The sequence below is a fragment of the Dryas octopetala genome, chromosome 2 (assembly GCF_963921425.1).
Source record: "Dryas octopetala chromosome 2, drDryOcto1.1, whole genome shotgun sequence".
Classification (NCBI taxonomy): domain Eukaryota; kingdom Viridiplantae; phylum Streptophyta; class Magnoliopsida; order Rosales; family Rosaceae; genus Dryas; species Dryas octopetala.
This window is the reverse complement of record NC_141367.1, coordinates 14,568,279-14,629,226: the sequence shown is the minus strand read 5'-3', so window position 1 is coordinate 14,629,226 and position 60,948 is coordinate 14,568,279. Positions and strand designations below refer to the sequence as shown.

At 34.8% G+C, this 60,948-nt stretch overlaps 4 protein-coding genes and 1 long non-coding RNA gene across 8 annotated transcripts; 4 read left to right on the top strand and 1 right to left on the bottom strand.

Moving 5' to 3' along the window:
• Positions 1–587: 587 nt before the first annotated feature.
• LOC147293332 (NAD(P)-binding Rossmann-fold superfamily protein) lies at positions 588–7,854 on the top strand. Its single transcript, XM_086234317.1, has 4 exons — positions 588–643; positions 1,221–1,479; positions 6,613–6,795; positions 7,462–7,854. Exons 1-4 carry the CDS (start codon positions 588–590, stop codon positions 7,852–7,854), a joined length of 891 nt encoding a protein of 296 aa, XP_086090443.1.
• A 5,594-nt stretch (positions 7,855–13,448) lies between these two features.
• LOC147293331 (uncharacterized) lies at positions 13,449–14,547 on the top strand. The gene is made up of 2 exons (XR_015120896.1): positions 13,449–13,507; positions 14,147–14,547. It is a non-coding gene; the product is annotated as an uncharacterized LOC147293331 (long non-coding RNA).
• Positions 14,548–24,630: 10,083 nt separating this feature from the next.
• On the top strand, positions 24,631–26,403 carry LOC147293330 (cytochrome oxidase assembly protein). 4 transcript variants are annotated; one of them, XM_086232954.1, is made up of 3 exons: positions 24,639–24,753; positions 24,833–24,871; positions 25,926–26,403. In XM_086232954.1, the coding sequence occupies exon 3, from the start codon at positions 25,942–25,944 to the stop codon at positions 26,146–26,148; it is 207 nt and encodes a 68-aa protein (XP_086089080.1). In that variant the 5' UTR covers positions 24,639–24,753; positions 24,833–24,871; positions 25,926–25,941; the 3' UTR covers positions 26,149–26,403. The 4 variants fall into 4 exon arrangements, with proteins under 4 accessions (XP_086089083.1, XP_086089080.1, XP_086089082.1 ...); XM_086232956.1 differs by having other exon boundaries at positions 24,656–24,753; positions 25,914–26,403; XM_086232955.1 differs by having other exon boundaries at positions 24,689–24,753; positions 25,896–26,403.
• Positions 26,404–28,390: 1,987 nt separating this feature from the next.
• Positions 28,391–32,294, bottom strand: LOC147293329 (uncharacterized). The gene is made up of 3 exons (XM_086233730.1): positions 32,097–32,294; positions 31,335–31,472; positions 28,391–28,704 (listed from the first exon to the last, which is right to left on the bottom strand). Exons 1-3 carry the CDS (start codon positions 32,223–32,225, stop codon positions 28,534–28,536), a joined length of 438 nt encoding a protein of 145 aa, XP_086089856.1. The 5' UTR covers positions 32,226–32,294; the 3' UTR covers positions 28,391–28,533.
• Positions 32,295–34,416: 2,122 nt separating this feature from the next.
• Positions 34,417–35,947, top strand: LOC147293328 (Calcineurin-like metallo-phosphoesterase superfamily protein). Its single transcript, XM_086232752.1, has one exon. It carries the CDS (start codon positions 34,549–34,551, stop codon positions 35,782–35,784), a length of 1,236 nt encoding a protein of 411 aa, XP_086088878.1. The 5' UTR covers positions 34,417–34,548; the 3' UTR covers positions 35,785–35,947.
• Positions 35,948–60,948: the final 25,001 nt, after the last annotated feature.

The window sequence follows — 60,948 nt, the reverse complement described above, 5'->3', positions numbered from 1 at the left end:
AAAAAAAAAAAAAAAAAAATCAATAACAGGTGGAGAACTAGCTTTTTGCCTATAAAAATGAGAGGGAATTAACCAATAATGGAGAATATTTTCCTCGATCATATGGTCAAACCCAAATTGAATTAGAAGATCAGAAGGGTAAACCCGGTCAAGTTGCAATCTCTTATTATCAATTATGAGTGCCCCACACAAATTTGCAAATTTGTCATATTATTAATATATTTTATTATTATTGTTGTTATTGCTATTATTATCATTATCATTGTTATCCTTATTATTATATTAATATATAGTATTACATGCAACAACAATGATGATGCAAATCAAACGAAAGAATATATCGGCTGCCTCATGTCGCACCTTCACGTTCTAATTAAGAAAATTAGAACGTGGGTTAGGCCTACCTTGTTGATCATGTTCAAACAGTTCAACCTATTGACTTCATGTTTCCTTTAATTAATTAATTTATTGTATTGTACGTCCCCTTCACACACTTGCCTTTGGTAATTTACATCTATAAATACACATCCCTACCACTTCTCTCCCTAGCTTCCAATACACCCCAAGCCACACCTTCATTTCCAACTATGGGTTCCAAAGAAGCAGAGCTCTCTTTTCCTTCTCCTTCCCTCTCCCCAACCAGGTAAAGCCTAACCCACCCCCCTTCTCTCTCTCTCTCTCTCTCTCTCTCTCTCTCTCTCTCTCTCTCTCTCTCTCACACACACACACACACACACACACATCTTTATGATATAATTTTTCTTAATGTTATTTGCAACGTCTTGTTAACCTCTCTAATAGAGGTAAGAGCCACCTATACAAGAGTTATCAATCTAAACAAAACTCACTTCTATTATAGAGGTTATCAGCAAGATAATGTGATAAGTACTAAATGTGGGAAATTTAAAAAACTAGCAATATTTTTTTTTATTAAAGACTTTTTACCATTATTTTTGAGTTAAACAAATATAAACATCAAATATATATTACATGCTCGAATCCCTCTCAAACACTGCTTGACAGGATACCAGCCCTACTCGAAAAAAATTCGAGCACTATTCAATCAAATTTCTAAAATTTTAATAAAAGACTAATATCTTTAAAGGGTCCAAATTTTAATTAATTTTTCAAATTTCCCACTAAAATTTGTCCAAAATGCTACTCGATCTTTTTGTTTTGGTTTTTTGGTAATTAATATGAGGTTAATTTCATGCATGAAGATGGTGGTCTGAGGACACAGTGACCATAGTGACTGGAGCAAACAAGGGAATTGGGTTTGCGATTGTGAAGAAGATGGCTGAGTTGGGACTAACAGTGATATTAACTGCCAGAGACAGTGAAAGGGGTTCCAAGGCTGTTGAGGCACTAAGGGCTCAAGGTCTTTTTGTACACTTTTTTTGCCTTGATGTATCGGACCCTTCTTCCATCAAAACCTTCACATCCTGGTTCACAAAAAACTTTGCAGCCTTGGATATTCTTGTAAGCTTTTTTCTCCCCACCATCATTTTTGCATTTCCAATATATTCACTCACGGGTCCATATTGTAGGAAGTAAAACTTCTATGTAAACACCGATTGCATTTGTCTCTCTCATCACATATTAGGTCACATATAATATGAGAGATAAACACAATGAGTGTATATATCCGTGAAAGTAAAGTTTTTTTTCCACTTAATTATGTTTATACGTAATAGGAAACTTAAGGACTCTATATATAATAGGAAAAAAAATAGTAATATTAGGAGTCTATTTCAGAGTATTAATTTTGTTGCTAGTATTTTTGTTAAAAGGAAAATAAAATATTTCATTTTAAATCCAAGTGCATTCGAAAGCGTTTCTTAATAAAACACCTTAAGGTGTTTTTTCTAAACACTATAAAAAGCACTTTTTTTTTATTTCTCCTAATTAAATAGTATAAAAAGAATTTTTAGATATGTGGAAGCACGTTTTAGCACTTGCAAACAATCCCTATGTAAAATTTGTTCTATAAAATTATACCTTTTGTCTTGAATAATTTCCTTGGTCATTGAATTATGGATGCAGTGTGTTAGGTCTTGCATGTGTTTTACAGGTCGGCGGGGAGTACTTCTGAATCACTCTCACGTGCAATTTATGATATCCATGCATACATCGATTTTGTTTTCTTTTTCCTTCTCAACGTTTTGCTGTGAATCGGATCGATATTTTTGTTTTATGAAGAAAGAAAGACAAACAATATTTGCATATAATATTTAACATTGATGGGAAATGAGAAAAAATCGCGTGCATTGTCTACGAATATATTTATGGAATTATTATCTTCATTATTTTTTTAGTTTTAATGAATAACATATATAGTTAACTAATTAATAAGATATCTCCAAAACAAATATAATCTTTTCACGAGAAATTAATAGATAATTTTAGAGAGAGAGAGAGAGAGAGAGAGAGAGAGAGAGAGAGAGAGAGAGAGAGAGAGAGAGAGAGAGAGAGAGAGAGAGAGAGAGAGAGAGAGAGAGAGTATGAAAAATTATCATGCATGAGTTGAACGAATCTTCTAGGGGACATATCCTAGTCAATCAATTATGAGAGCTTGAAATTTTCAGCTGTAATTGTTTCCTTATGCAGATTCTTAAATAAGCTAGAAACTTTGACCATATATTTGATATCTGTGTTAACTAAATCCCCTAAAAGATTTTAGTTGATATATAATCAATCAACACATTTGAAAAATGTATACACTTTGATTAATTTATGCATATATGACTGAATTAATTTTCCAAAGTCAAGTGATCTTTAGATGAAGTTGGTAGGTCTTTAGTAATTAACACAGGAAACCACAGAAAAAAAAAAAGATTGAGTTCAAAAGAACTATACTAATTAATAATATTAACTAGTCTTATCACATTTATTCAGCACATTTGCTCATCAAATTATGTGTTTGTGAGAAAATTATTTTACACACATCATTATATATATAGATACAGAAATGATCACTCGCTTACCATATATAGAACGAGGAATTTCCCGCTCACCTAACCACCCGCTCACCATAGAATGGGGAATTCGATGATCGAGACCGTCCATTTTTTAAGTCCATCCTTATGGGTCATCCCTGTAAAAAATAGGCCAAATCAATAGTTGTTTGGTCCTCTAAACTTTGCAGATAAATACAATTCGACAGATAAGGTTGAAATGATGTTGACAGTAATACACTAGCTAAACAGTTTCCGATTTAGCTGATTTTTTGCAAGGGTAATCTTTGAATGATGCTCTAAAATATGGACGGTTCTGATCATTGAAATTCGTTGCTGGATGGTTAGGTGAACATGGAATTCCCCGCTCTATGGTGAGCGACTGATCATTACTGTATATATATATATATATATACAAAAATACTATAGAGTTAACCAGCTAGTAAGATAATACAGTGCTAACTACCCTTTTGAGCCCACTACACAATGTAATTTCATGATCCAAACCGTTTATATTTTATGTCTCCAATTAAAGATCAACATTGCAAAAAATCAACCAAATCAGAAATCATTTAGTCATTTGATTATCATTACAATCATTTCATATTTTATTGAAAAACTTATGTTCGTCCATTTACATAAGCACAATTAGCTTACTAATAGTTGATAAACGATTTTCGATTTTGTTGATTTTTGACAAAGATGATCTTTGAATGTGAACCTAAAAAATAAACGGTTCGGATCATGAGATTACATTGTTTAGTAGACTCAAAAAGATAGTTAACATCGTATTATCTTACTAACTGATTAGCTATAGATCGAGTACTCCTCTATATATTTGCCACATTTAATTATTTAATTAATTACCATATGTTTTAGTAACAGCCCATATTACCCATTCTAAATCCAATGGCCCTAATTCGACTTAGATTCTCTTCTCTTATTTAGCAAATCTTTTTTCTCCTGTTGTTTAATCCCAACCATTTATCTCATTAAAATAGATCTAACGGATATAATTAGATTTTTGAGTGAAAAAAAAACACCTGCTTGTTTTCTCTTTCAAATCCAAAGTGAAAACCCTAGTTGTCTTCCTAGGATTTAAAATTAATCCAACTCCTTCAAAAACCTCAAATCCATTCTAGAAATCAACTCAATCATATGTACTGATCATAGGGATTTCCTTCTCAACCATTTATTTGAGGACTATTACCAAGCATCTCCCTTTTTAATAATTTTATTAATGGTTTTTGTTTTTTAGTTGGATCCATTGCAATTAGAGTAATTTTTAAATGAAATTTCTACGCCTTCCAGAAAATGAGTTGATCTTAATTATGTTCATAGATCTTATACCCTTCTAAAATGTTTCTGTTTTTTTTTTTTCTATAGTTAATTAGATATAATGATTGAAATCTTTATACGAACCTGCGCGGATGAACATTCATGCAGTGAAATTATTAAACCTTTTTTTTCTGTGATGAAACCATAACTCGTCTCCTTTAAATCCAATTCCTTTTCTCCTCCATTCTTGTATTAGTATTCCAATTCCACACACCCCCAAGGATAGTAGTCAATCAAACTGAATCAAGTAACATTAAGCAAAGCACTCCAAACCTGACAACCTGAATTGTTGTTGTTTGTTGGTTGGCCAAAAAAAAAAAAAACCTAAAACCCAGATAAAACCCTGTTTGATATCACCGTAAACGCTCCGTTTCGGACCACTTCAGAAAACACAATTCCCAATTAATTAAAACCAATCAAGCACAAAATGAAACACTTGCAATCGTTTTTGCAAAATGAATTGGTTTTTGTTTAAGAGATCATTAGCCATATAAATTTGGAGATGGAATATTTTTTAAATCTCATTCTTTTGTAATTTTAATTTAATTTTGTTAGGATGTTATGTAGAAAATAATTATGAGTTGTAATATTTGACAAATTTAAATACTATAATGGACATGGAAAATTCATGTCAGTGAGGCACCATGGAGGCATGGATGCACGATTTATTGAGACACCTAAAATTCCCCTTATATAAATGCACATATATATTAGTCTTGTTAATAAAAAATAAATGATATTTAAAATAGATTCATATTTAATTAAGTGAAATATTATGACATTATTTGATAAACAAATTTAATAATCCTAATAATTCTCTAACATAAAAATCATTCTGCTGTTTTATTTTTTGATGTTTCTTTTCATTTTTAAATAAGTATATTGGCTCTTATCAAATTACCTGATAATACATTTTCACCACACCCCAACAAGAGTTAATTTGATTGGAATCCTTACACTAACACATGGGTAGAAGTTCAAGAGGAATTAACGCTAGCTGCTTTCTCCTTGTGCTTTCTCAATAAGGTGTACTATATGTCTCACTTTTTTAATAGTTACCCATTATGTGTTACTCAGACAATAAGAATATATATATATATATATATATAGGGAAGGAGGGATCATGGGACAAATTAAAATCTTTGTCAAACTATTGTCTCATATATATGCGCTATTCTCATATTAGTGAAGACTTTAAGCCAATTACCAACTAGCTAGATATTAGTTTAGTCGTATTTTCTAAATTAGAAGAAAAAAATAGCTAAGCCAATTATGTGTGTGTGAGAAATATGATCGATTGTGACAATCTGATCTAAACACTTTCCTTTTTTGGAAACCCGGCCACCGGTCCACGAGGGTCATATATTATTTGAGAGTTTAATATATAATTATTATTTTTTGGCCAGGGTTTAATTTATAATTATTAAAACTCATAGAATGATAACATGCATGTATTTATCGATCAGTACCCCGTCCATTTCAAGTCAACTTTGTTGAAAATTGCTATTAATTAATGTATTCATTGGAGTTTATTCTAAACGTGAACAACCACGTACAAGACTATGAACAATAAAGACAAATATTATAAATGGAAGCTCCTTAATTAATTATGAGAAAAAAATTTAAAATTCTACCTCTTTCTTATGATATATACAAGATATTATATCAAGCTGAATTTGACATATTGAAATATTGATTAACTTAATTCTTACCTAAATGTCTAGTTCAGATTCAGTCAAGTAAGATAACATTTCCCTATATGTATAGATCGACTAGGTTTAATATTTTTTCATGCATATATTCCTTTTTAATTGAAACCCACATGTGCAAGTTAATTAAACTAAATACATATAATATCAGAACTCATAGGATAACATATATATATATATTAATTAATCCCATCTTATTCTATATATATAGTCATGATTTTCAATGTTGTAATGGCCTTGAAGATCATCCTCAATTTTTTCTTATAAGGAGAATCAAACCCATACTCCACTCTACCCATGCCACTTGAGATATGGTTGATGGATCTAGATCAACCCCATTTGAACTGAAATTTGTATGAAAGTTGCCATTTGCAACCATTGGGACTTTGTTCTAAACATAAACGTGTATCTTACATAATATAATTCTCTTCTACATTTTTTTTTCTTGAGTGAGTAGTTTATGTCTCAAAGAAGACCAGTCCATTAATTCTTCTAAATTTTACAACGCATTTAGTTAGGATTATTATTCATATGGTTTTAAATAACTATGTACGTACATTTCTTATAATATTACTCTATCTTTATAAATTGATGAATTCCTATAACTCTAGGTGAACAACGCAGCTGTGTCATTCAATGACATCAATGAAAACTCAGTAGAACATGCCGAGACAGTGATCAAAACCAATTTCTATGGACCCAAATTACTGACTGAGGCCCTCTTGCCCATGTTCCGTAGCTCCTCTTCCATGAGTCGAATACTTAATATTAGCTCCAGGCTTGGCTCCCTAAATGTAAGTAGATCAGCAATTCTTTCATCTCAAAGGCCTTGCTTTCTAATCCACATTATTCAATACTAGTACTAATACGTACTACGTATACTCATAGATTTGTTTATTAATTAAATTAGTGTTTTATATATTTAGGCTCATTATGTGTATGCTTAATATATATGGTAACTTGATCTATTTCTTAACCATTTACATTTTAAATTTTAAATTCAATATTAGCGCTGTCTAACTTTATATTAAAAAGTTTTTCATTTAGAACCTTCAATACACAATACCCTTTTTTTTTTTTTATTTTTTTGGTTTATGATGCTTCACCTATATCTCTCTCTACCTCTCTCTCTTCCATATATATATATATACATACCTCCACTGCATGATGAGGTTGCACATGAGGGAGGGTATAAACTTGATATACATTATTAATTTTTCCATAACAACTTAGCCTTTTGAGGTTAAGTGATCGTGTCTAACATTCTGAAACTCATTCATTTCTAACAAGTAAATTATAAACATATGTACATCCTTTAATTGGTGAATAAATTTGGTGACTCTAGTATCATTGATTATTAATATTATTACGCGCTACTAGTAATCTATTCCTACAAACTTTTATCACCAAACTCATTAATTGTAGGTTTCCTCGATCACCAACTCTTTATGTTCTTGCAGAAGCTAAGAAACCCTAGCATAAAAGAAGTTCTAAGAAGTGAAAGACTATCGGAGGTGGATATCGAGGGAGTGGTGAGTTTGTTTCTTGAGAATTTGAAGAGCGGGACATGGAAGAGCCAAGGGTGGCCTGAATTATGGACTGACTATGCAGTGTCAAAGCTTGCACTCAATGCATACACTAGGGTTTTGGCAAAGCGCTATGAGGGAAGGGGTCTGAGTGTGAATAGCTTCTGTCCCGGCTTCACGCAGACATCTATGACTCGCTCTAAGGGCGACCACACTGCAGATGATGCCGCCGATGTTGGATCGAGGCTGGCCTTGCTTCCTCCTGAGGAGATACCAACTGGGAGTTTCTTTTTGTGGAGTGGTAATATCATATCCTCTAAGTTGTAGAATGAATATTACATTTGGAGTGCGATTAATGTTTTTTGGCCACTAAGGCTAAGAAAGTGGCCAATCTTTCATATGTGAGGCTAGTGCTTATTGAAAGAAAAATATATTATAACAAATGCAATTATGTGAGCTAGAAACCATTATTATTTTGATATATAATATATACTAAAATTCTCTTATCCGGATGTTAATATCCAGTACGTTCTTGCTATATATATATGAATGAAGTCGTCGATCGATCAACGGTGGTACAGATTGATTGACTGGTTTAAATTTGCCTCATATGAATAAATAGGTACTCATAAATTCATGGCCTAAATTTTAGATTTTAGATTTTAGATTTTATTTATAATTATTAATTTATCGTAGATGGAAGTGACTGATGAATCACAACGTACAGCACCTCTGAGACATTTTTACTTCATGTCTGAAGCAACAGCAAAAAACGAATTTGTGTGCAATGGAGTTTTTTCATTATTGCTTGTATAATTGTAGAAATTGCATCTAATATTTCAAGTTTTCAACCTGAAGCTTGTTTTTAAAAAACAAAAAAAAAATGTCTCTGCCACAACATGCCTCGCCGTAGGTGAGGTTTTCGACCTTCGGGGTGTGAGTGTGCGGGCATGCCACTATTTGGCTTTGAATAGCTGAATAGAAAAAGTATGTAATAAGGTTAATTAAAATAAATGTGAAACGCCAAATAAAAATCTAATTTTTAAAAGTAATTGAGCGATATAAAAGGAACAAGAAAAATTTATCTAGGTTCATTTCTTACCTGAGCATCTCAGGACTTTGGGTATGAACAAACAATGAAAACCAATAAATAAAAAGAGTCTAATATAAATAGAAGAAAACTAAAAGACAAGGCTTTAAAATAAAAGCCAGCTGATGTGAAATAACATTAATGTAAACTTGATGTTAACTGGAGGCTGGATCTCAGTGTAAGATTAAGTTGGACATTCCTTGTTCATTTAGGAATCAGCAAATCACCAACGCTTCTTAATGTACAAGCAAGTTGACTGTTATCAGAAAACCTTTTCAGTATAAGACTAGGATACTTATACACTTGAAGGACTTATACAATTATACAAGACAAAGGAATTAAGTAATTGATGCATATAGAGTTCCATGAGGATTGTAAATCCGAGAATCCTTTAATGGGAGGGACTTGGATTTCAGGGGACTCTATATAAGCATGGTCCCTGGTCACACAGCAGGTAAGTAGTCTATACATTCTGCCCCATTGCGTGAGAGACTCGAGCTGTGCTGATTGGAAGGCTGTTGCTGCTCACTTGTGTGCTTTAATCCAATTGCATAATGGCTTCACCAGGTCAGTAGAGTTGTTTTCTGGTATTGGCACTGGAATGACAATTGGTTAATATGATAAGCACTACTACAATTGTATAAATAGACAACAGTCAATAGACAACGGTTCTTATTTTGTCCGTTATCTTAGTTTAACACACAACGGGTTTTAAAAAACTGTTATATGATGGTATTATATCCAATGCTATTTGGTCGGATGAATTTTCCTAAATATTAAACACAATAGTTTTAAACAAAACCGTTGTGTTGGATAAGCTACACAAAAATAAAAAAAACATGCGGGTCTTTGTATTTGACAAAATACACGCTCGCGTTAATGAAAAAAATCATATCGCCTTTAACCCTTCAGACAGAACCAAGACCTCCTCCTCCTCACACCCTCAAACCCAGACTTGCTTCTTCCCAAAACCCAGACCTCCCGCACTCTCACTTTGCTCACTCTTTCTCTTTCTCTCTCTTCTGATTATGGCCATCACCCATCACCGTCCCTCACCATCATTGCGTCGCCCTTTCACCACCATGTACGCACTCGTCTTCTCATCACCGTCGCCATGGCTGCACACATCTTCTTATCATGTCGACTCTCAGTTTATGCCTTCTGAAATCACTGGATTTATGCTCTCCTCTAACCAAATCACACAGAGATTTGGGAAAGCTTGAAACCCTAACCCTAATCTGGACCATTGACTTCGCTGAGCTCACACTGGGCTTTCAGGTGCTTTTTCCCCACTTCACTCTTTTGTTTTTCCTCTGTGATAGGGCTCTCACATGAAGTTCTTGATTATTTCCTTTACGCGCGCTGCTGAATTTGTGTTTTGTTATTTATTTATTTTTTTCTGTAATTTTTTTGTGGGTTTACTTTGGAGGGATTTAAGGTTAGATTCGTTTGTTTTTTGAGGTTGATTCCTTTCATTTCATCTCTTTTTAAAATTTTCTTGCTTGGTTTAATCTCATGAACTAGGATTTTTAATAGGAATTTTTGTTCATTAATTGTTTTCTGAGTTTTATTTTCTTCTGGACTAGTTTATGTTTGGTTGTTGAGAAAACTGCGAAAAATAAGGGATGAATTTAACTTGATATTTGTGTTGTGAATGGATTTGGACCATTAAGATCAGTTAAGTAAATGGACTTTGCTTTGCTAGACTCACATAATGAAATTTCATATGTTTTCTTCACACTTTTATCATTAGCGAAATTGGGTTTTTTTGTGTACGTGTGCTATTCTGTTAACTGACTTATTTCAAGGACATAAAATTTTTTTAAGGTTAGAATGTTTATTGGGTTAACTATAAAGAGATACCGAGCTATTAAAGAAGTGGGAAGATTATAATGAGTGTCAGGATCATTGCCTACTACCAACTGATGCAAGTTTGTTAGGTACAACTAATATTTATATCTCCATTCTACTGTGCTAATGCTCATATGATTTGGGGGCAAGTTACTTTGAAAACTATGGAATTATGCTCTTTTTTTTTTCTTTAATTTAATTGCAAAGTGTGTATGTTTTTTTATTTATTATTTAATTCGATCTCTCTTTTGCTTATCTTATTGCATTTTTCTTGACAACGCGCTTTAGCATGTAGCACTTTGAAGATATCACTTTTTTTCATTGATGTCCTTCTATTTAATTTCTATTTCAGGCTGAATATTTTCACCAGTTTCTTAAACCTGTTACGTAGTCTAATATCACCAACTGTCTGGACTATGGGATTTGGGATAGACTGTCCTATGGCTGTATTCATACATAAAAAAGAAGGCAGTTGTTTTGATTTTGGTGGCTGGTTGTTAGGGACTAGGTGGCTCTCCTGTAGTAGAATGGCAATAACTCTCCTGTATTCTTTCATGAAGTCTCAAGGAACTGCTAAACTAAAGGGGTCTAATTTTCTTTGGTGATATCTCTCTCTCTCTCTCTCTCTCTCTCTCTCTCTCTCTCTCTCTTTATTTTCTTAAAATAAAAATAACAGAGCATGTTGCCACCTTGTTTTGTGTTTCCCTTAATTTGGTTCCTGCTTATTTTCTCTTAGTTTTGATAAATATAAAAATGCTAACCAATCTCAAAGTTTGTGAAAAGAATATATCACTCATCTGACCTCATATAAAAGAGTTTGAGCAAATACTTTTCCTAATTGTCCCCAGTGAAGGCATATATAATGTAATCGATATCATGCTTATTCTTTCAAATATTGTTGATACTAATTAAATTTCTTATATTGCATAAAACCATTCCCAGATTTAGGTATTCATTTATTTGATGCTTTGTGCATCTCTGTGGCCAAGACACATGCCTGAAGAGGAAGTTAGAGAGCACCTAGTTTAAGAAGTACTACTAGAAAATTAAAAAGAGGTAGGGGATGAATTGCATTCAGCAGTAGAAACAGAAAAAGAGCTTTTTGTGAAAGGTTCTACTTCAAACTGTGTGTGTGTTCATTTTGGCTTCTACTTCAAACTGTGAAAGTTTCCAAATTCCCTTTTATTTGCAACTCATAGATCATGAATAAATCTGCACTTTGCAATTTTAAGAAATAATGGTTTACAATTTTGTTTTGTTAACTTCTGTATGTTATTAAATGAGAAATTTGTCATTAGTGATAAAGCTTGTGTGATGACCCTTTTGAAATATAATCTGCAAGTTGCATTGAAGAAAGATAAACAACATTGGAAACTTTATTAGCCCATTTTTGTATACTATGTGAGTGCTTAGGTTGATTCTCTTTACAAAAAGCTGCCTTAAATAATATTTGGTAGGTGGCTTTCATGCAGGGCAGTCCTTGAGCTTTTCTCCAAACCAAGTTGCATTCTTGGTAAGGAAAGTCTAATTAAACTTGGTTGTGATCGAACTCTGTGTAGACCCTAGTAATGTTGCTTTTCTCCAAACCGAGTTGCATTCTTGGTAAGGAAAGTCTAAACTTGGTTGTGAACTCTGTGTAGACCCTAGTAATGTTGCTTTGAGTGTACTGATAATGCTTGGTTTGGCAAGAGAGTCTTGAGTCTTAAGTCTTGAGCTTTACACAAAATCCCACTTTTCTTGTTTTGGTAGTCACTGACCCCGTGACACTCTTTGTGAATTATGTACTGATTGGTAAGTGGTCTCGAGCTGATTTTTGGTGAGCATAAACTAGACATCCTAATGGTTATTTCAAGACCAAGATCACCTCAATCGGACCCCAGATGCATTAGTTATGCATTTTCTAAGTTGGCCCTGAAAGCTTTACACAAAATCCCACTTTTCTGGTTTTGGTAGTCACTGACCCCGTGACACTCTTTGTGAATTCTGTACTGATTGGTAAGTGGTCTCGAGCTGATTTTTGGTGAGCATAAACTAGACATCCTAATGGTTATTTCAAGACCAAGATCACCTCAATCGGACCCCAGATGCATTAGTTACGCATTTTCTAAGTTGGCCCTGAAATACTGAAATCTGGCAGCAATTATCTTCCTTTGCATGTCTATGTTTTCTTATGTTTCTCGTGATTTTAACCTAAACTAAAATTGATGTACTGATATTAATTAATTCAAGTGTTTTAGTGAAACACCAAATTTTTTGCACAATTTCACTAGTATTGATGTCCTGTTACTAGCAAGTGAGCTATATATAACCTGTACGTAAGTGTTAAATCCTCAGGTATATGAAGTTCTGGAGTTGCTAAATGAACTTCTCCTTGCTTCAGCCAAAGAACAAGATGCTCCACAATTGTCAGATAAGGAATCTTTTTTAGTTGATCAACCTGATTTTCTGAAAAAAATTTTGGGATGAATATACTTCCCTTGTCAATCCATGTTTGGTTTCTGATATATAAAACACTTTCTTTGCACCCCACCCAACCAACCAATATTTTATGCAATGTTTCCTTCATTTGTCAACAGGTTGTGAATTCCAAGCATGCGAATCATTACATAATCAGTGGGCACTCTTTGGAGCATTTGTGTTCAGTGATGGTCCTTGTTCTACTCATTATTTTTTGTGTATGTGTTTATCAAGGCAAATGTATTTGTGTTCACCCAACCATTAAAGATTACTACACGGATTATATCAAGGTAAGCTGCTAAGTCATTTATCCTTGTCAATTTAAATTTAAATGACTATCATATTCATGCATCCATGAGTTTCAACATCTCCCAAGTGACATATGATTTATTTTATAATCGAATTTTCAATTATGTGTCTTATTTTCACAGACTTTGAGGAAGGAGCTCAAAATGCTTTGGTTGTCGGTCCATCTGCACCAAAGGCACAATGAGCTTTATGAAGGAAATGCTTTGGTTGTCGGTTGTTATGCGCTTTATGAAGGAAATAATTGAAGATGAGGGCTTAGCTTTTGTGAATAAGGTATGAATTAGTCAGCCAACCTGACATTATGTTGGTCATGCTTTTGGTATGAGCAGTGATATCATAATTGTCTTTTACTTGGACATTTTGAACCCTTGTACTCTTAGGAGCTATATCATATCATGTCAAAATGACTTATAAATTGTTTAGACCTTACTGGGCATTTATAAATGGGTATTCGAATCTTGATAAAGAAGTTGATGTATTGTTGCAATTTATAATGCTTTAATTTGTTTTGTGGCTGAAAGCTTGGAAATGTAGTAAAGGAATAAAAGGAAACAAATTAGTTGGGGGAGTCTGTTTTGGGTGCAGATTGGGAATACTTGGTGGATTCTTTCAAAATTGTGGAAGTGGACAGGTTATATTGGCCCCTGTTTGATGATCACTTGTGTTAATATATTGGAGCTTGATTCTGGATATAGGCCCCTATTTTATCTTGTGGATGATAACTATATATATATATGCTTGCTACTGGATGTTGAAACCTGACAGGGGCATATTCTTCTCTTGCATGCCTATGTTTTTCAATACACCTACTTAGGGGCGCGCATGTTCTTTATTTTTTTCTTTCTGCCGGACTGTTTGCATTTTTGGTTGAATTTTATTTTTAATTAGTACTTCATCTTTGCCTTGTTTCAGTGGGAACGAAGGCAAGACAACACTTATACCCAAGAAGATATAGATGAAGTCCGGGCTGAATGGGCAAACTTCGTGGGCCAGTTTATGTAGACATTTCTGGTTGGATTTTTGCATGACACCTTTTTGACATAGGCCATATGTTTAGCTAGACTAGCTTTGGGTATATATGATATATTGATTACTTTGCTAGATTAGCTTGGGATGATTGATAGGCTAGCTGCTGGATAATATTTTGATATATATATGACAGCAATTAGGTTGATTAATTAGATTGATGCCTAGTTTTTTGGAAAGGTATATATGGAGGGTTTTTGTTTATGGCATATATGGCTGGTTTTGTGAATGAAATTGGGTTAAGGGAGCGAGGTACATATATACAATTACTACCTTCAAATATCTTATATTATTTGGTACTTTAGAAATTCCAATCCTTTATTATTGTGAATTGGTATTTTGTAAATGTATAATTTATTAGGAATGTTAATTATGAAGGGAATCAATTTAGAACAATTAATGGTTGTACCAAAACAACCTATCTCATCAATTAGATTTTGCATTGTTTGTTCATAATTGCATTGTGGTCAAAGACAATTGGGAGTTTCTAAAAACAGATGTAAACAGGCACATTATACAACAGTTTTTCGATCAAAAGCGTGGTCTGTGCCCTTGACTTACAATGGTTCAATATCATAAACCATTGTTTAATTCTTAAGCATACCACACAAATCTTAAAAAGCCATTGTGCTAAGTGCCTTCATACAATAGTTTCTAACCCAAAATCGATGTACCAAATAAGTATATACAACGGTTATATGGTTAATATTCAATTTTCTTAATGCATTAATACAACGGTTTCATATAAAACACCGTAGTTTGAAAAACCTATAGACATGGCAATACACATATTATTCAATAGATTAGACAACGGTTTTTAACAATAAACCGTTGTTTTAATGGATATTTCACCTCGTGTTTCTACCTAAAATAGTTGTAAAACCAATTCTTTACTTAACATAACCGTTGTTTAACATATATATACACATCGGTTTTTAAATATAAACCGATGTTTAAATTGGCACTCAACAACGGTATCTTCCAAATCATTGATTTTAAAGGTTGTATATACAACGGTGGTACATCTATAACCGTTGTGTAGGTGCACCAGGACAACGGATAAAATCCGTTGTCTATTGGGGGTATGAATAGACAACACTCGATTAGACGACGGTAAATTATAAACTTAGACAACGGTGAAAATCCGTTGTCTGATTGCTATTTTGTAGTAGTGAAGGCTTGTGTTTTGTGTATTGTGTGGATGTAATTATACTTACATGTGGTATCAGAGCCACCATACACAATTTAAAGACCAAGATTCAGCATATATCGTTGTTCTCTGCTTTAATACCATATTACATGAATTTAGTTTCTTCACTAAAATTTTGGTTTTCTGGTTTATGGTTATTGTGATCTTTTAGGAATAACTCACATAAGTATATTTTTCTTGATCCTGTGAAATACATGTCTTTTTTTTTTATATCATGCTTACAGGGGTATTTTAATTGCATGATGCTTTGATTGTATCTTAAGTTTTCATATCAATTTTTACATGTATTAAATTTATCTCTCAGTAATATGCATGTTTTATTTGTTTTGAATCATGTATATGTTTTTTTCCTTTATTCCGCTGTGCAATAATTCTTTTTTGCTTAACTCATTAAAAGAATTTTGTTCTTACTCTTGATCATAGTTCTCATGTTGTCAGAAATCAAAAATACTTCTGCAACATGGAAACTATACTCAAGATAACAATTTTTAGCACAGATCAAATAATAATAATTCTGCATTTATAGACATCAGTTGGCATCATCTAAATTGGTATGCCATCTAATTACTGAAGGCCAGAATCGATTATGTCATGAGCTACTTATAAGATCAAGTTATTCTTTTGACTGTTCTTACTGCTAAACAAATTGCAGCAATGAATACTCGAAACAAGTGATCTTATAACAAACTCATGACATAATAAAGACTATAAAAGATCCTTGCTGCATGAACAACAAATTTGAGTCATACATCAAGGCTCTTATGCAGTGTGGGGCATTTACAATACAGTTTTGTGAATCAAATTTTAGTATGTTTTTTGATTGATTCAGTTTAAAATGCAGCATCTATGAGTTTTACTAGCATTGAACCCCTCAATGGTCACAATTTCAAGAAGTGGAGGCAGGACATCGAAATTGTACTGGGACTCAATGATTTGGATTTAGCACTTAGGGAAGACAAACCAGCTGCACTAACTGCAACCAGTACTCAAGAAGAAAAGGTCAAGTTTGAAAAATGGGAGAAGGCAAACAGAATGTCACTTTTGATCATGAAGAGGGCTATGGCTGATATAGTCAAGGGAGGGATTGAGGACAATGCGAGTGCAAAAGCTTATCTTGAGGCTATCACTGATAAGTACAAGGAATCCGAAAAAGCAGAGACAAGCAACTTGATGGCTGCACTGACCACTAAGAAATTCGATGGAAAAGGTAGTGTAAGGGAATTTATTATGTCTTTAATTGACATTGCAGCAAAACTAAAGGCTCTAAAGATACCTATAGTTGATGAATTTGTTGTTCATCAAGTACTGTGTTCACTACCAGATCAATATGAACATCTCATCACTATCTACAGTGCTCAAAAGGAGAAATGGACTCTTAATGAGCTGATAGGGATGTGTGTTCAGGAGGAAGAGAGATTTAAAAAGGGCAAGGCTGTAGCAGAAGTTAATTTCGTCCAACAAGGAACCAACAACTCTGGTAAGAAGGTTTACAAAAACAATAAGAAAAATTTTTCTAAATCAAAAGGAACACCAGACCAAGGCAGCAGCTCCAAAACCACTCCAGATGGCCTCAAGGCAGTGAAAACAAATAAGTTTAAATGTTTTCATTGCCATAAGGCTGGCCACTTTAAGAAAGAATGTGATAAGTGGAAGGCATGGATGATTAAGAAAGGTAATCCTTACTGTTTTTACTTGGAAGTTAATCTTGTTGATTCTCCTATAAATTCTTGGTGGATTGATACAGGCTCACCCATACATATTGCAAATTCCTTGCAGGGTATCACAAGGAGGACACCAAGGAAGGATGAAATCAACATCCGAGTAGGAAATGGGATGCCAGTAGCAGTCAAAGCCATTGGAGCTGTCAGCATTAGATTAGCAACTGGTTTTCTTTTAGAATTAGAGGAAGTTTTTGTTATACCTTCATTAAGAAGGAACTTAGTTTCGGTTGTTCAGTTGGTTAGGAAAGATATTAATTTTTCTATTAATAAGAATGGTTTGCAATTATCTCAATTTTCATCTGTGATTGGTAATGCTACACTGATAAATGATCATTGGAAACTTGTTTGTTCAGAAAATAATAACATAACAGAGATTAACATGTTATCTGCAAACAAGAGATCTAGAACAAATGAATTTTCTTCTATGTTGTGGCATAAAAGACTTGCACACATATCCAAAGAAAGGATGCAAGTTTTAATAAAGGAAAATATTATTCCCAAGCTTGATTTTTCGGATTTTGGTGACTGCATTGAATGCATAAAGGGAAAGACCACTAGTACTAGAAAAGTGGGAGCAAACAGAAGCACAAAGTTACTCGAAATCATCCACACTGACATATGTGGTCCTTTTTTTCGTGTAGAACCATCTGCAAGAATGCTTATTTCATTCTTTTCATAGATGATTTCTCTCGTTTTTGCACCATGTACCTTATTTCAGAAAAGTCCCAAGCTCTTGAAGTTTTTAAAATTTTTAAGACTGAAGTTGAGAAGCAATTGGGAACACAAATTAAGATTGTCAGGTCTGATAGGGGAGGAGAATTTTATGGCAAATATAGTGAAGCTGGACAACACTTGGGCCCTTTTGCACAATACTTGCAGCAACATGGAATACAGGCGCAATACACTACTCCTGGCACACCTCAACAAAATGGTGTTGCTGAAAGGAGGAATAGAACACTTATGGAGATGGTGAGGAGTATGATGTGTACAGCTGGACTACCTAAATTCCTATGGGGAGAGGCTTTAAAGACAGCAAATTATGTCACGAACAGAGCTCCAAGCAAGGTTTTAAACAAGACCCCATTCGAATTGTGGACAGGAAGAAAACCAGGCTTAATGCATCTTCATGTATGGGGCTGCAGGGCAGAGGCAAAATTTTACAATCCAGACCAAAAGAAACTTGACTCTAGAACTACAAGTGCATTTTTCATAGGCTATCCTGAAAAATCAAAAGGTTTTCGTTTCTACTGTCCTTCTCACACCAACAGAATAATGGAGACCAACATAGCTAAATTTATTGATGAAGCAGTCTCATCAAATGAAGTGGCATTAAGTGACTTAGAGCTTTTAGAACTATCTGATAGAACACAAGTGCAAAATGAATATGTCGACTTGGCTTATTCCATACCAGACCAAATTGTTCCTATGCCAGAGAATCCAGTCATTCAGCAGCCACAAGATGCAGCTCAGATTGACAATCCACAACCAGACATCAATCAGTTTGAACAACAGGTTGAAGATGCACCGAGAAGATTTTCTACAAGACAAAGAAAGTCAGCCTTGTCAGATGATTATGTGTTGTATTTGCAGGAAGTGGATTTTGACATTGGAGAAGAAAGTGACCCAAGGAACTTCACACAAGCAATTAATAATGCAAACTCTCAAAACTGGAATGAAGCAATGAAGGCAGAAATTGATTCAATGTATAAAAATGAGGTATGGGAATTGACTGAAGTCCCACAAGGTTTCAAACCAATAGGCAGCAAATGGATTTTCAAAACTAAAAAGAACCCTGATGGTAGCATAGAAAGATTCAAAGCAAGGTTGGTTGCAAAAGGTTTCACTCAAAAAGAAGGGATTGATTTCAATGAGACGTTTTCACCAGTTTCAAGCAAGGATGCTTTTCGGGTTATTATGGCTTTGGTGGCACATTTTGATCTAGAGCTACACCAAATGGATGTCAAGACAGCTTTTCTTAATGGAGAGTTAGAGGAAGAAATTTACATGTTACAACCTGAAGGATTCATAAAGAATGGACAGGAACATTTAACTTGCAGATTAAAGAAATCCATTTATGGATTAAAACAAGCATCTAGGCAATGGTACGTAAAATTTGATTCAGTAATCTCTTCTTATGGTTTTCTAGAAAACTCATCTGATGAGTGCATATACCTTAAAGTGTGTGGGAGTGATTTTATTTTCCTAGTGCTTTATGTGGATGACATTCTGCTAGCAAGTAGTAATAAAGTCTTGTTACATGAAACTAAAGCTTTTCTGTCCAATAAATTCGAAATGAAGGACCTTGGAGAAGCCTCATATGTTTTAGGAATTGAAATTAAGAGAGATAGAAAGAATTTTCTATTGGGACTCTCGCAACAAGCATACATTATGAGGGTTCTAAAACGTTTTGACATGCTGAATTGCAAGCCAGGAGATTCACCAATGTCAAAGGGAGACAAGTTCAGCAAGAAACAATGTCCTACAAATGACCAAGAAAGATTGTTCATGAAAGACAAGCCATACGCTTCACTGGTTGGGTCTCTGATGTACGCCCAAACATGCACAAGACCTGATTTAGCTTTTGCAGTAGGAATGTTGGGAAGATATCAGGTGGATCCAGGCCAAGCTCATTGGATTGCAGGGAAGAAAGTGCTCAGGTATTTACAGAAAACAAAGGACTACATGTTGGTTTTCAGGAGAGTGAAAGAACTAGATTTAATAGGCTTTTCGGATTCAGACTTTGCAGGGTCTGTGGATAGTTTGAAATCAACTACAGGGTACATTTTCATGTTTGGAGGAGCAGCAGTTTCATGGAAAAGTGTAAAGCAGACTTTGACAACTACTTCAACCATGCAGGCTGAATATGTTGCAGTTTATGAGACAGCAGTACATGCTATTTGGTTAAAGAGTTTTATGTTAGAGGCCAAAATGGTTAAGTCAGTATCAAATCCCATCAGAATATATTGTGATAATAGTGGGGCTGTTAGTTTCTCGAAGAATAGCAAGAGGACCTCGAAATCTAAACACATTGGCACAAAATTTTTGATGGTAAGAGAGAATGTAAAATCTGGAGAATTGCAAATAGAGCATGTCAATACCCAAGATCAGCTGGCAGATTCTTTTACTAAAGCATTGGCAGTAAATGTTTTCAAACGACATGTTGCAAGCATGGGAGTTCTTGAGAGCTTAGATGCTGCACTTCAGTGAGAATTTTAGGAATAGTGGGAGACATTCATAAACCCATTTAATCATTTCATTTTGTTCCTATATATATATATAAGTTGGTTTACTGCAATTTTAGTTGAGATTGTAGAAACTAAGTGCTTGAAGTTTTTCAAATTTTAGCATTTTGAATTTAAGAATTACTTTTGGATATGTTGAATTGAAATAGACCAATCATGATTTTAGTTTTGTCTATTTAATTTTTCTTAACAAATTCCTATTTTAAGTTCAGTTTTGTATACATACATACATAAATGATATCAGCATGTATATCTATTTGGTTTTGACTAAGTCTTACAGTAAATGCAGTCAGTGATATAAGTCCACTGATTGATCATGCATACATGAATCTTGCCATTGAGTTTAATAATTTTTTACATACAGGAATGTAGAATTTACAGAAAGAACTGAGTTTACAACATTCTTGTAAACTAAATTAATTTTTTCTTTTTCATATCTTGTGAACGATTTTCGAGAGATGCATTGTAGATATCAATGATTATGAATGGTTTGAGCATATTTAATAGCTCTGTTACTGCTCATAGTCTGATATCCAACATTGCATCTCATGAGAATTGATCTAAATTTGGTTCTGTATAACAAGTCTAGTGCACCTACATATTGCTTAAAGTGCTAGGTGAATTTTGACAAGGAACAATGACTGTCCAAGTGGGAGAATGTAAGATTAAGTTGGACATTCCTTGTTCATTTAGGAATCAGCAAATCACCAACGCTTCTTAATGTACAAGCAAGTTGACTGTTATCAGAAAACCTTTTCAGTATAGGACTAGGATACTTATACACTTGAAGGACTTATACAATTATACAAGACAAAGGAATTAAGTAATTGATGCATATAGAGTTCCATGAGGATTGTAAATCCGAGAATCCTTTAATGGGAGGGACTTGGATTTCAGGGGACTCTATATAAGCATGGTCCCTGGTCACACAGCAGGTAAGTAGTCTATGCATTCTGCCCCATTGCGTGAGAGACTCGAGCTGTGCTGATTGGAAGGCTGTTGCTGCTCACTTGTGTGCTTTAATCCAATTGCATAATGGCTTCACCAGGTCAGTAGAGTTGTTTTCTGGTATTGGCACTGGAATGACAATTGGTTAATATGATAAGGCTTGTGTTTTGTGTATTGTGTGGATGTAATTATACTTACACTCAGCGCGCAAGACAACAAAGAAAATATAAATATTAATTAAAGATCTGGAGCTTGACAAAAATGCATAAAGAAATTAGAAGCAACAAAAAGGGAGCTTGAAATATATGAAAACGAAAATATAGAGAACTTTGAGAATGAAAAAGCCACACGGCTGAATTTGAGAGCAAAGAGTTTGCTGGGAATTTCACATTTTCATGAGTTTTTTGGGGTTTGTGTTGGGAGTTGATTGTTAGTCCTTTCCCAATTGTGTTATCCCTTTTTTTTTTTATATTCAGGCCTTTTCACTTTATTTTCAAGTTTTGGTAGATATATGTGTGGATAGAATGATTTACTTTTGGAAGTAGGTAAACAGTTATAAATGAATGATTTTAGTGGTGGACAGCTATAAAATAAGATAAGATTGATGAGTTACTTTTGAGATCGCAAGCATGGCCAGCCGAGAGACAAATAATCATGGCCAGCCGAAAGGCTTAGGATGGCTAGCATTTGGCCGTGTGTTTCATTAATTCATCCCTATATATGCTTCTTTCTTTTACTCTCAATCCATAGACAAAAGTTAATGGAGATCGAGTGGGCCCACCAAAAGAACACTTCAGGATGCAAAAACTATGTCTGCACCACTTCTTGGACATATATATACCTTTGCACCCACCAATCTCTTTTATTTTAAATATTTTCCAAGGTCATATAACCAAATCATTTTACCAAGGCCTTCGCCCAGCCATTAAATATATTGTTGCTTTCATGACCATCTCCAAATTAATTATGGGAGGGGTAAAAACAGGTATGAACAATTAACATGAAGCTTGGTCATCTGTTGTGGTGAGTAGTTCTTTCATTATTGCCTTTTGTGCTAGTATGTATTAATTGAATTGCTTGCTTCTCAAAATCTCAACCATAGAGGGGACTAAAGTGGGCTTTTATGCACATAAAAAGTTATGAGCTTTAAGATTCTATGCTTAATTAAAAATGATCTAGAGTACTAGTAAGCTATTGGGCTGAATCGTTTAAAAAACGAAAAAACAAAGATAGGTGAATGCATGTGTTTTTTGGTTAGGTCGGCCACCAGTTTAATGGCAAACCAATCCATCATAACGATGGTACGTAATCATTCGGTTCAAGTTTGGTCGATCTCGAGACTCAAACTAAGCCAATTCGAACTGTGCCCACCCCTAATAGGGATCACCCCTCTATCTTCTTTCTTTTTTATTTTTAAGGTTATTTTGAAAATATGGTAGGATATTTTTAGCAAAAGTTTACTTATTTCTTTTAAATTTGGGTTTGAATGTGGTGATGAAATTTTGGATGTAAATAGATTTTCCCAAAAAATATTCATGCCTAGTCTTATGTGTTCACTTTGAAATTCCATCAAAAGAAAAGATGTTTGCTATTCACACCAAAAAATATTGTAATCAATAAACCCAACACCTAAGTGTGTTTGGATGAAGTAGTTTGAAACTACTAAGGAATTCACAAATGATGAAATTTAAAACGATATAATTTAAAATTCTAGAATATATAAATTTTCTTGTTTGGATAACATGTAAATATAATAAATTTAAATACGAAATTTCTATAGTAGTTTTATTTTTTTGATGCATCAATTATGAAAGAGTGATGATGATGGTGACAACAATAAAAATAATGTTTGTGGTGAGTTGACGATGGTGGTAGGGGTGATGGCCCACGGGTGGCGGCAAAAATTGGGGTGTTGGCAATGGCAACGATGATGGTGATGGTGGTGGCAGCAGCAGTGATGATGGTGGTGGCAGCAGCAGCGATGATGGTGGTGGCAGCAACGGCCATGATGGTGATGGTGATGTTGGTGGTGGCGCGGCAGCGGCTGTGGCGGTGTTGGTGGCGGCGGTGGTGGCAGCGATAGTGTCAGTGGTAGTGATTGTGTCAGTGGTGGTGGTATTGTGATTAATTGGCAAGGTGATGGGTGGATACGACTTTGTTTTTTTGTAAAAATTGAAATTTTGAAAATGATACCAATTTAAGTGAAATTTAAAGTTAGAATTTACAGCCCTTAAATCCCAAGTTTTTTTTCCACATAGAATTTACAAAATTATGTATTTATGGACCCAAACAAAAACATTAGAGCATGTAATTCCTTAATGCTGAGTTTTGTTTAAATTCCAAATTTTTTTTTCACCATCCAAACACACCAAAGAATTTCAAACTTTTTCAAATATTCCCAGTCATATTTTTATGGGGGAGGTTATTCAGACCACCCTAAAATACTGAGTTGACCACCCTAAGATTTTTTTTCCCCATTTTTTCCGGCTAATTCCGACCAACTGCCACCACCACCCCCATATTTGGTTTAAACCAATCTAACCAACAGCAAGAACACAACGAGAGGATCAAAAACCATACATGGATCGACCCAATTCGTCGTTGGAATTTGTCAGAATCGGCGACGAAAGCCACGGAGCTTCACGACGTCGATTAGCCGCGCACGGTGGTCGGATGAGCAAGGGAAGACCAGGGTTGGACTCGCCGTGACCTGGGGAACAAAACCCAAGTGGTCCAGCGTCTCAACTCTGCCGGAAAAGGAAGATCGCTGGCGAAGGGGCCGATCGGGTCTTCGCCTGGGTTCGAGTTTTCTGGGCTTTTCTGGTTTGAAGGCTATCATGGGGAGAGAGAGGAGAGGCATGCGAGTTGACTGGTGGTGGTCTCGCCGGACAGCGGCGCACCGAAGAGAGAGAGAGAGTGATGGTCGGGTGGGTGGGTGGGAGGGCAAGGGTATATTAGGAATATTTGTAAAATAAATAAAGAGGGTGGTCAATTCAGCATTTTTGAGTGATCTGAATAGCCACCCTCTATTTTTATTTTATTTATTTGATCATCAAACTTAAAAAGAATAAAAACGAAAAATAGAAAACTGGCCATGGCTGGTCCAGAGACCATCTCAGAGATTAGGCCCAAAGGCTAAGCCTGGGCAAGACTTGGATCAATCTCAGAACCCAAAGTCCAATCCAATCTAACAGGACCTGTTGCTATTAATAGCTAGGCCCAGGCAGTCCGGACTACGTGTCCGTTCACCCACCGCGCACGTTAGCACTATTGCAGCTTTTAGGGACACAAAAGCCCCAAATTGAAGAGACAATCGGGTTTTTCAAGGGTTTTGGTTTGGATTCAGACACTCGTTCAAGTTCCACATTTCAGGTATGTATTCATTTCCGTTTTGTTTGATTTCTTTGGGTTTCTCAAAGTTTTGCAATTGATTTTGGTTTTCCTTATGCAGTGATTGGTTGAACACAAATATTCAGCTTTCTCTGTTGAGGTGAATGATTGATTGATTGCTCAATTTTTGTTAGCATAAAGAATAAAAGAAGACTTGAAACCCATAATATTTATATTTATAGTCTATTCTGAATTCATGTATTTTTCTGTTTGTTTTCTCAGTGACCAAACACAAGTTTGTTAGTCTAATATTTTGGAATTAACCAGTGTAGAATGTTTTTCATGGTTAACATAATCTGTTCTGACTTTTGATGCACATTAGTAACAATAGAATATTACTACATTAGATTACATTTACTTTTATGTTGAGCCCGGAAAGTGCATATTATACACTTCATTATAATTTTCTTGGATTATAAATTCAATTTGTTACGATTGAGGTATTGGGTAGTTTGATTGTAAAATTTCTGCTTACACTCAAAGTTCGGAATTTATATTTCAGTTTCCTTGTTTCCATTCAAAATTGTGTTTTTAATGTTCTTGACATGGATCATTCTTTGCGTCCTCCTTAATCTTGAAGGGTTGTTTTGGGTTTCTTATTAGTAGTGGATTAAATGGGAGTACATTGGGCTTCTGTAATGGTTAACATAATGTGTTCTAACTTGAGATGCACATTAGTAACCCTGGAATAGTACTACATTAGATTGCATTTACTTTCATAAGAGGCCCGAAAAGTCCATATCTTACCCGTCATTACAAAATTTCTTTGTATATAAAATCACTTTGTAAAGATTTAAGTCAGATTGTAAAATTTCTGCTTAGGCTCAAACTTAAGAATCATACTACAGTGTTTTAGGTTTCTTATTAGCAGTGAGTTAAAATGGGAGTACTTAGGCCTGCTGTATGTGATATGCCACTACTTTTCCCATATTTTTTGTACATATATTTTGTAGAGCCACCATTTTCCTAGTTTGTACTTTTAATTGTTTTTTGGAGTCTTCTTTTCATTTTATCCAAAAACAGAAACACTTTTGTATGGAGTCTTCTTTAACCTGGATAGGTTCTTTCTTTTAGACAACAGAGAAATTTACCTTTCTTTCTTTCTTTTCTTTTTTGGTTTGACCATTGAAAGCAATAAACAGAATTTTCTGCAGAACTTTGCTGGTAGAGATGGCTGGGATGTCAGGATTTAAGAGCCTTGCACCTAAAACAAAGAATGCTATAGTTGCTGGGGGGTTGACAGCTTTTGTCTTTGGAGTGTATTTCTACACCATGAGAGCTGTTGGAGGCACAGACGAACTACAAATGGCTGTAGATAAATTTGAGGAGGAAAAAGGCCAGAAAGAGGCTGAAGCAAGCATGCCATCAAAGGTTTGATATAAATAAGTTGTGTAATAATGTAGTCAAGGACAAGGTAACCTGTGTTGTGGAAGACACCATTGCAGCCCGTTATTTATTCTTTCAAATGAATATGCAATTTTGTTTTCCTTGGTAGTTTTAGTCGATGTATGCGCCCAAACCCACAGTTATAATAATTTTGTCCACCACTCTGCTTATTGAAGGAACCAGAAAGGGGGATGTTCACAACAGTACATCAATGCACAACCATTGTAATTTTGGCATTTTTCCTTATGCTCTTCTTGAACAGAATGCTTGATATAGAGGAGAGGGGTTGGGGGGAAGGTAAATGCATGCTTTGAGAGAGCAGTGCTGCAAACTAATTATTTGTGTACCTTCCTCGAACCCATGATTTAACTGTTGAATCTCAAACCTCCAGCCGTGAAGGAGTGCCATTTGTTCTGAAATACTAGTGACATATTGTGAATTACCTGAACTGGTCATATGCAGACAATTATGTTTAGAGGTTGCAATTACGAATAAAAATCCCAACACCTCATTTCTTTGTTGTTTCAGATATTAACACTTGATTTCTTATACCTAAGCTAGTCGTGGAAGGTTTAAGTTTATAATCATTTGTGTAATAATGTCCTGAAGGACAAGGTGAAATCGCAGAGTAACTCTTGTAGTTCCATGCAATGACCGTGAGAGGATAGCACTCCTTTTGTCCCTAGAACGTTTCTTCTTAACTTTCCGAATGGAAATTCAACATATCACAACTTTGCAATGAAGCCATTGGAGACATGAATTCGAAGAAAATGCAATTTTGAAGCAAATCACTCTTCGAACTTCAAAATTGCTTCGACAGATTTGGAGGATTGTGAAGGAGATCGAAGATTCCTATGAAAATGGTGGTGGTGGGATGTATCAAGAAATGTATTTTACGGACTCTTCAATTCTAGCCCATTTTCTATTATGAACATTAGATGCGACCCAAACTTTTTATTTGTGATTGCGGACCAGCTAGATGACATGTAGACTAATGTATTGGCTCCACTATTCTATAATATTATATGCCTTGTCACCAAAGTCAAAATTGAATCTCTCTATCTAAAGTCAAAATTGAGAAGGTTATGGAAGTTAGTAAAAGAAAATTCATCATTTAAGGGAGTTAATTGCGCGATTGGTTTAATCTGAAAGACAATATAATTGGCTAGGGATTCTATGCGTTAAAAAGAAAAAAAGAGAAACCCAGACACCCTACTTTGCAGCGAAAGAAATAAATGGTTAACGTTTTTGAAGAAAATATCGACTTTGGAGGAGTGACTATATATTGCATTTTGTGAAAAGACTAAAGATAGATCCGTTTTCTATAAGTAATATTTGCTATTTATATGGTGGTATAAGAGTCAAAGGTTTTAAAAATTGTTTCAAAAACTAAGTTGCATATTCTGGTTTTTCTGACAAATTCAGAGTTAGGTGACTAACACTTCCATGGGGCATGATAAGCTAGGCATCAAAATGATTTATGTAGGCTTTTATTTGGCAATCATGTTTTAGTGTTAACAAAACACATGTGCTTCACCAAAATGGTCACAAAAAAATATGTGCTTTCACCCATCCACCATAGTGGTAATGTTTACCACCATCCACCATAGTGGTAATGTTCACCACCACCCGATCAGCTTTCGGACCAAAAAAATATAAAAGTACTTGATTAACTAACTATGCTTTAATAGTATTTCTCTTCACATTGTTAGAAAATGTTTCAAGTTTAAATCTCTTTCTCCAAATAAAAAAATAGAATATATAAAAGAAAAAGAGGAGTGCCTACATAGCCTTCCTCTTACATAAACTCTTGTATTCTTGGTCGAACTCTTACACAATTCTTTTTTTTTTTTTTTTTTTTGGGTCGAACTCTTACGTAATTCAGCATCCCGAAACACTATTCAACATTAGTCACCAGATAAGCTATACAATATCAATACCTGAGCTCACAAGCCTATTTCCATCACTTTCCAGTATGACATGCAGCCATATAGAGGTCAAAATGCATGCTCTATTATAATGAGATGGGCTAAGTTTCTAGTTATTTTCCCTTTGTGCACACTGCATTTCATGACCGTTAAAATGGGTCTCAGGATTGGCACTCAGTAGTTTCCTCACCATTATGGATTGCTAACAAGAACTTTATAACTTAACAGGATTGGCAGTCTGCAGATTCCTCACCATTATGGATTACAAAATCATGAATTGCTAACAAGAACTTTATAACTTAACAGAAAGTAAATGGCTGTTCTTTTACCAGCAGGCATCAAAGAATTTGATGCCAATTATCAATTCTCATTGGTTGAGTAGGTATATCTATTAGTAAGGTAAAACACCAATTATCAGAACTCTTTTAACTCAATTGTTGATCGAAAACTAAAAGGAAGCCTTCAATCTTTCAGCAAGATGGGGCAGTGTCTTTATGCTATCTTGGGTTGACTGTTCAACACATGACTCCAAATCATTCAGTGCATTAGTTTTGACCTGTTGGAGCTTAGCTGCTTCAAACTTGTCTTGACAGACCATCAGTGCCCTACTCAACCTCTCCTGCATTCAATATAAAAGTTTTGCATTCAATATAGTTGAAGATAACTAATTAGATAATAAAAAGGAAGCAGATATCTAAAATGAGAAGAAAAAAAAAAACTCACACATAGGCACACAAAAACCTTGACACACATCTGAATGGGTGTCTTATCAATTGAAATTAAAATCGACATTATGTATAATGTATCACTAATCATTACATATGCCAGGTAACAGCTTACGAATCATCTTTCCCCATTACTACCACCATTGACTTTGAGACAATTGCCCAGTACCATTGCCATTAACACCTGCATTGTTATCGCACCAAATATATGCTACCATTACTATTGGCATTGTGACCATCATTACTATCACCACCATCACATGAGTCCTCCATACTACAATAACTGCCACTAATGTCATTAGACTCATCACCACCATTATTGCTGGTTCAAAGTCGGCAAATGCATTGTCAAATCCAGGCGTTGACTGGAACTTTTGCTAGCACTACCACCACCACCACAACAACCACAGCCACCCTATTACCAGCCTATTTTATTTAAAAACTAGTATCTTGACACACACTCCCGCATGTGCCAAAATACTTTTTAATTTACTATGGTAAGAGAACGTGACAGTTATATAGAAGAAACTGCAGTTAGTTTTTAGTTTTAATTTTTATTTAATTCTTTGGTTCACTGTTCTACCCTTAAATTAAATTATTTCTTTTTAAAGATTTTTTTCAACAAAGGACATAATTGGGCTTTCAAAAGTTACACCAAAATCCAACCCTTTCATAATAGTATAGATAGATAATACACCTGGTTTTTCATCAAAATACCTTAAAAAATTTAATTTTAATTCTTAACCAAAATTGGTACTTAATATTCAGTTCTAAATTTACAGCACTTAAAATATCAGTATTAATAATTCAGCATTCAAGGATTCACAATATTGCACATAAAGTTCATAATTCAGCATTCATTGTTTGAATTTCAGTGACTATCAATTTTTTCTTTATTTATCAGAAAATCATGCACATACATTTTATGCGAACTACAAGTACTGTTTATGTTTTTGTTTTCTTTCTCTGACATAAATTTCACTGACATCTTTCTCTGACTTGTGACATCTACATGTGTACAACTTTCTCTTTTTTGGTAGGAAACATTCAAAGTAGTAAATTACAACTTAAATATCAACATAAAGGAAGACGAGGCAAATAGCAAGGCCAGCTATTCAAAGTATCTTTCAAGCAAATGATACTGAGAAACTGAAAATTCAATAACTAATAGTATTAGCAGAAGCATCAAAGCATCCTCCAAGCAAAGTTTTGATAATTCAACAGACTTATTGTTTACATTCAAAATATCTTTGGATATCTTCTGATTTATTTAAATTTTTTTGGTCGACTTCTGATAATGTTTGAGTTTTATGTGAAATGTTAAGTCGATATCCTTTCTGTACTTCTGATCATAACAGGTGGTACTAGTTTCAACTTCAAAATTAACATCGGCTTTTCTACCAGAGCCACTTTGTTCCATCTTCAAAATTTGAAAGTGGATCACCTAGTCTCAACCCTCTGGATGCACCAAATTCCCCTCTTGGCCTCCCATTGATCATTATATAAAACTTAGCAGACTTCATGAAACCCAAATCCACTTCCTCCCTCTATCCCCAAAGCCTTTTCTCTCCAAACCAATATCCAAAAAATCCCACTCCACATGCTCATAAGCTTTATCAAAATATATTTTAAGAACTATCCCCTCTCTTTTCTTATTTCCTCCACCACTTCATCAACAATCAAAACCGAATCCAAAATCTGTGTACCTTTTTCAAAGTAAAAAAGGAGCAGAGATTAGGTACTTGCAATGGCGCAAGCACCAAGTCATTGAGGGGAGATCATCAAGGCGTGTGTCACACGTCTTAAGAGAAACAGGAGCGCACCTCTTAAGCTTCTTGTGAACCACAGAATGCCCTATGGCATTTCTCTGTCACCTTACCTTGACCTTGAGGTACGCCTCAAGAATGTCTCTGAATACACTGGTTATCATTCTGAAGAATTACTTATATGTTAGGAAAGGTAGCTCTGTAGCCAATAATACATTAAGGATCCTCCTAATGTTTATATAAAGATTTTCATGAATGAAGGTGGACCTACATAAACCATACCATTACAATTTCTTAACTTTTTCTTACACATTATGTTTCATTTCCTAATGAGATTTGGGATTCGCGTGAGTTAAAGGAAGATTTTGCAGCCTTGTAGTTGATATTCAAAGCTTTTAGAGACTAGGGAAGCAAATAAGGGAAAACAGTACATCAACTGTTACAAGTACATCATTTTAGAGGTTCAATCCTGCTTGTACTTATAGGAACAGGGTTGAGAGACAATGAGAACATATGTAAGGGGGCTGCATAAAAAAAAAAAAAAAAAAAACCAAGATGAAATATCTCATTGAAAAAATCAAATATAAGAACCCCTACATATAAATAACATACACCCCTCTCCTTTGAATGTAATTATCGGTCAAGTAACATCCTAAGATCATAAACAGAGAACTCCTAGCATGCAAGACTTCAAAACACCATAGGTGAGAACATGCAAGGAGTTTCACCACTTAGAAATGTAGGACAAGAACACTTACTTGAAACTTGGCCATCTCATTCTCAACTCTCTGTTGAGAACTGACAACAGGAACACTGCAATTTTCCACGCAATTACTTATCTCTTCTTGCCTTCTTCTCCTATCAAAACACTCATATGCACATTTGAAGTATGCTTGCTGCGAAAAGTCATCACCCAAAGTGTGAGTGAAAAAGAAAAAAAAAAAAAAAATTCTAATAGTTGATAATTTTAGAGACAATGCACACCCAAATTTGCAGCCCAAGAATTGGAGGGAAAGCAGGAAAACATACTAATAGTCTAATACTCAGTAGTTAGTACCTTATAAACTGAAAATCTCATATTGGCTCTATTTGATTGAGATTTTTAATATTTGGATATAACATAGACATCAGACTCTGTATGGTCTGCTAAGAGTTCACATCATATTTCTTCTTTCAGAAAATAAAAGCTATTAAAATTATACAAAAGAAACCCCCACAGAAGACCGCACACTTGAATGAGATTCTGTTCTAGTATTAATTATTAAAGCATCACACTTACTTTATTTAAATTTCCAGATAAAAATAAAAAAAATTTATTTAATTTTCCTATTACGTTTTCTCAGCAACCAAACACAGAGCAATAACAAAACCACAACTATCTTTCAATTTTTTCCGGCATTTTCTCAGAAACCAAACAGCTGGGAATGGAATAACAACGTCGAATCCATACCCATATAAAAGAAAAATTTACATAAAATCAAACAACCAGCAGAAATTAACAGATACACGCATACCCATACCTGAAGGGTGAAATTGACATGGTCTTGGACGGGAGAGAGATGGGTTTGGGCAGCGACATTGACTTCTTGTAGCTTTTGTTTAATTCTCTCTGATACCATCTGCTCTTCCATTGCTGCTATGTGATCCATTTTCTCACTCTCAGATTCGGGCTTTGGTTGTTAGTTACGAAAGGGTTTAGGTTTTTCCTTTTTCTGAGGGTTTATGGTTTTGTGTTATAGATGTGATATCAAACGGCGTCGTATTTATTTTCTAGTGAGAGTGTACAACAAGCTGGCCCAACCCGTTTAAGACGGGGACGAGGATAAATCTTCTATGGGGCATGCCTCACTGGGGCACGCCCCACTGAAGACTCACTCCGGGGATGGTCCTGCTTCTGTTGTTTTTGGGCTAGCCCGTTTAAAATCGATCATGACCAACCATACCCAATTATTTTAACACTTACATCCAGCCAAGAAGTAAAATTTCGATTTCGAAGAAATTTTCGATAAAAATTTCGACGGAAATTTTTATGGAAATTTCAATTTCGACAAAATTAGACAAAAATTGTTATCAAAATACGGAAATTTTGAATGAAACTTGACCATATATTTATTTAACATATTATCAACTACATTAATGAAAAACATTGAAGAAACTAAATTATATAATAGGTTTCATGTTATATATATATAGGGAGCGGCTCTATTGCGGATGGAAAAATTTGCGGATGAATAAGGGTGTAAAATTTTAGCCGTTAGATCTAATGAATGGCTTAGATTAAAAAATAAAAAAAATTACTTTTTTATTACTTTTTTTCCCCTTCACCTGTGAACCCCTCCCTTTCTCTTTTTTCTAAGGCTGTTCTTTCAAACGGTCACCTCTTCTTATTTGTCATCTTTGAGACTTGAGAGCAGAGAGCAGAGAGCAGAGTGTATAATGCAGAAGATTATTCTCTTCCAAACTCAACCCCTCGTCTCAAAACCCTCCCTTTGCCTCTTGAACCCCATTGTAACAAATATTTCGCTTTCAAATGACATCTTTGCACCAAAATCTCCCATTTATAGCGTCTCGCATCCACTTTCTCATCCAACCCAAACCCAGAAATCGAATGTATGTGCAAGGAAGAGCAAAAGGCAAAATGGGTCTCTGAGATTACAAAGATTCTTGCTCCAATTGATGCCCGTTATCGCATCGAACCTCAAAATATAAAAAAAATATTTTTTTATTACCTTTTCCCCTTCACCCGTGACCCCCCTTTCCCTTTCTAAACCAATTGCCTCAGCGTCGATCGGCCGTTCTCCGGCGAATTAAGGCGACAGACCACTGGGTTTTCTTCCCCAAGCCACAGTGAATCCATTGGGGCCCTCAGCTTGTTCATCCGATCAACGGCGAGGGAAAATCAAGGGTTTTTTCGGCAGCGTTGACTTCTTTGCGGCGGTGTCTCGACCATCAACCACCCCAGACGTCGAGAGAGAGAGAAGGAGGGACGCCGGAGAAAATGAAAATCAGAGAGAGAGGGTGAGGTCGCGAGAAGAAGAAGAAGAAGAAGAAAAAAAAAGAAAGAGAAAAGGGCTGCTGTCGCGAGAAGAAGAAAAAAGAGAAAGGGAGGGGGTTCACAGGTGAAGGGGAAAAAAAGTAATAAAAAAGTAATTTTTTTTATTTTTTAATCTAAGCCATTCATTAGATCTAACGGCTAAAATTTTACACCCTTATTCATCCGCAAATTTTTCCATCCGCAATAGAGCCGCTCCCTATATATATAATCCTGTTTGGCATACCGCACAATGTAATCTCAAAATTTGAACCTACTATTTTTTAGGCTCTACTTTAAAAATCATTCTTGTAAAAAATCTTCAAAATCGGAAGTCATTTAGTCATTTGATTATAATAACATTTATTTATATGCTTTTATCGAAAAGATCGTCTATTTATTTGATCTCAATTAGATGACTAAATGATTTCCGATTTAGTTGATTTTTTGCAATGATGATCTTTGAAGTATGATCTAAATAAATGATGGTTTGGATTATGAGATTAGTTATGTGGTAGTTCCAAAAGTATGATTAGCTTCGTATTAACTCGCTAATCAGTTAGTTTTAGAGCACTCTTCTATATATATATATTTTAAATTTTTTGTGTCATTTAGTTAGCAACTTAGCATTAGGCTTAATTTTAATAAAAAATAATACTAGGCTAAATTTGTAATTTTATAAATTAAACGAAAAGAGTGTAAAGTGAGAAGAAAAACAGACAAAAAAAGAAAGTGAGAAGAAATGGGTGTTAGTGTATAACAGCCATCTTTTTTGACCCAAAAAAAAAAAAAAAAACACCCGTCTTTTAAGAGCGTTGATAATTTCGTTCTCAAAAGACAGGAAGGACCGAGGGAGAAAAAACAATACACCCACCTTCGTTTTGAGTCTTTGGTTGGTTTGGTAGCAGTAAAACTGTAGAACAGAATTTGAAGCCAAAGAAATGGAAGACCCAGCAGCAGCAGCGGCAGCATGCAAAGACCTTCCCGGTCTCCTCTCCTCTTTCGTCGACACCTTCGTCGACTTCTCGGTCACTGGCCTCTTCCTTTTACCTGAAAACCCCGATCCCACTCCGAAAAATTACCAAAATGCCCCTGACCACCACATCCCAGATCCTCCGTCGTCCCCTCCACCGTTACAAACCTATTACCCTCCGCAGGACCGCCTGATCGCGATCGGCGATCTCCACGGCGACTTCGAGAAGACCAAGGAGTCGCTGAGACTCGCCAATTTGATTGACGCGTCGGATAGATGGGTCGGAGGGTCCGCCACCGTGGTCCAGATCGGTGATGTTCTCGACCGGGGCGGCGACGAGCTCAAAATCCTCTATTTTCTTGAGAAATTGAGACGAGAAGCTGCGAGATGCGGCGGCACGTTGATTACTATGCACGGGAACCACGAGATTATGAATGTTGAGGGGGATTTCAGGTATGTGACTAAGAACGGTTTGGATGAGTTTAGGGTTTGGGCCGATTGGTATTGCATTGGGAACCAAATGAAATCGCTTTGTACAAGTTTGGAAAAGCCTCGAGACCCCTTTGATGGGATTCCTTTGGGTTTTAATAGAGTCAAGGAAGAGTTTACGAATGGGTTTAGGGCTAGAATTGCGGCATTGAGGCCGGACGGTCCGATTTCGGTCCGGTTCTTGTCCAAGAACTTGACAGTGTTGGTTATTGGTGACTCAGTTTTTGTCCATGGCGGACTTTTGGCCGAACACGTTTCGTATGGGCTGGAGAAGATCAATGAGGAGGTGAGGGATTGGATTAATGGGTTGAAGGGCAAAACGGCTCCGGAGTATTGTCGTGGGCAGAATGCTGTGGTTTGGTTGAGGAAGTTTTCTGACGAATTCGCGGACAAGTGCGATTGTTCGGCGCTTGAACATGTTTTAGCGACTATTCCCGGTGCAAAGAGGATGATTATGGGTCATACCATACAAGAGTTTGGCATTAATGGTGCTTGCAATGAGAGAGCAATTCGGATTGACGTGGGAATGTCGAAAGGGTGTAATAATGGATTGCCTGAAGTTTTGGAGATCCATGGGAATTCAAGCTTGAGGATCTTGACGTCGAATCCTTTGTACCAGAAAAAGTACAAACCTCCTTCTGTGGAAGCTGAGATGGGGGAAAGGCCTGGATTTTTGCTGGATCGTGGACCAAAACAAGTGGTGGTGAAGGCTTAAGTGTTTGGGTATTTATCCTAACCCTTATTTGTCTTATTTAAATGGAGCCCCTTTTAACTATTATTCAGCTGGCTCTGAAAATGTAAATAATTGATTATCAATGATTCAAGCTGGAAATTGGATCAATACTTATTATTTTTATCATTGAAATTGAGTTTCTATAGCTATTTTTGTTTCCAAGGCGAACACGTTGGTACTTTAACTTTCTTAGGAAAATGGTCTGTGCAAACTTAACCTGACTGTCTACAGTCAGGATAGGGAGTAAGTTTCTCTTGCTACACTCTTTGACATGTTCTGTCAACACTCTATATAAAAACCGTCAATTAGTAGAGGTGGATCATGCCTGAATTTACGGTTTTGATTCACAATTTGCAACATAACATGCTGTTTTTTTTGGTTTGTTTGTCATGCTTCGTTATCCAGGGTTCTACTATTTGTAAACTATCTAGCATGCTTTTGCTTGTATATTCTTCTTCCTTGTCATCTTAACACCAACATGTGACCAATGAGACTCTTATTGATGTATTGTTGATCAGTCTTATCTTGACTAGAGCAATCTTCTGGATGATAAAGCATTGTACCATTAGGAGTGGCTGCCATGATGTTTTGATGGTTTTTCTTTTGGATCAGTAATTAGTAATGATCAACTATCAACTTATTGTTTGTTGTTTCCAGACAGAGTCACACAATGAGAATTTACTTGAATGCTATTATCAATTGATTTGATCAACAATGGTATTGTAATATTGATGTTGGTCAAAGTGAGGGATGCGATGAAAGGTCTGATGGCCGCGAGTGGAGTATATAATGACTAATTAGGGTGATGTCAAGTGCCCATATATGATATAATAAAGTATTGGACATCCAAGAATTTGGAATTTTAAGAATGATCAATACTTTTGCTGGTTTAGTAGTGTTTGCCATTACAGTTATCAACATGTTCTGCAATTATGTACTTTAGGTTTTAGGTGAAGCAAATGGGTCTGTTAAGGTTTTAAAATTTATGGGATATATAATTGTGGGTTGTAATGTTGATTGATTATTTTTGGACTACTAACATATATTATCTTTGCACAATAGTTGGAAGGAATAGCTTTGGATTTATTTTCATAAACTTATCAGGTGGAAATGAAGGTTCAAGTTTAAAAAAATAATGGATCTAGAGATGGTTATTGTGCTTGATTTCAATTTTATAAACAACTTCCAGAGACTTGATCCCTAAAAAGAAGGTCTTGTTTTTCCAGTTATTGTAGCTTTTGTTTTTCTTGAATGAGAATCTGGAAATAGAAATTGAGAACATCATTTCTCTGGAGGCTTCTTTGAAGTTATCTTTGATGAACGTTTGATCTAGCAAAATGATATTCTAACAATGCAAGTAAAGGGATTTGCAGTTTTTCCAGGTATGATTATCACTCTTAGCTTTTAGTAAGTGTAAAGTGCCTTTGCATCGGTACTACATATGCACATATGCTTAACTTGCCTTATAGTGATGAATCAGTTTGTTTCAATGATTCTTATGTTCTTATATTAGCTGTTTTTACTTTGTTCAAAAAACTTATTTTATCAATCGTATAGTCGGTACTCCGTAGTATCTTGTAAAGCTAGCTAAAATGAATCGTATTATGGAACTTGAATTGAAGATGCAAGCCAAAAAATTTTCTCAATCTCAATATATATAATTCTATCTCTGAACTCATTCCAAAAGCAAAACAAATTGATAGATAAAATAAAGAGACTATAGAATAATTTATTTAAATAATTTATAATGAGTTTCTTGTATAGAGATTATGAACCCTTCTTCACTTACTTTTACTAGATTTTTTTTTATTTTTTTTTTATTTTAATGTGATATCAGTAACCCAGTACACTTTTTCTCTTTTTCTTTTTTGTATGAGAAGAGATGTCATCTGATTAAAAAAATGACCTACAGAGAATGGATCAATTTATAACTTATAAGTAGTTTTTCTTTTGTCATAAAAAATAAAATCTCATTATCTAATGAGATGAACAGATGAAATCGTACTTTAGCAAAGCCAAAAAAAAAACAGTTTTACAATAAATTGGCATAAGAAAATTGTGAGAAATTCGTTATCTCAAGATTTTTAGCTAAACATATGTAAGTTTCCCTTGTTGGTTTTTTGTTTTTTCTGTTTTTGAGAAATCTAAAAGAAAAAAGAATCTCAGGATTCGTAGTGAATTGGAACGCCAAATCAGATTCATTGTAGTGGAGGGAAGAAAGAATTACGAGGCTTACAACTGCATAACCACTTGGAAACTCAATAAATGCAAAGAGATGTGCAACATCTATGTTTGTACATACATCTTTGTATACACATATAAATGCCTTATGAATACTATCCTCCCTTGACAGAGTTGGAAATCTACTCAAGTGAATACTTTTCATTTAATTGGTTTTGTAAGGACATGAGAGATTCATAGAATTTGTTATAGTTGTATAAATTATACAGGTTTCTTTCAAATGTCGTTATCACTAATTATTGTAGATCTTGTTTGATTAACTCATTTTTGTTGGGCCTGATTTAATGATCTACTGTAAAGTGATTAACTCAACTGAATTTCTTAGAGTTGAATGATTGTAAGTATTTTAAAAAAGGCGCCTCTCTCTCTCTCTCTCTCTCTCTCTCTCTCTCTCTCTCTCTATATATATATATATATGTATATAAACAGGGAGCTTCAAGTGTGGGATCCCACATTTAATGTTAAATGTGGGATGGGGCGGATGGGCCCACTACATGTTGTTTTTCAACAATCCGAACCGTCTATTTTTTAGGTCTCTATTCATAGATCATCTTTGCAAAAAATTAGCCAAATCGGAAATCATTTACCTATCTAACTTTGATCAAACAAATAGACGGTTTTGTCAAAAATATTTGTTTCGTCTATTTGTTTGATCAAATTTAGATAGGCAAGTGATTTCCGATTTGACTAATTTTTTGCAAGAATGATCTTTGAATAGAGACCTAAAAAATAGACGGTTCGGATCGTTGAAATATTATATGGAGTGAGCCCTATGAGAGATCCCACAAATAAAATTATTTATGGGATCCCACACTTGAAGCGGCCTGTATATATACATATATATATATATATATTATATGACTATATTATATGACCTTAGCATGCTTTAAAATTTCTTATTAGTTCAGTCATCAGGTCTGGGTTCAAATTTTTGATACAATCCTGAGATTGCTTGCTACCTCCAAACTTTCTCGACTTTGTGCTCTTCCAATAAACATAACTTTGCTTGCTTTGCCACTTTGCTTCTTCCATCTCCTGGAAGAAACAAGGTGACAGGAGTTTAGATAATTGTTTAAAAAATTTTCAATGTTGAGTTACACTTTCATGGTGCAAATGAGAACCTTTTCAGTACATTACATATACTGATTGAGGCTTATAAGTACGCATCACTAGATGCTACCTCAGTTTAGATTTTTATTTCCTCTTTAGTTTTTTATTGAAAATATGATTTTGTACTCAACTTGCCATTCGAGTGTGCTTACAGCTATTTAGAGTTGACGCATACGCATTTCAGATTATATGGATTTTCAACTTGGTCGAGGATACTTTGACAGAGATAACCTCTGGAAGGTATGGGCAATATAAATCCTCATATTTTATATTGCAAAGTGTAGAAGTTCTGAAATCTTTTGAGTGAACCATCCTTACTACATTTGTAGGATGGGTGCCAGAGTCATAGGTTTATATTGTGTGATAACTGTGGCTTTTGATGTTTTGAGAAATGATAATATGCTCTTGGTTGTAATGAAACTACTTTTCCACTGGCTTTATGGCTGGACAAGATTTTCTATCCGTTGGATAAAAGTACATTTTACATGGTTTTATACTAGTTTTGCCTCTTATAAATTTTTGAAGACACCTTGACCAACATGTGTTCTATTAATAGGTCAAGACACCTTCAATCCTTTAGGTTCGTGTTTGGAAGTCATATTGTGCTGGTATAAGTAGAGATGTCATTGATATCAAGTGGAGGAAGATTGGGGGAACAATCTACTGTCTTATAAATATGGAGAGTCACTTTAAAAGATAGAAGTCAGTATTTCTTTTATGGCTTGTGGTTTGAAGTGTCATCTCTGTTCGACATGATTAAATTAGGTTTGGGTGGTCAGATGGTCTTTTCTAGCTAGGCAAATTTTTCAGCATTTACTGCCATACTCAAAGGACTTCCACGAAGAACAACAATCATTTCTTCAATGTAGTGAGGTTTCTATTAAGTTTTGGGAGCTACTGCCTAGCGAGTTGAATTTAGACTAGGTAAGTCCTTAGGTCCTAGAAACAGGAGTGATAGTAAACCAAAATCCTTACAAGTACAATGCGAGTCTGGCTTAGATCACCATTTCGATTTCGTAGCATAATGGATGAACACTTCCATCCCATTTTGGCAACCCTTCCAACTCCAACTGCTTAACCCTTTTATGATTTATCTAAATTATCCCAGTTTGTGAAGTTCTTAGTCCTTAGTAAACCATCTTGTTGACATGAACAAGTTATCAAGGGTAGTATGTCTCTATTGATAGGCATGTCTTTTGTGTAATTCTTGTTATGTTTCTGTTGATACTCAAAATGTCTTTTGTGTAATTCTTATTGTTGGAAAAACAATTCTGGGATAGGCAAGAAATGAATACAATTATTATTCCCATTCTAGCATTCCGTTCAACCAAACGTGGCTAAAAGACTATATTTAACCAAAAAACATGACTTGACGATAATAAATTGTTATGCTTAACCAAAGGACACAATATATTTATAATAGTTTCTAGTTAATCAAAAGTTTTAATTTATCTTGTAAACATGATTAGCGTGAACGCAACCTTAAAAAAGATTGCTTGATCAAAAGTCAAATTTTTGTCCATTGCAATGACTTGGCTATGTCGTGTTTTGAATATATTAATATTCAAGAAGCTTTTTATTCAAATCAATTAAAACTAATTTTGTCCATTAATGGAATGATATGGCTTGTTAATGTTCGTTATTTTCTAGCAAAGGAGACATGAACTAATGAGAATAAATTGTTATGTTTAACCTAATGACACAAGTGAATTGGGGTTGGCCTAGTTGGCCGAGGACAAAAGCTTCCCCCTACACACCCGGGTTTATACCCTTCCCCCTCCCCTGTAATATTTAAAAAAAAAAAAAAATTGACACAATATTGATAATAGGTTCTATAAAGTCAAAAGTTATTTCACACTAAAGCTACTCTCATACCCAAAAAGATGTACAAGATGCTATTCATCACTATAATTCATTAAATGTGTCACATTAGATTAATTAACACAAATTCAAACTTAACTGTTAACATTATAATTCATTAACAAAAAAAATTATTTTGATGAAAATACATAAACAAATATATCTCCAACAAGAAAGAAAATAAATGACAATATGGATTTGATTTACGACTCTTTGTTTAACTCAACATATTATGTTTGAATAAAATTTAATAAGTTAAACTAAAAATTAAAATAAAATACATGAATATGAAATTCTCAACCGATTAAAGTATTTCAAACGGTATATGCCTTACAAACCTTAGAGTATATATATTAACCTTTAAACGAAAAAACATTTGAAATAAAAGGGTATAAAAGCAATGAAGGAAAATCATTTGAGAGTCCTCATGTTGTTAATATTGGGATGGATGGTTCTTATCCAAGTTGCTGTGCGAGCCAAAGAGGCTTCCTCTGATCCCTCTCATTCTCCTTCTCCACTTCTCTCTCGCCTTCTTCTGCCCTTTTTGGTTCATGAAAATAAAAAATCCAATCTTCATGTTCGCTTGGAAAAGTTCAATTTACCAATTATGCATTGTTTGATTGAGAATGTTAAAAAATGCGAACATCATAAATCAATATACCATTTCAAGAGATGTATTGCACCGCTTGTTATGAATTGTCTTAAAAATCACGGATTTTTCAAACACTAGTGTACTCATGGAAGTACAAAATCAAAAATGGCAAAGTTTATATTTTGGTATGAACGATTTTACACTACCATTTTTCTGATTGAATTGTGCCTTATGGCCAATTGAAATTTGTAATATATATTTTGGCAATGCTTATTTTGTGGATGATCACTTTGATATTTAATGGGAGAAATATTTATTCATATCAATGATTTTAATTTGTTCTTACATTCATGCTTGCATACGAATAAGGTCCTTGAATTTAAGTCGAGAGAATATTGATCTAAATAAGTTAGAACCTGGAGACCTATTTTTTTGTTTTGTTTAGCCAACGACTGATGTGGTAGCGTTGGAGGGCAACGATCCACATTGTCTTTCTTTTTGGCTGGTGTGCTAGATTGTGGCATGGAAGAGACTGCAAGGAATGAGAATGTTGTTGTAGTATGAGGGTGTGGTCTCAGATGATGTGCACGTTTCTGACTTTAGTATTAGGTTCAAACCAAATTTATCATTATGTCACCTTAGCTTTCACTCACGAACAAGAAGAAGACACATTTTCAAAAGCAGTAGTGCTAGACATCTCACATTTTTATACCATAATTTTATACCACCTTATGTGGCAATTTATATGGCATTCACGCATTGGATACTAAAAAATAAAAACAAAAATCCAAAAAGAAAAAGAAAAACTTTGTCCAGTAAAATAATGACACGTAAGATGGTATAAGAATGTGGTAAATATAGTATTATTCTTTATTTTTTAGTATCCAATGCATGAATGCCATGTAAGTTGCCACATAAGGTAGTATGAAATTATGGTATAAAAATGTGGGATATCTAGCACTACTGAAAAATAAAAACAAAAATCCAAAAAGAAAAAGAAAAACTTTGTCCAGTAAAATAATGACACGTAAGATGGTATAAAAATATGGTATAAGAATGTGGTATAAAATAATGACACGTAAGATGGTATCAAACCAGCAGATCGAATAAGAATTTCAAAACCAAATTCAAATTAGGTTGAACCTAACTAACAGTTAGAATAAGAATTTCATATATTCAATGAATTAAACTCTCTAGGAAAAATATCAAGCAATTAAAGCACCAAATAAAATTCACTAAAACATAGCAAAAAAATGAATATTAAAATCTAAAATTCGAGACAGAAGACGGCTGAAACCTCAAGAGCAGGTCAAAATTGTCAAACAGTTTCAACCAGAATGTTGTATACATTTTTTATTTTAGATTTAAGGTTTTTAGTGTGAATTGGGAGTTTTGACCTGGGATTTAAGCATCTGAGTGTTATGTGGTACTATTCATTTTCTGATGAACTGCAGTATCAAACAAGCACAATTCCTTTTATGGTTGGAATAAACCAATGTTCTTTGGTAAAATAACTCTAATCATTAAACTAGAATTGTGAGATATATATACAATTCGATCAAAGTGAAACTACCCTCCCATATGACACGTGTCCACTACTTAATCCCACTAACAGACACCAAACCACATACCCACCAACATCATGCACACACAATTAACAGACTCAGTCAATTAAATAAAGGGATAATTAAATAAGTTAATGATTATAACACCCAATTTTGAGCTTTCACTACTTTTAAGACCCAAGTCTTTTTTTGGTTTTTGAAGGAGACCCAGTTTATACCAAACCGGTCCTTTCTTCCGTCTTTTATCATTCTCCGTCTGCACTCCGTCTCTCTCTATCTTGCCTTCTCTGTCTCCCTCCTTCTCTATCTGTCTCTCTCTGCTCGTCTCCATCTCCATCTATCTCTCCATTTCTCTCCCCGTTCTGCAGCAGATCTACAAAGACCAAAAAGCCAAAACCCATTTCTTAACACCAAGCATGTTGTAGAGACCTCGACGACGCTGCGAGGGCACGGCCATGGGTGCCATCGTGCTTAATTGCTCTATCCCTTTTTGTTCTCTACTTGACGTCGTTGTCATCGGCTTTAAGCAGATCCACTTGGATAACATAGAGCTTCGAAATCGCTCCACAACAATCAGTAAGACCGCCATCCATTTCTCCTTTTTTTTTTTCGTTTAATTCTTTCACTTTTGTTTTAGATCTTCGGGTTAATTTTACAGACTTGTGCTCAAGATTTCAGAGGCGGGTCAGCTTTTTTCTTCTAAAGTTTAGATCTTTTGTCTAAAGCATATATAGATTAGGGTGTTTTTTTTTAGGTGACATATGTTATGGTTGAGTTAATGATTGTCTGATTGATTAATTGGCCATTGGGGTTTAATCACTATTTTAATTTAGTTGCATAAGGAATTGAGTAATAACTTTATGACCTTGGAAGTTAGACATTTTTTTGTTTATGTACAGTTATTGTACCTTTTATCATTATCCTTTTATGAGGAAATTTTGAATGTGATTGTATGTTTTATGTTCACTTATATTTATAGTCTATTGTTGAGTTTTTGGTTGATTCCTTATGCATGGGTATATGTGTGGCTTGTCTTGTACATATTCAGCTTGCTATTTGAACACATAGATGCAATTGGTGGATACATTAATGATCTTGAACCTGGGAACCTACTTAGTTTAATTCCAAGTGCAGTGGAATTAAACTGTGTGTATTTGCCTACTGAATTTACTATGTGTATTGTTCTTCAGGTTTGAGTTTTAGAAATGCATGCTGTTGGCTGTCATTATTGGCTATAGGACACCTTCAATGCTTCGGAATTGCAGTCACATTGGCCAAAAAGAAAAAAAGAAGAGCAAAGATTTTTGTTTAAGTTTTTTTGTTTTTTATGTGTTTATGTTAGAAAAATACATAGATTTGTATATGTATGTTGTTTCTGGTTTTTTTTTTTTGGCACAGTGAGAATAGTCATTGTTCGATAGCGGAAATAAATAATAATTGTCACTGTGACAGTAGCAATTAGGTGATTGTTACTGTGTAATAGTAACAAATTAGCAATCACATGATTTGTTACTGTGTGACAGTAGCAATCAGGTGATTGTTACTGTATAACAGTAGCAATCAGGTTATTGTTATTGTGTGACAGTAGCAATCAGGTGATTGTTACTGTATAACTGTAGCAATCAGGTTATTGTTATTGTGTGACAGTAGCAATCAGGTGATTGTTACTATCTGAATTTTGTGATTTTCTATGGTTTGAATTTTGGTGATTGTTATTGTATGACAGTAACAAAATATGTTAGTTATCTTCAATAGGTGATTGTTACTATCAAACAACAACAATACCTGATTGTCACTGCTACGCAGTAGCAATAAATAATTGTTACTATCAAATAATGATAATATTTGATTGCCACTGCCCGGCAGTAGCAATAGGTGATTGTTACTATTCGATAGTAACAATTATATTTTCTATTAAAACGTAAAAGATTATGGATGCCTCATCTTGATTTTTTGTATTTTATATTGGTTATTATTTAACATGTTTTATGACATGAAAATACATAAATTATTATTTGGTTTTTTTGGGTAGTTTATGTACCAATTGGTACTGAAATGGAAAAAAAAAAAAAAAGAAGGGGAAAAATGGCATTTTAAAAACACTGTAGCGCGCTACAGTAACGTCGTCACTGTAGCACTGTTACTGTAGCACCGGGTTTTTAAAAAGTGGGCCGCTACAGTATTTTACTGTAGCGCTTGGGCCGGATGAATAGTGAATTTTAAAAAATGGACTTTAAAAAAAAAAACCCTAATTAAATTTAGGTTCTTTAGAAAAATAATTTTTAGTTGAAGACGGGAGTGTTTTAAAATTTATAAGAAAATCATTTTAATTTATAATAATTTATAAAAAAATTCTTTTAATTTATAATAAAGTTCTTTTAATTTATAAGAAAATCCTTTTAATTTATAAGAAAATCCTTTTAATTCATAATAAAATCCTTCCCCGATTTGAAGGGTATTTTCTCCTATTTGAAGGGTATTTCCCCTCTTAGGGTGTGGAGTGGGTTTTATAGAGGCTGCATGTTAGGTTTAACTTTGAGATTTTGGGCTCCGCCCAAAATCTTGAAGTTAAAACCTAACATAAAGTCGTCAAAGAAAAAAAATAAAAGGACGTACTTAATTAAAAACCTTAAATCACTACCGGTCTTATTCTAAGAAAGACTCATAAAATGAACTGGACTCTAAGTTTCCCTTAAATAAAACATGTATTTCTAAGATAAATAAGGACTCTACTAGATAAAGAAACAACTGACAACAGCTACCCATCATGCCTCCACATATTTAGGCTTGATATTGATTGTGCCTCTTAATACGACATGGTCTAACATTTTCTTTATGGATGGACGAGAGCCTGATCGAGCCTGCAGTCGTTGTTCGATGGGCAGTCTCACTGTCTAATTTTTTTTAAGGATGCTTTACAGGCCGGTCCAATTTTCTGTTCTTTCTTAGACTAATATCTTAATGCTTTTTATTTTTGATTGAGGTCCAAAAATATTATCCAAATATTTTTAATTTTAAAAATGTCTAATATTATCCTAAAATTAATGATATTTAAATCTTAATATTATCCTAGTATTATCATAATATTATCTTAATATTATAATATCCTAATATTATCATATTGTCATAAAATTAATTGTGGAATTTAAATGATATAAATCTAATAAAAATACATTAGCCCACAAAATAGAAAATAATCAAACAAGGAAAAAAAATTCTTTATGGGTACATTTCAATTGTACCAATCGATTGATGGTTTTTCGGCGTTTATGTTAAGTTATGACTTTGAGAATGGATCGTGCGAGCGGTTCTATTGCCTATCCTTCTTTGTTTGATGGTAACAACTATGCTGCTTAGAAAGTTAAGATGAGAGCCTTTCTTTGGGCTATAGATGATCGTGTTTGGCACACAACTGTGCATGGTTGGACTCCTCCAGCCACCACAGATTTGAAAGGTAAGGAAACTCCTAAGCCTTTTGAGGAATGGTCTAATGCTGAGAAATTTCATAGTACCAATAATAACAGAGGCTTGAATGCGATACTCACAGCCGTGACTCCTGACCAGTTTAAACATGTAAAGCCCAGAAATTCCCAAAAGTATTTTGAGAATTTTCCTAAGACTTTACGAAAATTCTAGAACTTTTCTAGAATTTATTTATGAAGGAAATTTATCTTCCTTCAAGATTGAAAGGTCTTTTGAGTGGCACGCCTTCACGGGAAAGGATTTGTTTGTGTCTAGAAGACCAACGGTGCAAGCCTCGTATTTTTTGAAATTCGAAAAATTATTCTATGAATTTTCAAAGAGTCTTTAGTATTTTAATTTTCTAGAATTTAATTTGGAATTCCCAAATTTCCTGAAAAATATCAAAGGAGAAAATTGGTGTTTTGACCCTTTAGATAATTAGTACTCACTTAGACGAGTCCGTAGGATTTTTCAGAGTATTTTTCTGAGTCACGAGATATTTTTAACGAATTTTAAAAGTTAGAGAAAATAGGAGAAATTAGAAATTAGAAAAGAGAAGAAAAGAAAAAAAAAGGGGACAGCGCGCCACGTGGCGCAATGGGATTTGCCGAGACACACTAACTCGGTAGGAAGGACACCTCAAAACGGCGTCATTTTGACGCGCCAAACCCTCCAAAGCACTGGGCTGGGTTGCACGACCCACGCGTCTCCACAGCCCAGTTCGCTTCCTTCTCTTCTGGGCCGTCTCTCTCTCTCTTCTCTTTTGGGCCGTCCACCCAACAATTGCTGAAGCCCAAATGGGCTGTTCCTTTGTGTTCTTAGCCCAACAGCCCCATCCCACAAAACCCAAAGCCCATGGTTTAGAATTCTCTAGAATTTCTTAGAGAGTTCTGAATTTTATTTTTATTTCTATTTAATTAATTCTTATTTTTGGATCTAGATCCTTCTATTTAATGTTAGCCACACATTCCCATTTAATCTTAGCCATCCATTCACTCACCACCCACCTATAAATACTCCCTCCACCCATCACTTTCATTCACACCATCTTTTGAATTTTAGAGCTTCTCTCTCTTGAAATTCTCTTTCTCTCTCTCTCTCTCTCTATTATTTCTCTTTCTCTCTCTAGGATCAAATATAAATTTTTCTATTTTGATCATAACTAGAATTCTAGAAGTTCGATTGGCGAGCCGTTTTTGCTAACATGTTCGTGGAGCTGAGCCCCACCTTGCAGAGTTGAAATTCTATAGAAATTAGGAATTTCATTTTGAAGCCTTTAGTAGCCCCTTCAACCCTTGTTGAATTTCTACTGAAATTTCATTTCATTTATACTCTTATTAATTAGATTCTTTTACTCTATTATTTTGCTAGTCTAGTTGTACAGAGGTTCTACCCGTGCACCGTCTTTTATATGTAAGCTCGTAACCCAATTTCTTTAACAGTTGTTTATTTAAGTTGTGGTTATAGACGAAACGCTGCTAATTAACTGTTTAACCGAAATTGAATTAATATTATATTAAGACCATATATGTAATAACTCAACAATGTGTTGTTTAAGGGCAGTTCCTGAGAATACAGGCATTGGGGACTGGGCCAAAGCTCCCTCAGTTTCCCCATGCACTGACTTGGACACATTGTAGGTTAACATTGATAAACCTCCTCCATTTAAATTAAAATGAACCTAAGTAGAAACCAAACGATCTGACATGACTGTTTGCCTCGGGGAGCAGGGTCATGCCGGATCAAGAATTCAGAGAAGTCTAGCAGTTACGATAGTGCTGAACCTCTACTCGGGGGTACGGTTTGTACTTTTCTAATAGCTATCGTTGGATTTGGAACTCCAATTTTTCCAACAGGTACACATGGACAAAGTAGACATGGAGACACGCATGACTTTCACATTAGTAACAGGTAAAGGGAAAACACGCACCACGTCTTGGTTATAGGATTTTCCTGTATTTTGATAATACTATATATTATGAAACTGTTTTTAAGAATTGCATGAATTTTGTATGGCATACTTGTATAGATTTTATTGTGATTACCATTGCAACCTGAGAGTAAAAGGCCCCAGTGTGGTGTCCTTGGATTTCAATCCCCTAAACCTTATAAGGCGGTGTTTACGGACATGTTAGTCAAATGTCGTTCTAGGAAGACTAGCCTATGTGGTATTTACCAGGAATGGATACTCTTGCTACCGTATCGATGATTGGTTGGATTCTGGTATGAATAGTAGGTCATTCATATTCGATTGGCAGGTAAGTATTCTAAACTTGGCCATTCTGAACCTGATCAGTCATGGGTCCCCGTTTCGCATAAGCACATGTTGCCACGTGTTAGCCTGGCTAAACTCCCCATAATGCACTGATCAATTTTTCTAGAAGGTTTAGGGATTTGAATCCAAGGTCACGTACTATGTTACCTAAACTCTCAGACCAAACACAATAATCATAATAGCATGTTATCACAGTTTAAAAACTGTAGGATAAATCCCCCAAATTACACTACAAAAAAAACATGTTAGGCGACGAACTTTTAGGCGACCAACATAAATTCGTTGCCTAAAGGCACTTTAAGCTACGAATTTTAATCTCCGTTGCCTAAACCTGTACATGTTTAAGCGACGACCATTTTCGCCAAAGAACCTTTGGGCGACGGAAATATATCGTCACCTAAGGTCACGCGCCAAAATGAGTATTAGGCCATATTTTAGGCGACGAATCTACATATTCGTCACCTAAAGGTCCTAAGAATTCATCGCCTAAGGTACCTTTGGGTGACGGAAAATATCGTCTCGAAAGGTCACGTGCCAAAATGATTAATTGGCCATACTTTAGGCGATGAATGTGAGGATTCGTCACCCAAAGCTGCTTTGGGCGACGAAATCTTAGGTTCGTCGCCTAAGGAAGCTTTGGGCAACGAAGTAGAATCGTCACCCAAAGGTATCTTAGGCGACAAACCTAAGATTTCGTTGCCTAAAGCAGCTTTGGGTGACAAATCCTCACATTCGTCGCCCAAAGTCCCAATGCCATTTGTGTACATATTTATGTATGTAATAGCATACGATGTGATCGTGTTTCTAACGATCCGAACCATTTATTTTTTAGTTCTCCACTTAAAGATCATTCATGCAAAAAATTAGCTCAATAAAAAATATAGAAGTTAGGCAACGATGGTCAAACCTATGAACGATTGTGGATTTTCTAATACTATTCGAACCAGTAGATGTATTCTGATTTGACCCATTTTTACAGGGATGATCTTTGAATATGAACATAAAAAATGAACGGCTCCGATCGTTGAAATCACGTTGTGGTATTCATGATTGTTGAAACAATAAGGTTTCAACAAAATAGTTAATAGAATTATACTCTTCAAGTTTATTTATATGTAGAAGCTCATATCTCTATCATTTTTTCAACGATCCGAACCATTCATTTTTCAGTCCCTCACTGAAAGATCATCCATACCAAAAATTATCTAAATCAGAGATGTAGAAGTTAGGTTTAAGGTTTAGGGTGTATAAACGATCGTGACTTTCACAATGATAATCAAACGATTAGATGAATTTCGATTAGGCTGATTTTTGGCAAGGATGATGTTTTAGTATGAACATAGAACATGAATGGCTCCGATCGTTGAAATCACATTGTAGTCTTCACAAAAGCGATAATGTTTCAATGAAAGAGTTTATAGAATTATACTCTTAAGTGTTGAAACTATTCATTTATATAGAGAAGGTCACATATCGATCGTGTTTTCGAAGATCTGAATCGTTCATTTGTTAGTTCACCACTCAAAGATCATCTCTTCAAAAAATTAGGTCAATCGGGGATGTAGAAGTTAAGTATCGGAGCTCGAATGTGTGAATGCGTGCAATTACAAGCTGCTTAGGCGACGAATTCAAGTATGAATTTCGTTGCCCAAGGGTGTGAAAAATTAGCGGGGGAAATTTACACAAAAAATTTCATACCTTTAGATGACGAAATATATTCGTTACCCATAGTTGATTTAGGCGACGACTATATCATTTCCTCGCCTCAGATAGCTTTGGGTGACGAATCTTATTTGTCGCCCGAAGTTTCAATGCCATTTTTTGTGTACATTTTTATATATGTAATATCATACGATGCAATCGTTTTTCTAACGATCAGAAACGTTCATTTTTTAGTTCTCTACTCAAAGATCATCTCTGCAAAAAATTAGTTCAATCAGAGATGTAAAACTTAGGTAACGGTGATCGAACTTATGAACGATCGTGAATTTTCTAATACTAATCGAACGAGTAGATGAATTCTAATTTGGTCGATTTTTTACAGGGATGATCTTTGAGTATAAACGAAGAAAATAAATGACTTCAATCGTTGAAATCACATTGTGGTCTTCACAATTGTTGAATTGACAAAGTTTAAATGAAAAATATAATAGAATTATACTCTTCAAGTGTATTTATGTGTAGAAACTCATATCTAGATCGTGTTTCCAACGATCCAAACCTTTCATTTTTTATTTCCCCACTCAATGATTGCTCCTACAAAAAATTAGCTCAATAAGAGATGTAGAAGTTAGGTAACGGTGATTGAACTTATGGACGATCATGATTTTTCTAATACTAGTCGAACGAGTAGATGAATTCCGATTTATCCGATTTTTTGCAAGGATGATCTTTGAGTATGAACTTAGAAATGAACACGGCTCCGATCTTTGAAATCACGTTGTGGTCTTCACAATTGTTGAAAAGACAATGTTTCAATGAAAGAGTTCATAGAATTATACTCTTCAAGTGTTGAAACCCCCATCTATATGTAGACGGTTACATCTCGATCGTGATTTCAAATATCCAAACCGTTCATTTTTTAGTTCTTCACTCAAAGATCATTTCTGAAAAAAATTAGGTTAATCGGAAAAGTAGAAGTTAGGTATTGGAGTTCGATTCCTTAATTTCATTCTTTCATTCATTCATTCTTTCTCACTCTTTCTCTATTTCTTTACAACACAATGGGAGCACACACAGAGGCCGACACTAAATTGGAGACCAGCTACCTTCAATCTTTTGCCATGTATAGTCAATTATTACTGTCATTGAAATTGGGTTTCTATTGCATATATCTTATTTGTCAATTATTACCTTCAATCTTTCTTCCAGTAATATTTCTCAACGGAGTCTCCTTTGAAAAAATTGATAATTGTTTTTTCCCTAATTGGATTGCATTTCCTCACAAATCACAAGCCTGATGTTTTGGATCTAGGAAAGACTATTGGATTTTGTATATCACAAGTTGTTAGCTTGTTGCATGAAGACTATCAGATTTTGGAATATATTGTTTCATACAAGTTAAAATGATTAACAAAGAAAGAAATTAAGAAAGAAAAAAAGAAAGAAAAAAAAAAAAGAGAAAGTGAGGAAGGGCTGGTGGGGTGGGGGGAATGAGTGGTCGGGGGATGGGTTGCTGTGTGGAGGGAGGGAGGCAGAGTTGGGATTGGGTTGGGTTTTTGAATTTTTTTTTTCTAAAATATAAAATTGAGTTGAAAAGACCAATATGTCTTTATTTTTAAAAGAAATAGTAACGGATTTGGATGGAGGTTGCACATTGCAACAAATTTTAAATTTAAATGATAAATTGGCACAATTTTTTTTTTTTAGGTGGTAAAGTGAGATTGGCTTTAAAGTTAAGGTGGGTAAAGTGTAAAAAAGCCTTTTAAAAGCTTGAATTCGAAACCAATAACAAGACCAAATAATCACATAATTCTCTTATTGGTTCAATCCTCTTTTATCGTTTAATCTAGTTCTTGAACCTTAGGACCCCCAAGATTAACAACAAGGTAAAAATCAATCTTTAATAATTTTGGGTACCACCAATTATGCAAGTCCTAATTAGTTTAAGTCTAGGTGATCTAATACCCTTCCAAAACCATATTAAAGTAGCTAGCATGCAATTTATTACTTTTCAAAATAAACCAATTTAAGTCCAATTAGAACCTTAAATTATAGGTTAGTTTCTTTAAAACTAAACATGTAGCCCTAGTGATTCAATTCTCAAATAAATTCACTTAAGTCCACTCGTCGATCCTAGAACAAATAGATTAACTCATTTCATTCTCACACAAAGCAAGTTGAAGTCATCAACATGCATAATTAATTCTTGGTTTCAAAGCCAATTGATTACCACATTCTATTGCTAATTTACAATTAACCAAATAAATCATAATTTTCTTTCAAGGTCAATTAATCAATTCAAGTCAAACATAGCAGTCAAGAGTACATCAAACAAATAAAAAATTAATTTGAATCTGAAACAAACATTCAAAGGAACAAGCACATCCATCAATTAAATAGGAATTGAATTATATTGAGACATAGAGTTTAGAAATGACTAGCTACCCCTACCTCAATTGAAGCTTCTTGTCCTTAGGGTGATCCACCAAACTGAAAATCAATCCCAAACCACAAAGGAGATTAGATTTCACATTCTAAAACTCAAATGAAGCTTTCTAGGGTTTTGATGTTGTATTGGCTAAGTTAAGTGACATCTGAAACCTCTAACCAATAAATAACCATCCTATTACCTCAAACAAGTTCTAAATCATGTATGCAAATATAATTGAAAGCTTAAAAATCAACGCAATAGCCTTGGCCGAAAATAGGTATGCTGAAGCCTAGTTTTCTTTAAAAAAACATGGGTTTTTGACGACCCAAATTCTATTCTAGAAGTAAATAAATTCCCTCATGCTTATAGATCAATCCTAGGGATGATTTGTGACTTGTGTGAACCAACCATTTAGGCCAAAAAGCCTTAATATCAAAAATGACATTTTTGAGGTAAAATGCTTCCTTCAAAATTGCAAATGAGCAGCACTTGCTCTTAGAATTTTATAAAAAAAAAATAATAATAATTTGAACGAGATTTTTCACAAACATTTAGAAGACGTACTAATACTCATGCATAAAACTTTTCAAAGAAATTGGAGTTGTGGAAGTATGGTTTTTCAAAGCCCAAAGTTCACATAAGTATGCTGATTCCTGCAGAATTTACTGTTCATGTGGCAAAAAGTGTCCTTTTCGGGTTTAAGGTTCTAAATCAAGTAAAACCAATTGGTACAAGTCCAAAATCAGTTCTACAATCTACCATGATGATTTCAAATAAAGTCTCTAAGAAAAACAAAATCCTAGCATGCAAACTTCAAGAATTTTTTTTGAAAAAGCTATAGAAAATATGCAATTTTTATACAAACTTTAAAAATACATAACTCACTCAATATAATTGGGATTTGCATGATTCTTGACTTGAATGAAAGTGTATATGTTTAGTTTTTGGCACAAAAAGAGTTTTTCAATATTCTATCCCGTTTGGTACAAAAATCGATTTTTGTCAAGCAAGGTCAGAAAGTGCGAAAATTGCAAAACAAGGTTAAGTTGTGAGACTCTTGGATTTTTCTTTGGATGCTATTAACCATAGCCATTCAACAAGGTATGAGGGTATTGAAAATCAAACTTAGAGGGTAGGATGATGGTTCTTACCAATTCTTGCTGAGTTTCTCAAAGAACAATACAAGTCGTACTCCTTCCTCTCTCTCTTTGAGTTGGGCTTCCTCTTTGGCCTCTCTCTTCTTCTTCTCTTGTTCTCTCTCTTTCTCTTACTCTTTTTCTCTGTATAACCCAGAATTTTTGTGGGGTCCTTGGTCTGAACATGAGTTGGTTTTATAAAAGTGTTGTGTTTTTTGGAGGGAAAACTGAAGAGTCACTTCCTATCTTACGTGAAAAAGGTTTCTAACAAAGCGCATTTTGGACTGTTTGCTAGGGCTTTTGGTTTCCCAAGAGACTTCTAATTGGTTGGCCAATCCCTTTGGCCTTTTTTAATTGAGTGTTTAGCCTAACGCTCTAGGCTAAATAGTCCAATAACCAATCAAAGACTTTTACTTAACCAAGTCAATTAATTAAAAATCATCATAGCCTTTTATTGGATTTTCTTTCCCCTTGGCCAAAAATCCACTCCATCTCCAACCCTTATTATGACCTTCATGTCATGCATTAGCCATCATTTTAATCTCTTGCCCAAATAATCTAGGTTTCTAGCCCTAATGGTCTAGGTTGGCCAAAGAAAATAGGGTTTTAAAGTCAATTTGCAACCCTTGGTATTTTTAGTCGTCAAATCATATTTCTTAAACAAATAATAAGTCACAAACACATAATTGTACATGTAAGAGTGTGTGTGGTTCGAAAATGTCACCTAAGTAACCAAATAATTAATTAAAATCATGTTATTTAAATTAGGTGCCTTAAAACTTTTTTTTTGTGGATAAAATAGAAACATTCAAATTCTTTGATATTCCCTTGGAATTTCGACATTACCAATTGAATGAACAAAGTTTTGTTTATCATACAATTAACTAAGTATAAGCAATCAAAAAGAAGTAACAATTAGTTTCTAACTAATTTCAATTAACTTAGTAACATCCACAATCCAAAATCAATAAAATTTGGGGTGTTACAATATATATATATTATATATATGTATACAGGCTTCTTTTATTGAGGTATACCTCAACTTATTTATTTTGAGGTATGACTTTGTTGGGGCCCACACCAGTCGTTTTGTGTCGATCCGAACTGTTAGCAAGGATCATCTTCATTGATAAATCATCCTTGCAAAAAATTAGTCAAATCAGAAATCATTTACCTATCTAATTTTGATAAAACAAATGGATGGTTTCATCGAAAATATTTGGTTCGTCCATTGATTTGATCAAAGTTAGATAGACAAATGATTTCCGATTTGGCTAATTTTTTGCAAGGATGATCTATTAATGGAAATGTAAAAAATGAACGGTTCGGATCGACACAAAACAACTCATGTGGGCCCTAATAGGGTATACCTCAACATAAATTAGTTGAGATATACCTCAATAGAAGGAGCATGTATATGTATATATATGAATCTTTGATTGGTGTTATATATTTTTAATTTTTCAAGGGACGAATACTTTGGTGTTATATGTATAAACTTTTAATTAGTGAAAATTCGAGCAAAATGACCTGATATTTACACCATTTTGCAGTTGAGGATGCCATTTTCAATTTGTTCCAATTAAGGACTCCACTTGTTTTAAGGTGCAATCAAGGATTTTCCGTCACTTCCGTCAATTAAATGTGTCATGTGACTTGCACATGCTTGATCTGGTGGGGCATTTTTTACTTTTCCTTTGCCACATGGACTAATTAATAATAAAAATTAATAAAATATTTTTAAAATAAGAATAAAATAGAAATAAATTATAAAAAATAAAGTAGAGTCCTTAATTGGAACAAATTGAAAGTGGCATCCTCAACTGCAAAATGGTGTAAATGTCATGTCCTTTTGCTCGAATTTTCCCTTAATATTTTTTGCTTTCTTGTTGAGTGTTTTAGTTTTCACCAAAAAAATAAAAGTTGAGTGTTATAGTTATGTTATATGCTTGGTTTCCGGAACAAAAAAAAAAAAACATCAATGGAAGATTATAGGCCAAAGTATATTTTTGATCTTTGTACTTTAACGAAGTTTTCATTTTGGTCCTTTTTTTTTAATTTTGGCAATTTTAGTCTCGTAATTTCATTATATTTGCAATTAGGTCCAAACTGTTAACTTAATTTATTTTTTAGATGGAAATCTATCGTGAGAATGAATATGAATATATATTTTAGACATTTCATGATTAATACGTATGGTCTAAATAAACAATTTAACAGGTTAAATAAAATATAATTAAGAAGAAAAGACGGTACAAATTTAAGAAAACAAATCTGGATCTTTATTGAACATGTGAAATAATTAATAAACCAAATTAGAATTTAAAAAAATTGTAAACCAAAATTAAATTATATATAAAATAAGTTGACCAAATCTATAATTTTCTCTATAAATAATTTTGATACTATTTTTTATACTTACCAAAATTTTAAAAAACACAATTCATTAAATACTCACTATATTTTGTCTTTTATCATAGCAATAATGCTCGCTACATTTTGTCTGATAGCAATCATAGCAATACAATTGATTAAATGCTCACTATATTGTGCTCACTACATTTTGTTTGATAGCAATCATTAGCAGCACAATTCATTAAATACTCACTACATTTTGTCCGATAGCAATCATAGCACAGCTGCACAAGACTATTTTCAAAATCAAAACAGTACCATAATATCGTGTCAGACCAAAAGAAAAAGACTTTAATATTTAAATATTTTTGTTCACAACTGGGAAGCTTATGTTTTTTTTTTTTTTTTTTGGTCGAACAACAACTGGGAAGCTTCAAGTCTTCGGCCAAGTCTTTTCCCGGCCCCCACCCTTATTTTAAAACTGTTTTTCGTTGTCTTTTTCAATCGTCTATAAAGTGCATTAACCAGAAGTTTGGAGATAAAAAATTTACAAGCTGCGGAGCTTTTTGAAGATTGCCCCAATCAGGTAGATCTGTGTCTGTGAGTAGTAGTTGTATGTAGTTTTGTTCCATTATTAATTTTTTTGTTTATTTTCACATATACTCGACATATAGTGAACTTAGATTATTTGACAGATTGAGCAATATGGAAGCTACAATTCTCCAACGCAATTGTTCTTGATGTCCTTAACCAAGATAACTATACATAATGGAGTTTTCAGGTTAAAACCTACTTTGGGGTTTTTTTTTTTAAAGTCCAGTTGCAAAAAAGGGATGATTACATGGCCCAACCGCTACAGTAAAGTATTGTAGCGGTCTACTTTTTAAAATGTCCGAATAAAAAATAAAAAAAGTCATTAAAACGAATCAAAATTATAATATTACCACCGGTTTTTTTCTATAATTAACGCTCAACTATGCTTTTCATGTACTTTTTATTATTTTATTATTAAACTCTTGCCACTACTCCACTATGTTTTTTATGTAACTTTCATTATTTTATTATTAAACTATTATAATTTGTCAAGTGTTGTTTTTGCTTTTAGGCTATTGAACTATTTTTTTTTTTGAGAAAAAGCATAGCTTTTGGTTGATTAATTACCATGGGATACATCAGAGAAAAGGAAAGGCTGCAGCCAATTAGGTGCATTCTCAATCCAAGATGAAAAGTCATTACATGAACGGCCAAATTTTGCTGCTGCATGTGCAGCCATATTGCAGCTGCGTGACTTCCATTGACAGGAGTAAGAATGGAACCGCATGCTGATTGTTTTGACATTATTGCTTTTAGACTGTTGAACTAAATTTATACATGTTTAATTTTTTATTTTATTTTTTGCAAAATGATACATGGGTATATTGTTATTGTTAAAACATAAATAGATGTAATAGATTGTTAATATTGTTAAATAATAACAATAAGGTTGTCACTGTAATAACCACATTCCGAACCAAATTAAAAAAATTTCACTGTCTATTAAAGAATTACCACTGTTAGACAATAGCAATAACATAAAACCATTATTTATCCCCACCCAACCCACCCATCCACCACCTTTTGGTCTATCTCCTTGTTAGAGGATTGCCACTATCTAACAAGACCGCCCCGAGATTCCACTTTGGAACCCAGAGTGATCATGTGGAGTCCAACACCAACTGGGTGTTAGACCCGTTAAATCTCCACTGTAATCCAAAATTTATATCTGAAATTAAACATAGCATAACTAAATAGAATTTTTACAACATCAAATACATAAAATCAAATAGGACACGAATATTATGCCAACAATGTTGACGGACAAATGGTGGGAAAAACTGATGCCTCGTCGTGGTGCGGTCCGACCTCAGCGATCTCTAAAACTTGGGGGAAACGTAAAAATAATAAGGGTAAATTACAATTTAATACCTCAATTTTACCACTACTTTCAAGTTAGTACCTGAAGTTCAAAAACTTACAAATCAATACCTCAACTTTCATTTTGTTTCAACTTGGTATCTCCGTTACTACTACCGTTAGGAAGTCCGTTATCCGCCTACTTGGCGCTGACGTGGCGCACGCAGACCCAATCACTAATTGTTGACTTGATTTTTAATAATTTCCATATGGCTGAATAATAATAAAAAAAGAATAAAATATTTTAAAATTAATTAAAATATAAAAAATTGAATTAAAAAAACAAACAGAAAAAAAAAACGTAGGCTGCCTTCCTCCCCCTATCCCTTCTCCCCCACCCCAAAACCCTCCACCTCCCCTCGTCGGCCACCCTCCCCACCCAACCCTCAGCTGCGTCCCTCACCCACCCGAGCAACCCCCACCCAAACCACCATCTTCTTCACCGTTCTCCCCCCATCCAGCACCACTAGCTTTCTCTGCGCACCCAATCCTCATCGTCAACCAAGCCCTCTCCTCAATCTCCAAGCGCGACTTCCCTCTCAAGCTTCCCATGATCGTCTTCCTCGACGAGTTCTCCGACTTGCTCTTCACCGCCAATGAAAACGACGCCGAATCGATATCGAAAGCCCTCCACCGTCTGAGCATTTTCAAATTTACCCTTCGTCACTACGCTTTCTCCTTTGTTTGATCTTCCAAATTACAGGGGCTGTTGTCATCAATAAATTGGGAAACTAGAAGATATATATGGATCTTGAAATTGAAAGTGAGAGAGAGAGAGGGATGAGGGGTGCGCAGGTTAAGGGAGGGAGGGAGGATGGAGGAGAGACATGGGTTTTTGGAGAGGGAGGGAGGAGAGGCAGAGAGAAAGAGAAAGTGAAAGGAAGGAGGTGGGTCTGGGTCTAGGTTGGGTGGGGTGGGCGAGGGGAAGGTCTGGCAGAGGGAAGGCGGGCATTGGTGGAAGAATGAGGTGTTGCAGAAGGGAGGGGAGGCAAAGATAAAGAGAAAGTGAGAGGAAGGAGGTGGGTAGGGTCTGGGTCTGGGTCTGGGTTGGGTAGGGTGGGCGGTGGGTGTTGCTGGGAGAGGGGGCACAAGGGGGGTGTTGGGGGTGAGGGGCTTTGGGGAAGAGGAAGAGGCTGGGTTAGGCAGGATAGGGGCGGGCTGGGGGTGGGGGGGTGCGATGGAGCTGGCTGGGGCTGGGTGGCAGAGGGAGGGGCGGGGATTGGTGGAAGAAGGAGGTGTTGCGGAGGGAAGGGAGGTAGAGAGAAAGAGAAAGTGAGAGGAGGGAGGTGGGTAGGGTCGAGGTGGGGTGGGCGAGGGGAAGGTGTGGCAGATGGAGGGGAAGGGAAGGGAGGGGAGGGGAGGGGAGGGGAGGGGTTGCGGGGAGGGTCTGAGGTGGGTTGAGGGGACAAAAAAAAAATTGTTTAAATGATTTAAATTTTTTTGAAATATTAAAACATTTTTTTTTACATGTGGCAGCTTAGGTGGCTAATCAGAGTTCAAGTGGACAAAATTATGGTGAAAAGACAAATATATCCCTGCCACATCATCAAAGATAACGGTTAATTAACAGAAAATCTAACGGAGGTATCAAGTTGTAACAAAATGAAAGTTGAGGTATGGATTTGTAAGTTTTTGAACTTAAGGTACTAACTTGAAAACGGTGGTAAAGTTGAGGTATTAAATTGTAATTTACCCAAAAAATAAAACGTGAGAATAATCTCTGTGAGTGGACAAAAATAGACTTTAAAACAAAACCCTTGAAAACCATTTGTAAAACTGCTCGTTTACTTTGAACTCATTTCTTAAAGATCCCCCAGTTTTAAAACCATTTCAACTCCCATTTTAAATCATCTCAAAACTGTAATTCGAACTCTGAAGAATGAATAGTACTCTCAAGCTGTAAAAATGTTAAAATATCTTAAATAAAATGCAATGCTCTACTGAAACTGTCATTTAAAATATTTTTGAAGTAAATTTATTTCTCAAAATACTCCACAAACTGAAACCTCATGCCACACTAGTACTCGGAGAACTGTTGGTCATACACTGCCAAGTCATCTCTAGACAAGTGCAGAGCAATATGTGATGATGGTCATACACCGCTGACTAGGCAAGTGCAGAGCAATATGTCATGCTGGTCATACACTGCCAACTAAGCATGTGCAGAGCAAATGCTGGTCATACACCGCCGAGTCATCTCTAGACGAGTGCAGAGCAATATAAAATGTTGGTCATATACGACTGGGCAAGTGCAGAGCAAATGCTGGTCATACACCGCCGAGTTATCTCTAAGCTAGTGCAAAGCAATTCTATACATGCTGAGGGGGGGGGGTACTAATATGGTGGTTTGAAACTGTTTTTGGATATCTCAATAAATTAACCACATCTCAAGAATACTCATCCAGATAAAAACTAGTAATATAATTCTTTCAATAAACACTACAAGAAAACAGGGCTTTGGCAATGACTGAAAGTCGTTGTCTAAAACTAGAAATTCCTTGCCT

Bases quoted from the DNA above. Each gene is read 5' to 3' on its own strand.
- LOC147293332 (XM_086234317.1), top strand. From the start codon at position 588: ATGGGTTCCAAAGAAGCAGAGCTCTCTTTTCCTTCTCCTTCCCTCTCC. The intron at 644-1,220 runs GTAAAGCCTAAC...TCATGCATGAAG, and splicing joins CCTTCCCTCTCCCCAACCAG to ATGGTGGTCTGAGGACACAG. The intron at 6,796-7,461 runs GTAAGTAGATCA...ATGTTCTTGCAG, and splicing joins CCAGGCTTGGCTCCCTAAAT to AAGCTAAGAAACCCTAGCAT.
- LOC147293329 (XM_086233730.1), bottom strand. From the start codon at position 32,225: ATGGATCACATAGCAGCAATGGAAGAGCAGATGGTATCAGAGAGAATT. The intron at 31,473-32,096 runs GTATGGGTATGC...GACTTTTCGCAG, and splicing joins ATGTCAATTTCACCCTTCAG to CAAGCATACTTCAAATGTGC. The intron at 28,705-31,334 runs GTAAGTGTTCTT...TATTGAATGCAG, and splicing joins ATGAGATGGCCAAGTTTCAA to GAGAGGTTGAGTAGGGCACT.
- LOC147293328 (XM_086232752.1), top strand. From the start codon at position 34,549: ATGGAAGACCCAGCAGCAGCAGCGGCAGCATGCAAAGACCTTCCCGGT.
- LOC147293330 (XM_086232957.1), top strand. From the start codon at position 25,942: ATGGCTGGGATGTCAGGATTTAAGAGCCTTGCACCTAAAACAAAGAAT.